At 43.1% G+C, this 72,089-nt stretch overlaps 1 long non-coding RNA gene across 1 annotated transcript; it reads left to right on the forward strand.

Annotated features, from left to right (window-relative positions):
* The first annotated feature begins 21,116 nt into the window (after positions 1–21,116).
* Positions 21,117–49,353, forward strand: LOC121841664. Its single transcript, XR_006080702.1, has 3 exons — positions 21,117–21,755; positions 45,477–45,721; positions 49,269–49,353. It is a non-coding gene; the product is annotated as an uncharacterized LOC121841664 (long non-coding RNA).
* Positions 49,354–72,089: the final 22,736 nt, after the last annotated feature.

A 72,089-nucleotide genomic window follows, 5' to 3' on the forward strand; every position in this document is an offset into this window, starting at 1 on the left:
TTACTTGCAAAACTTTTTTATCGGACTGCACGCACCCCCCCTCCCCTCTGTGGGCCAATGAAAGGTAGAGTTGGGTGGGAGGTGGTGGTGATGATGGTGGCTGCTGCAGTGCTTTCTGGGAGTAATGGCTCCAAGAGAAGGTTGTTTACTGATGGAACCCTCCCTGAGGTGGAAGAAGGGCAGCACAGCCCTGATTTAAAGGACCATACCTCTTCCTTATTGCCTCCTGGCCCAGGGTCCCCATAACCCCCACCCACACACAGCGAGAGGGAGAGAGAGAGCGACATGAAGTGTGATCTATACAAATTAGAGATTTATGGGTTAACCACTTCTCCAATCTTTTGGGCCCTATAACAAAGAACACACAGCAAAAACATAAACATGATCAAATACAAATCTGAGAATCACCTATTAAAGACTACCAGAACCCACTGGATTCTCCAATTATATTGAAACAAATCAAATGTATTTATATAGCCCTTCTTACATCAGCTGATATCTCAAAGTGCTGTACAGAAATGCAGCCTAAAACCCCAAACAGCAAGCAATGCAGGTGTAGAAGCACGGTGGCTAGGAAAAACTCCCTAGAAAGGCCAAAACCTAGGAAGAAACCTAGAGAGGAACCAGGCTATGTGGGGTGGCCAGTCCTCTTCTGGCTGTGCCGGGTGGAGATTATAACAGAACATGGCCAAGATGTTCAAATGTTCATAAATTACCAGCATGGTCGTATAATAATAAGGCAGAACAGTTGAAACTGGAGCAGCAGCACAGTCAGATGGACTGGGGACAGCAAGGAGTCATCATGTCAGGTAGTCCTGGGGCATGGTCCTAGGGCTCAGGTCCTCCGAGAGAGAGAGAGAGAGAGAGAGAGAGAGAAAGAGAGAATTAGAGAACGCACACTTAGATTCACACAGGACACCGAATAGGACAGGAGAGGTACTCCAGATATAACAAACTGACCCTAGCCCCCGACACATTAACTACTGCAGCATAAATACTGGAGGCTGAGACAGGAGGGGTCAGGAGACACTGTGGCCCCATCCGAGGACACCCCAGACAGGGCCAAACAGGAAGGATATAACCCCACCCACTTTGCCAAAGCACAGCCCCCACACCACTAGAGGGATATCTTCAACCACCAACTTACCATCCTGAGACAAGGCTGAGTATAGCCCACAAAGATCTCCGCCATGGCACAACCCAAGGGGGGGCGCCAACCCAGACAGGATGACCACATCAGTGAATCAACCCACTCAGGTGACGCACCCCTTCCAGGGACGGCATGAGAGAGCCCCAGTAAGCCAGTGACTCAGCCCCTGTAATAGGGTTAGAGGCAGAGAATCCCAGTGGGAAGAGGGGAACCGGCCAGGCAGAGACAGCAAGGGCGGTTCGTTGCTCCAGAGCCTTTCCGTTCACCTTCACACTCCTGGGCCAGACTACACTCAATCATATGACCCACTGAAGAGATAAGTCTTCAGTAAGGACTTAAAGGTTGAGACCGAGTTTGCGTCTCTGACATGGGTAGGCAGACCGTTCCATAAAAATGGATCTCTATAGGAGAAAGCCCTGCCTCCAGCTGTTTGCTTAGAAATTCTAGGGACAATTAGGAGGCCTGCGTCTTGTGACCGTAGCGTACGTGTAGGTATGTACGGCAGGACCAAATCAGAGAGATAGGTAGGAGCAAGCCCATGTAATGCTTTGTAGGTTAGCAGTAAAACCTTGAAATCAGCCCTTGCTTTGACAGGAAGCCAGTGTAGAGAGGCTAGCACTGGAGTAATATGATCAAATTTTTTGGTTCTAGTCTAGATTCTAGCAGCCGTATTTAGCACCAACTGAAGTTTATTTAGTGCTTTATCCGGGTAGCCGGAAAGTAGAGCATTGCAGTAGTCTAACCTAGAAGTGACAAAAGCATGGATTAATTTTTCTGCATCATTTTTGTACAGAAAGTTTCTGATTTTTGCAATGTTACGTAGATGGAAAAAAGCTGTCCTTGAAATGGTCTTGATATGTTCTTCAAAAGAGAGATCAGGGTCCAGAGTAACGCCGAGGTCCTTCACAGTTTTATTTGAGACGACTGTACAACCATTAAGATTAATTGTCAGATTCAACAGAAGATCTCTTTGTTTCTTGGGACCTAGAACAAGCATCTCTGTTTTGTCCGAGTTTAAAAGTAGAAAGTTTGCAGCCATTCACTTCCTTATGTCTGAAACACATGCTTCTAGCAAGGGCAATTTTGGGGCTTCACCATGTTTCATTGAAATGTACAGCTGTGTGTCATCCGCAAAGCAGTGAAAGTTAACATTATGTTTTCGAATAACATCCCCAAGAGGTAAAATAAATAGTGAAAACAATAGTGGTCCCAAAACGGAACCTTGAGGAACACCGAAATTTACAGTTGATTTGTCAGAGGACAAACCATTCACAGAGACAAACCTACCAAATCTACGAATTATATGCATATCCTATCTTCTGGGCTAGAGTGGAAGGCAGTTTAATTTGGGCACGCTTTTCCTCCAAAATTCCAAATGCTGCCCTAGAGAAGTTAACAAGACATTTGTGGAGTGGTTGAAAAACAAGTTTTAATGCCTCCAACTTAACTGTATGTATACTTCCGACTTTAACTGTATATCATCGAATTGGCAGGGGCACTAGAACAGTCTTCAGAACCCGGCCTCACCCTTCTAGAATCTGAAGTTAAATGTCTATTGTTTGCTGATGATCTGGTGCTTCTGTCCCAACCAAGGATGGCCTACAGCTGCACAGATTATGTTAGACCTGGGCCCTGACAGTAAATCTCAGAAAGACAAAAATAATGGTGTTCAAAAAAAATCCCAGTTGCCAGGACTACAAATACAAACTCCATGCAGACACCATTGCCCTAGAGCACACAAAAAATATACATACCTCGGCCTAAACATCAGCTCCACAGGTAACTTCCACAAAGTGGTGAACGAGCTGAGAGACAAGGCAAGAAGGGCCTTCTATGCCATCAAAAAGAACATACAATTTGACATACCAATTAGGATCTGGCTAAAAATACTTAAACCTGTTATAGAACCCATTGCCCTTTATGGTTGTGAGGTCTAGGGTCCGCTCACCAAGCAAGAATTCACAAAATGAGACAAACACCAAATAATGCATTCAGAGCCGGCCAATACCCGCTAAAGATCAAAATCCACAAAAGAGCTGTTAAATTCTACAACCACCTGAAGGAAGCGATTCCCAAACAAAGCCATAACCTACAGAGAGATGAACCTGTAGAAGAGTCCCCTAAGCAAGCTGGTACTGGGGCTCTGTTCACAAACCCAAACAGACCCCACAGAGCCCCAGGACACCAACACAATTAGACCAAACCAAATCACGAGAAAACAAAAAGATAATTACTTTGACACATTGGAAAGAATTAACAAAACAACTGAGCAAACTCGAATGCTATTTGACCAAAACTTTAGGAAGGCTTTGGCTATGTACAGACTCAGTGAGCATGACCTTGCTATTGAGAAAGTCCACCGTAGGCAGACCTGGCTCTCAAGAGAGGACAGGCTATGTGCACACTGCCCTCAAACACAAGAAAAGTACAACCAGTGAAGAACAAACACCATTGTAAATACACCCCATATCAAATCCAATCAAAGTTTATTTGTCAGGTGCTCCAAATACAACCGTGCAGTGAAATGCTTACTTACAAGACCTAAACAACAGTGCACATTTTAAGTAAAAAAATAGGTGTTAGGTAAACAATAGATAAGTAAAGAAAGAAAAAGAAAAACATAAAATGACAGTGAAAATAGCGAGGCTATATACAGGTGGTACCGGTTCAGAGTCAATGTGCCGGTTAGTCGGGCTAATTGAGGTAATATGTACACGTAGGTAGAGTTAAGGTGACTATGCATAGATGATAAACAGAGTAGCAGCAGCGTAAAAGAGGGTGTATCCCAGAACATATTCCAGTCTGAGCTAGCGAAACAGTCCTGTAGTTCAGCATCTTTATTTATTTTATTTATTTAACCAGGTAAGAACACATTTTCATTTACAGCAACAACATGGGGAATAGGTACAGGGGAGAGGAGGGGGATGAATGAGCCAATTGTAAGCTGGGGATGATTTATTTTTTTAGACCAGAGGAAAGAGTGCCTCCTACTGGCCCTCCAACACCACTTCCAGCAGCATCTGGTCTCCCATCCAGGGACTGACCAGGACCAACCCTGTTTAGCTTCAGAAGCAAGCCAGCAGTGGGATGCAGGGTAGTATGCTGTGGTATCTGACCACTTTTTTGTAGATCAAGTCTTACTGCCAGCGTCCGTCTGTGGTGGTAAATAAACAGCCACGAAAAAAAATAAACTCTCTTGGCAAATAGTGTTGTCTACAGCGTATCATTAGATACTCTACCGTTGGTGAGCAAAATCTAGAGTCTTCCTTAGATTTAGTTCACCAGGTGTTATTTACAAATATACACAGACAGCCCCCCCTCGTGCTGTTCTGTCTAGTATATCCCACTAGCTGAATGTTTTCCATGTCGTCATTCAGCCACGAATCGGTGAAACATAAGATGTTGAAGTTTTTGATGTCCCTTTGGTAGGATATTCGTGATCATACCTTGTCTAATTTATTGTCCAATGATTGTACGTGGTAAGTAATATTGATGGTAAGGGCAGATTTCCCACTCGCCATTGGAGGATCCTTACGAGGCACCCCGCCGTGTGCCCTCTATACCTGTGTCTGCTTTTCTTGCCAATGACTGGGATTTCGGCCTTGTCGGGTATCTGAAGTACATCCTGTGCGTCCTGCTTGTTGAATTTTTTGTTGTTGTCTAATCCAAGGTCAGTGATCGCTGTCCTGATATCCAGAAGCTGTTTTTTGCCATAAGATATGGTGGCAGAAACATTACGTACAAAATAAGTTACAAGTAACACGAAAAAAACACATCATAGCACAATTGGTTAGTTGCCCATTAAATGGTTGCCATTTCTTCCGGCGCCATATTTATGTTTATTTAATTTCACCTTTGTACTTGAACTTTTTGCACATAAGACACTTGTAATGTCTTTATTATTTTGGAACTTTTGTGAGTGTAATGTTTAGTGTTAATTTTATTGTTTATTTCACTCATTTAAAAAAAATCTATTTCACTTGCTTTGGCAATGTTAACATATGTTTCCCATACCAATAAAGCCCTTAAATTGAATTGAATTTAGAGAGAGACACGCACACACACCATCCACCTTCCCAGACAAAAGGGCTTGCTCAGCCCGTGAAACACAAGTGTACTGCTCCACACACACTCACAGAGACACTGACCATACACACCATCTGTCAGGGAGAGGTAGGAGAGGAGGAGGAGATGGGTGGGGCTGGGTGATGCTTTCATTTAGAAGTTTGAAAGGGAATTATTGCTGGAGGTGTCGTAGAAGCCTTGTAGAGAGAGGGAGTTGCTCTGGCTGAATATCTGCATGTCAGCTATTGTGAGTTGTTTGCTGTACTACGATACTTTCTCGACGTTCTTCAAATATAACAGAAAATGAAACCCAAGATACATTTGTCTTTTTTTCTGATTCTTCTGAAGGCTTTGGCAAACCATTCCTGTTCCATGGGTCTATGGTCGTCACAGTCTCATTCAGCACTTCGCTAATGTCACAGGGTTCAGAGTTCAATATTTACTCAGAGTGGGTTTCTGTGGCTGAGCTAAAGGAGACTTTCCCACCCGGTGCTGGACAGTGAACAGAGAGAGAGGGGGTGTGAGACGGAGAGAGAGCGAGATGAGAGAAGGAGAAAGAGAGAGAGAGAGAAAGATTTAGACGGAGAGATGAGAACGAGCGAGAAGGAGGAAGAGAGTCAAAGAGAAAAGTAGAGGGAGAAGGAGGTAGAGGAATGGAGGCACACACCTTATGCAAACAGGAACACCCAGTCAAAACCTCCCTGCAGCAGAGAAAATACGCCCTACACATGCCCCATAAACCTTTCCCCAAAGCTTCGTGGGATAGCCGCCATGATTCCTTGTTTTGGAGTTGCACAAGAGTCTGTTCTGTTTGTCCTTACTGTTGATTCTTGAAATTCTGGACGACCTTTTAAAACATCTCGCTCTTTATTTTTAGGAATTTCATTTGAACTCACCACAATGGCTTCCTCTTACATGGGCCTGGCTTCCTAGAGCCTTCGTAGCGTTAACGTCATCAGGTGCATTGGTAGCATCCAAGCTGTTTTCCCAAAACACACGCATGCACACAGAGACACACACACACAGCACACAATGTCACAGGAAGGCAAACAGGATCATCAAGGACACCAACCACCTGAGCCTCAGCCTGCTCAACGTGCTATCATTTTTTAAATGTTTTATTTTATTTCACCTTTATTTAACCAGGTAGGCCAGTTGAGAACACCTTTATTTAACCAGGTAGGCCAGTTGAGAACACCTTTATTTAACCAGGTAGGCCAGTTGAGAACACCTTTATTTAACCAGGTAGGCCAGTTGAGAACAAGTTCTCATTTGCAACTGCGACCTGGCCAAGATAAAGCAAAGCAATTCGATACATACAGCAACACAGAGTTATACATGGACTAAACAAAACATAGTCAATAATGCAGTAGAACAAAACAAAACAAGAAGTATATATACAGTGAGTGCAAATGAGGTAAGATAAGGGAGTTAAGGAAATAAATAGGCCATGGTGGCAAAGTAATTAAAATATAGCAATTAAACACTGGAATCATCCAGAAGGCGAGGTCAGTACAGATGCATCAAAGCTGGCACCGAGAGACTGAAAAGCAGCTTCTAACTCAAGCCCATCAGACTGTCAAATAGCCATCACTAGCCGGCCTCCACCCAGTACCCTGCCCTGAACTTAGTCACTGTCACTAGCTGGCAATTCCGGTTACTCAACCCTGCACCTTAGAGGCTGCTGCCCTATGTACATAGACATGGAATCACTGGTCACTTTAATAATGTTTACATGCAGTTGTACACATGTCATATGTACAGTTGAAGTGAGAAGTTTACATACACTTAGGTCGGAGTCATTAAAACTTGTTTTCAACCACTCCAAACATGTCTTGTTGACAACTTAATGTTTTGGAAAGTCAGTTAGGACATCTACTTTGTGCATGATGCAAGTCATTTTTCGAACAATTGTTTACAATTGACTGTGCCTTTAAACAGCTCGGAAAATTCCAGAAAATATGTCATCGCTTTAGAAGCTTATGATAGGCTAATTGACATCATTTGAGTAATTGGAGGTGTACCTGTGGATGTATTTCAAGGCCTACCTTCAAACTCAGTGTCTCTTTTCTTGACATCATGGGAAAGTCAAAAGAAATCAACCAAGACCTCAGAAAAACAATTGTCGACCTCCACAAGTCTGGTTCGTCCTTGTGAGCAATTTCCAAACTTATGAAGGTACCACATTCATCTGTACAAACAATAGTACGCAAGTATTAACACCATGTTACCATGCAGCCGTCATATCGCTCAGGAAGGAGACGCGTTCTGTCTCTTAGAGATTAACGTACTTTGGTGCGAAAAGTGCAAATCAATCCCAGAACAACAGCAAAGGACCTTGTGAAGATTCTGGAGGAAACAGGTACAATGTATCTATACCCACAGTAAAATGAGTCCTATATTGACATAACCTGAAAGGCCACTCAGCAAGGAAGAAGCCACTGCTACAAAACTGACATAAAAAAGCCAGACTACAGTTTGCAACTGCACATGGGGACAAAGATCGTACTTTTTGGAGAAATGTCCTCTGGTCTGATGAAACAAAAATAGAACTGTTTGGCCATAATAACCATCGTTATGTTTGGAGGAAAAAGAGGGGGGGCTTGCAAGCCAAAGAACACCATCCAAACCGTGAAGCATGGGGGTGGCAGCATTACAGTCTTTGAGAATGACACAAATATTAATTTCCACAAAGTTTACTGCTTCAGTGTCTTTAGATATTTGTCAGATGTTACTGTGGAATACTGAAGTATAATTACAAGCATTTCATAAAGTGCCAAAGGCTTTTATTGACAATTACTTGAAGTTGATGCAAAGAGTCAATATTTGCAGTGTGGACCCGCCTCTTGAGGATTGACCACAAGTTCTCAATGGGATTAAGGTCTGGGGAGTTTCCTGGCCATGGACCCAAAATATTGATGTTTTGTTCCATGAGCCACTTAGTTATCACTTTGCCTTATGGCAAGGTGCTTCATCATGCTGGAAAATACATTGTTTGTCACCAAACTGTTCCTGGATGTTTGGGAGAAGTTGCTCTCGGGGGATGTGTTGGTATCATTCTTTATTCATGGCTGTGTTCTTAGGCAAAATTGTGAGTGAGACCACTCCCTTGGCTGAGAAGCAACCCCACACATGAATGGTCTCAGGATGCTTTACTGTTGGCATGACACAGGACTGATGGTAGTGCTCACCTTGTCTTCTCCGGACAAGCTTTTTTCCAGATGCCCCAAACAATCGGAAAGGGGATTCATCAGAGAAAATGACTTTACCCCAGTCCTCAGCAGTCCAATCCATGTACCTTTTGCAGAATATCAGTCTGTCCTGATGTTTTTCCTAGAGAGAAGTGGCTTATTTGCTGCCCTTCTTGACACCAGGCCATCCTCCAAAAGTCTTAGTCTCACTGTGCGTGCAGATGCACTCACACCTGCCTGCTGCCATTCCTGAGTAAGCTCTGTACTGGTGGTACCCCAATCCCGCAGCTGAATCAACTTTAGTAGACGGTCCTGATGCTTGCTGGACTTTCTTGGGCACCCTGAAGCCTTCTTCACAACAATTTAACTGCTCTCCCTGAAGTTCTTGATTATCCAATAAATGGTTGATTTAGTTTCAATCTTACTGGCAGCAATATCCTTTCCTGTGAAGCCCTTTTTGTGCAAAGCAATGATGACGGCACGTGTTTCCTTGCAGGTAACCATGTTTGACAGAGGAAGAACAATGATTCCAAGCACCATCCTCCTTTTGAAGCTTCCAGTCTGTTATTCGAACTCAATCAGCATGACAGAGTGAACTCCAGCCTTGTTCTCGTAAACACTCTCACCTGTGTACACGAGAGAATCACTGACATGTCAGTTGGTCCTTTTGTGGCATGGCTGAAATGCATTGGAAATGTTTTTTGGGATTCAGTTCATTTTCATGGCAAAGAGGGACTTTGCAATTAATTTAAATGAATCTGATCACTCTTCATAACATTCTGGAGTATATGCAAATTGCCATCATACAAACTGAGGCAGCAGACTTTGTGAAAAAATGTAAAGCTTCCGACCCATGTGATGAAAGAAATAACTGCTGAAATAAATAATTATTCTACTATTATTCTGACATTTTATAAAATAAAGTGGTGATCCTAACTGACTTAAGACAGGGAATTTTTACTAGGATTACATGACAGGAATTGTGAAAAACTGATTTTAAATGCATTTGGCTAAGGTGTATGTAAACTTCCGACTTCAACTGTATATACTGTGTTCTTGTCAATGTTATCCTATTCAACTATTGCTGTATATATACTATTCTATCCTACGTATTCTTCAGATATACTACATATCCTATCCACATACCGTCCATATTGTCTATACATCCCATATCCATAATGTTTACACATATACTGTATGTATATATTACTCATATTTATATATTTCTTAATTCCATTATTTTACTTTTGGATTCATGTGTATTGTTGTGAATTGTTAGATATTACTGCACTGTTGGAGATAGGGACAAAATAATTTCACTATACCAGCAATAACATCTGCTAAATAAGTCTATGAGACTAATGCGATTTGATTTGGCCACACATACAAAGCCATCCAACCCCCCAAATCCTCACACCTACAATAGCCACTCATGGAGTTGAATGCAACACTCCCAGCTACTGTACACTGAACAAAACTATAAACGCAACATGTAAAGTGTTGGTCCCATGTTTCATGCGATTAAATAAAATATCCCAGAAATGTCCCATACGCGAATAATATTTATCTCAAATGTTGTGCACTAATATGTTTACATCCCTGTTAGCGAGCATTTCTCCTTTGCCAAGATAATCCATTCACCTGACATGTATGGCATATCAAGAAGCTAATTAAACAGCATGATTATTACACAGGTGCACCTTGTGCTGGGGACAATTAAAGGACACACAAAAAATTCAGACAACACAATGCCACAGATGTCTCAAGTTTTGAGGGAGAGTGCAATTGGCATGCTGACTGCAGGAATGTCCCCCAGAGCTGTTGCTAGAGAATTGAATGTACATTTTTCTACCATAAGCCACCTCCAATGTCATTTTAGAGAATTTGGCAGTACGTCCAACTGGCTGTACTGTAATCTATTGACGGTACCATTACCTGTACTGTAATCTATTGACGGTACCATTACCTGTACTGTAATCCATTGACGGTACCTTTACTGGTACTGTAATCCATTGACGGTACCATTACCTGTACTGTAATCCATTGACGGTACCATTACCTGTACTGTAATCTATTGACGGTACCATTACTGGTACTGTAATCCATTGAGGGTATCATTACTGGTACTGTAATCCATTGAGGGTACCATTACTGGTACTGTAATCTATTGACGGTACCATTACTGGTACTGTAATCCATTGACGGTACCACTACTGGTACAGTAATCCATTGACGGTACCATTACTGGTACTGTAATCTATTGAGGGTACCATTACTGGTACTGTAATCCATTGAGGGTACCATTACTGGTACTGTAATCCATTGACGGTACCACTACTGGTACAGTAATCCATTGACGGTACCACTACTGGTACTGTAATCTATTGACGGTACCATTACCTGTACTGTAATCCACTGACGGTACAATTACTGGTACTGTAATCCATTGACGGTACCACTACTGGTACAGTAATCCATTGACGGTACCATTACTGGTACTGTAATCTATTGACGGTACCATTACCTGTACTGTAATCTATTGACGGTACCATTAACTGTACTGTAATCCATTGACGGTACCATTACTGGTACTGTAATCTATTGACGGTACCATTACCTGTACTGTAATCTATTGACGGTACCATTACTGGTACTGTAATCTATTGAGGGTACCATTACTGGTACTGTAATCTATTGAGGGTACCATTACCTGTACTGTAATCCACTGACAGTACCATTACCTGTACTGTAATCTATTGACGGTACCATTACTGGTACTGTAATCCATTGACGGTACCATTACTGGTACTGTAATCCACTGACGGTACAATTACCTGTACTGTAATCCACTGACGGTACCATTACTGGTACTGTAATCCATTGTCAGGGGTAGAGTTGATTGAATTCAGGTGATGTTGCAATGCATATAAAATAACAAAACTTTTCTCACTTGCTTTAGAGGATGTGCTTTGATTTTGTGTGGTACTCCATTTGAATATTCTCAAGTACAGTAAATTAACTATTTGTTTGTTTTTTCACGTTATTCATAACTTGTTTTGTGCATAATGTTGCTGCTACCATCTCTTATGATCGAAAAGAGCTTCCGGACGTCAGACCTGCGATTACTCACCTCAAATTGGACGGAGAGTTTTTCTTCAATGACTCTAACCCTTTAATGAGTCGGACGGGAGCAATATACTTCAGACACCTGACCTGGCCCAGATCCCCGTAATTCACTGGAGAAGGAAAGTGAGATTTCGTGGAAAAAAGATCAGGGTGCCTGGTGAGGATCAGGCGAAGCGTGCCTAATATGCCTTCTCCTTCCGTCCTGCTAGCTAACGTTCAATTAAATGGAAAATAAATGGGACGAACTGAAAGCACTTTTGTCCTACCAACAGGACATTAAAAGCTGTAATATCTTAATATCGTGGCTGAACGACGACATTATATCAGGTATGAAGGTAAGACCGAGATTCAGGCAACAACAAATTAACAATGGTTTAATAATCCAACAAGGGCAGGCAAAAGACAGGCCAAGGCGTGCAGGGGTCTGTAAACCAGAGGTGGGGCAACAGTACCGGGCGGCAGGCAGGCTCAGGGTTAGGGTAGGCAGAGGTCGGTAATCCAGAGGTGGGGCAAAGGTACAGGTAGATAGACAGGCTCAGGCTCAGGGGCAGACAGAGTGGTCAGGCAGGTGGGCTCAGTGTCAGGACAGGCAAGGGTCAAAACCAGGAGGGCGAGAAAAAGAGAGAATGGGAAAAGCAGGAGCTTAGACACAAACGCTGGTTGACTTGACAACCTAGACGAACTAGCAACAGATGGGGAGCACAGGTATAAATTCACGGGATAATGGGCAAGATGTGTGACACCTGGAGGGGGGTGGAGAAAATCCCAAAGACAGGTGAAACAGATCAGGGTGTGACACATTGAGAACGTTGAGAACGTACAGCTGGAGGGTTATTCACTCTATATATGCAGGATAGAACATCAGCCCCTGGTAAGACAAGGGGTGGGGCCCTATTCCCTATGCATATATATTTAAACAACAGCTGGTGCACAATATCTAAGTAAGTCTCAAGATTTTGCTTGCCAGAGGTAGAGTTTCTTTTGATAAGCTGTCTACATACACCACAGACCAATGCTGGCACGAAAATCGCTCTCAATGAGCTGTATCACAACATAAGCAAACCAGGAAAACGCTCATCCAGAAGCGGCGGTCCTAGTGTCCGGGGACTTTAATGCAGTGAAATTTACTTTCTATCAGCATGTTAAATGTGCAACCAGAGGGGAAAAATTCTAGATCACCTTAACTCCACACACAGAGACGTGTACTAAAATCTCCCTCTCCCTCGCCCTCCATTTGGCATATCTGACGATAATTCTATCCCCCTGATTCCTGTTAACATTCAAAAATTGAAGCGGGAAACACCAGTGACTAGGTCTATAAGAAGGTGATCAGATGAAGCAGATGCTAAACTACAGTACTGTTTTGCTAGCACAGACTGGAATATGTTCCGGGATTCTCCTGATGGCATTGAGGAGTAAACCACATCAGTCACGGGCTTTTCAATAAGTGCATCGAGGACGTCGTCTCCACAGTGACTGTACGTACATACCCCAATCAGAAGCCATGGATTACTGGCAACATTCGAACTCAGCTAAAGGGTAGAGCTGCCACTTTCAAGGAGCAGGACTCTAACCCGAAGCTTATAAGGAATCCCGATATGCCCTCCGACAAACATTCAAACAGGCAAAGTTCCAATACAGGACTAAGATCGAATCGTACTAAACCAGCTCCGACGCTCATCAGATGTGGCAGGGCTTGCAAACCATTACAGACTACAAAGGGAAGCACAGCTGAAAGTTGCCCAGTGACACAAGCCTACCAGATGAGCTAAACAACTTCTATGCTCGCTTCGACGCAAGTAACACTGAGGCATGCATGAGAGGATGTGCTGCCCAGTGACATGAGCCTACCAGATGAGCTAAACTAATTCTATGCTCGCTTCGAGGCAAATAAAACTGAAACATGCATGAGAGCACCAGCTTTTCCGGAAGACTATGTCATCACGCTCATCACAGCCAATGTGACTAACATCTTTAGACAGGTCAACATTCACAAGGCCGCAGGGCCAGACGGACTATCAGGACGTGTACTACGAGCATCCGCTGACCAACTAGCAAGTGTCTTCACTGACATTTTCAACATCTTCCTGTCCGAGTCTGTAACACCAACATGTTTCAAGCAGACCACCATAGTGCCCTGCCAAAGAACACTAACATGCCTAAATGACCTCCGACCCGTAGCACTCACATTTGTAGCCATGAAGTGCTTTGAAAGGCTGGTCATGACTCAAATCAATACCATCATCCCAGAAACCCTAGACCAATCAAATTTGCATACCGTCACTACAGATCCACAGATGATGCAGTCTCAATTGCACTCCACACTGGCCTTTCCCACCTGGACAAAAGGAACAACTACAGTTGAAGTCGTAAGTTTACATAAACCTTAGCCAAATACATTAAAACTCAGTTTTTCACAATTCCTGGTATTTAATCCAAGTAATAATTCCCTGCCTTAGGTCAGTTAGGATCACCACTTTATTTTAAGAAAATAAAATGTCAGAATAATAGTAGAGAGAATGCTTTATTTCAGCTTTATTTCTTTCATCATATTCTCAGTGGGTCGGAAGTTTACATACACTCAATTAGTATTTGGTAGCATTGCCATTAAATTGCTTAACTTGGATCAAACATTTCGGGTAGCCTTCCACAAGCTTCCCACAATAAGTTTGGTGAATATTGGCCCATTCCTCCTGACAGAGCTGGTGTAACTGAGTCAGGTTTGTAGGACTCCTTGTTCGCACACGCTTTTTCAGTTCTGCCAACAAATTTTCTATAGGATTGAGGTCATGGCTTTCTGATGGCCACTCCAATTCCTTGACTTTGTTGTTCTTAGGCCATTTAGCCACAACTTTGGAAGTATGCTTTGGGTCGTTGTCCATTTGGAAGACCCATTTGCGACCAAGCTTTAACTTCCTGACTGATGTCTTGAGATGTTGCTCAATATGTCCACATAATTTTCCTACCTCATGATGCCATCTATTTTGTGAAGTGCACCAGTCCCTCCTTCAGCAAAGCATCCCCACAACATGATGCTACCACACCTGTGCTTCATGGTTTGGATGGTGTTCTTCGGCTTGCAGGCCTCCCCCTTTTTACTCCAAACATAAAGATGGTCATTATGGCCAAACAGTTCTATTTTTGTTTCATCAGACCAGAGGATATTTCTCCAAAAATACGATCTTTGTCCCCATGTGCAGTTGCAAACCGTTGTATGTCTTTTTTATGGAGGTTTTGGAGCAGTGGCTTCTTCCTTGCTGAGCGGCCTTTCAGGTTATGTCGATATAGGACTCATTTTACTGTGGATATAGAAACTTTTGTACCTGTTTTCTCGAGAACCTTTGCTGTTGTTCTTGGATTTATTTGCACTTTTTGCACCAAAGTACGTTAATCTCTAAGAGACAGAACGCGTCTCCTTCCTGAGTGGTATGACGGTTGTGTGGTCCCATGCTGGCTGATTTCTTTTGATATTCCCAGGATGTCAAGCAAAGAGGCACTGAGTTCGACGGTAGGCCTTGAAATACATCCACAGGTACATGTCCAATTGACTCAAAATATGTCAATTAGCCTATCAGAAGCTTTGAAAGCCATGACGTCATATTCTGCAATTTTCCAAGCTGTTTAAAGCCACAGTCAACTTAATGTATGTAAACTTCTGACCCACTGGAATTGTGATACAGTGAATTAAGTGAAATAATCTGTCTGTAAACAATTGTTGGAAAATGTACTTATGTCGTGCACAAAGTAGATGTCCTAACCGACCTGCCAAAACTATAGTTTATTAACAAGAAATTTCTGGAGTGGTTGAAAAATGAGTTTTAATGACTCCAACCTAAGTGTTTGTAAACTTCCGACTTCAACTGCATGTGAGAATGCTATTCATTGACTACAGCTCAATGTTTAACACCATAGTGCCCTCAAACCTCATCAATAAGCTAAGGATCCTGGGACTAAACTCCTCCCTCTGCAACTGGATCCTGTACCTCCTAACGGGCCACCCCCAGGTGGTGAGGGTAGGAAACAACACATCCGGCATGCTGATCATCAACAAAGGAGCCCCTCAGGAGTGTGTGCTCTGACCTGTCCTGTACTCCCTGTTCACTCATGACTGCACGACCATACACGACTCCAACATCATCATTAAATTTGCCGAAGACACAATATTGGTAGTCCTGATCACAGACAACAACGAGACAGCCTATAGGAAGAAGGTCAGAGACCTGGCCACGTGTTGCCAGGACAACAACCTCTCCCTTAACGTGATCAAGACAAATGAGAAGATTGTGGACTACAGGAAAAATAGGACCGAGCTCACCCCCATTCTCATCGACGGGGCTGCAGTGGAGCAGGTTGAGAGCTTCAAGTCCCACATCACCAACAAACTAACATGGTCCAAGCACACCATGACAGTCGTGAAGCGGGCACGACAAAACCTATTCCCCCTCAGGACACTGAAAAGATTTGGAATGGGTCCTCAGATCCTCAAAAGTTTCTACAGCTGCACCATCGAGAGCATCCTGACGGGTTGCATCACCGCCTGGTATGACCACTGCTCGGTCTCCGACCGCAAGGCACTACAGAGGGTAGTGTATATGGCCCAGTACATTACTAGGGCCTAGCTACCTGCCATCCAGGACCTCTATACCAGGCGATGTCAAAGGAAGGCCCTAAATTTGTCAAAGACTCCAGCCACCCCAGTCATAGACTGTTCTCTCTGCTACTGCATGGCAAGTGGTAGCGGAGCGCCAAGTCTAGGACCAAGAGACTTCGAAACAGCTTCTACCCCCAAGCCATAAGACTCCTGAACAGCTAATCAAATGGCTACCCAGACTCTTTGCATTGCCCCCCCCCCTTCTACTATGCTGCGACTCTCTGTTATTATCTATGCATAGTCACTTTAACTCTACCCACATGTACATATTACCTCGACACCGGTGCCCCCGCACATTGACTCTGTACTGGTAGCCCCTGTAGATAGCCTCCACATTGACTCTGTACCAGTACCCCTGTATATAGCCTCCACATTGACTCTGTACCAGTACCCCCTGTATATAGCCTCCACATTGACTCTGTACCGGTACCCCTGTATAAAGCCTCCACATTGACTCTGTACCGGTACCCCTGTTTATAGCCTCCACATTGACTCTGTACCGGTACTCCCTGTATATAGCCTCCACATTGACTCTGTACTGGTACTCCCTGTATATAGCCTCCACATTGACTCTGTACCCCCTGTACCTCCCTGTATATAGCCTCCACATTGACTCTGTACCGGTACCCCTGTATATAGCCTCCACATTGACTCTGTACCGGTACCCCTGTATATAGCCTCCACATTGACTCTGTACCGGTACCCCCTGTATATAGCCTCCACATTGACTCTGTACCGGTACTCCTGTATATAGCCTCCACATTGACTCTGTACCGGTACCCCCTGTATATAGCCTCCCATTTGACTCTGTACTGGTACTCCCTGTATATAGCCTCCACATTGACTCTGTACCGGTACTCTCTGTATATAGCCTCCACATTGACTCTGTACCGGTACCCCTGTATATAGCCTCCACATTGACTCTGTACCGGTACCCCTGTATAAAGCCGCCACATTGACTCTGTACCGGTACCCCTGTTTATAGCCTCCACATTGACTCTGTACCGGTACCCCCAGTATATAGCCTCCACATTGACTCTGTACTGGTACCCCCTGTATATAGCCTCCACATTGACTCTGTACCGGTACTCTCTGTATATAGCCTCCACATTGACTCTGTACTGTAACACCCTGTATATAGCCTCCACATTGACTCTGTACCGGTACCCCCTGTATATAGCCTTGCTTGTTATTTTACTGCTGCTGTTTAAATATTTGTTGTTCTTATCTCTTTTCTTTGTATTTTCTTAAAACTGCTGTGTTGGTTAAGGGCTTGATAGTGAGCATTTCACTGTAAGATCTACACCTGTTGTATTTGGCGCATGTGACAAATAACATTCGATTTCATTTGAAATACATCAAATATTTCCTGGCCGTATAATTATTTTCCACAATGCAATGTAATTTATGGTAATCTACTGTATTCAATTCATTTTGTATGTTACTGTTGTTCATAAAGTAATCTACTGTATTCAATTCATATAGTATGTTACTGTTGTTCATAAAGTAATTAGCCGTGTGAAGTATTTTCTTACTGTGTACTGTACAGGACATTATCTGAACGGTCACTTTTCTCCAGGGTGGTTATATTCGCTATGGCTTTCTACTACAATTTGTGCATACCAAATGAAAAATAAGATATTATTTTAAAGAGGAGTTGGAGAATGAAACTAATTGCACTTATTGCTCAGATCCCAGCTATAGTGTTTATGGCTGTATACTAACCTGAATTTATTAGTAAACATTGAGCCGTATTTTAGCGTGGTTAGGTGGTGTCTGCATGGGTCTCTCAAACTGAAATGGATCCATTAAATTGAACCCCAAACAAGGTCTCAACCTGGAATATTAAACAATTTCTGACTGTTTTTTAAATATAATGGATGTGGTAAAAAAATCCTGACTATAGTCTATAGTATACTGATTATTTCATTATATCTTCAGATGTTAGGAGTCTTTGGCTAACAATTCTCCAATACTTTATCATTTTGGCTCTTGTTTGGCGTAAGTTAGCCTACTATAGATGTTTTTTTTACACACAGCCTCAACTTCTGTCTCATCCTCAGTAATAGCTATCTTTTCCTCACTACTTTTAAAGCAATGACATCATTGCTGAACTGCATGACTAACTCTTTGTCACTTCGCCACCTTTTCTTGGGATTGAATACTGTCGATTACAATGTGTCATAGCCGCATGCAGTCCCCATTGGCTCCCTCTTTAGCATCCAATGATAAACAAGTGTCCTTTATAGCACATCAATAGCTGTGCCAAAGGCTTCCTTGACTCTTCCAGAGAAATCTGGAGAGAACTTATCTCTGAAGGGGTCGGCAATAACACAGCCCTTCCGAGAGACAATGCAGAGCCATCAAGAAGAAGTGGCGAAAGGGATGCGATATTTGCAAACAGTCCACATACAGTAGATGGTGAACGAAGATTGGAGCGATATAGAGATGAAAACAGAGAGAGATGGAGGAATAGCAGCGGAAAGACACAAATGGAGCAGGAGAGACAGAGAGAGGGAGAGGGAGAGAGCGATAACCCAGGCCTAGCTCTGGCGCTGTGACTGAGACGGGAGGAAGCTAGACCTCTGTGGACACGAGCTGGTAACCATGGCGACGGGGCGAAAGGAGGAACAGGAAGCAGAGGCAGTAAATAGAATCGCATTTGTGCTGAGATCTGCAGTAGTGCTGCAGTGCCGTGTGCTTTCTTCAGGAGATGAAGGAGAGAACAGGCGAATAATAGCAGAGGGAGATAGAGAGATGGAGAAAAGATGGCAAATAGAGAGAGGGAGGCAGGGATACGAGGGTAGAATGAGTGAAAGAAAGGAGAAAGAAAAAGATGGGAAAATGGGGGTAAATAGACGAGGAGAGAGGGAGTGAGGGATGCAAGGAGGGAACAGGAGAGCTAAAGAAGGAGAGGGAGAGAATGGAAAAAGACGTGGTAAATAGATGAGGAGAGAGGGACTGAGGGATGTAAGGAGAGAACAGGAGAGATGGATAGCGTGAGGGACTGACGGATGCCAGGGGCATAGAGAGAAGGAAGTAGAAATAGAGAACGAACAGGAGAGATGGATAGAGTGAGGGAGTGAGGGATGCCAGGGTCATGGAGAGAAGGAAGTGGAAATAGAGAACGAACAGGAGAGATGGATAGAGTGAGGGAGTGAGGGATGCCAGGGGCATAGAGAGAAGGAAGTAGAAATAGAGAACGAACAGGAGAGATGGATAGAGTGAGGGAGTGAGGGATGCCAGGGGCATGGAGAGAAGGAAGTAGAAATAGATGGGGAAACAAAAAGGATGAGAGGATGAGGACTCGAAGTGGGGATTGAAATGAGTGAGTGGAGGGAAAAATAGGGAATAGAAAAGGATCGGTAATGGGGAAATAGAGAGAGAAATGTGGGAGAGGTAAGAAAAAACAGAGGGGAAGAAGAACCGAGAGAGAGGGAGGAGAAGTGACGAAGAGAGCATAGAAAGAGGTAAATAAAAAACAATTGTGGATCGAGGACAAAAAGAGGAGGGGGGAAAGAGGAGAGATAAGGTCAAGAGTGATAGAGGTCAATATGTGAAAAGAGAAGTGGAAGATGCAGCAGAGGAGGAGGAATAGGAATACAGACGTGGAAAAACAGAAACAGAACCTGGAAGTAAAGGAAAGAAAACGGTGATGAGTGGAAGACATAGGGATTAGAGAGTGATTAAAAAGGACAGAAGAAGGGAGGAGGGAGTGAAAGAGAGCAGAGTTCTTATTAAAGATAAATGCCATATCCCTTCTCTCTGCTGTGGTCAACTAGTAGTGCTCCCACAAGAAGAGCTGAAGTGGAGGAGAAAGAAGAGCCCTTGTAATTCAGGATGAGTGGAGACCTCATAAACCATGTAAGCTTACCAGGAGCTGTTTGGGACAGTCTACGTCTCTTCCAATACTACCACAGTCCCATTCCTCCACAATCATCACCTTTTTAGGCCAAGGTCCAGAGTTGTTCCTACCTATTCCTCACAATACCATTTTGGATCATGCACCCATTTTTGACAGTTATTTCATCCTAGACCAATGCAGTGTTGGCAAGCTCAAGTATGGCTCCCTAGCCATCATTATGATAGGTGAAACCTACATTTGCCACTGACACCATAGAAATATGCTCTATGGAAATCTACAGCTCTTGTCATGATGGATTCTAGTAGAGATAGTGTAGCTCTTCGACCTGCTCTGACAGACCTTGCTCCCTCACATGTGCTCCTTATTACCACCACTAAGTAGAGATTTCTGTAAATAAAGCCTAATGTCCTATTTATCCCGCTGAAGCTGATTTACAGCCTTCTTAACGTAATTGTCTATTAAATAGCAATTTTCACCGCAATTCGGGGGGGATTTGGGAGAGAAGCAGACAATATATTTTGAAGGGAAACTATGTGGTTGTAAAGTGGCATGCTGGCTGGGGGTGGTCTATGTGTCAGCTGTCTGCGGAATTGGACAGAAGTCCGGCTGTATTGAGCAGACACGTGGCCATAGTGACCTTTTTTTATGTAATTGAGACTGTGGGGCGGGCGGGGGGGTAGTGTGTGTGTGTGCAGGGAGGAGGATTAAACAGCTGCAGTCTGGATGGAAAGAACAGGGGAGCAGGCTCAGGACCTTGCAGATGGATGAACTGGTGGTGGTGGGGCTTTCCTTTTCTTTATCTCTCTGGATCTCTCTCCCGCTCTCCTTTTCTGTCTCTCTATTCTCCAAAACTCAATTGTCTCAAGTCTACTCTATTCATTTGAGGGGCAGCTTGCACAAGCATCTCTCTCTCATCGAAGGATGTATGTCTCACCAAACATGAACTGTTTAATGTTATGTCTATTCAAGTGAGAGAATATACTTATGTGTGTATCATTAATATTTACTCTGTCTTCACTATCTTGTCATTTTGAAGGATCTGATATTTTGTTTGGCACCAGACAGATGGCCAAATTACCATAAACAAGGTTGATGTGGTTCAATTCAACATCAAAACAAGGGACAACAATTGTTTCTCTGTACCTGTCAGAGTTACCTTGTTGGATAATGCCTTCATTAACAGGTAAGTAACTCTGGGATGCCGTTGTCCCAGCCACGGTGGGTCTTGCTGGGCTGCGGCAGTGAGCCCGAAGTGGGTGTCTGAAGGACTGAGCGACCTTGACACCAGCCTGACACAACGGGCCATTCTTGCAGCAGGCTGGACGGAATGAGTCATTGAGGCACTGTAGTCTGGGACTTTGTCTTGCACCCTCCACCCACCCTCTTTTCCCTCCCCTTCCCCATCTGTGTGTGGCCACCAACCGAAAGGTCTATTGCTGTATACCACCGATAGCTCCCGAAAATCTAGAGAGGCCTCCTTGACTCCACAAAGGAGCCTCTATGCTCTGGACGGGAGCGTCTGAATGGGAGCCTTCTTTTCTCTGTAACATCAATGGGGCTCCTTCTGCGCGCTCTGTAGACTTGGGCCTTCAAAGAACCATCCCTGTGGCGTTTGAGGCCATAGCACTCCCCTCCTATGGCCTTCCGTTCTCATTTCAAATCACAACACTGGCGGCTCGTAACGGACGAGGCTCTCGCCAAGAACGGGTAGGTTCGAGGAGCCTCGCAGAATATTCTCTGTGTGACCATTTCTTTGTGGGAGGATGGCGATAAGAAAAGGAGAGATGACACTCATCTCTGTAGTCTCGAAGTCTTGAGAAAATCTCCCGCAAGTCATAGGCCGGGGTTTGTTTGGTCTGCGAGATGACTTGTGGGTGATGCTATCTGCAAGAAATTAGCTTTTCTTCATTCCACTGTAATATACTGGACTTCCACCATTAGACGACATGGCTGTGTGATACTGCTCCTCCAGTGTAGTCTTGTTCTGTGTTCAGTTGGCTATGGCACCCATTTTAGCCCAGTTTATACGTAGTTTTAACAGGTGTAGGTAAATTAAAAGACGCATTGTGAACTGGTTTTGATCAGATCTTATAAGTGTGTAAATGGACAAGATCAGGCCAAAGGATGCATTTTAGCAGCAAGTTTAAACTGGACTGTTGAAACACAATACCGCAAATGTATTTAATCTGCATTGTTGTGCTGTGTAGCAGATGGTAGAGAGGAGGTACTTATCATCATAGAAAACCAAGACACATGTTTACATTTGGTAACACTTGGATAGTGTTTAAAGCAGGGCTCTCCAACCATGTTCCTGGAGAGCTACCCTCATGTAGGTTTTCACACCAACCTCAGTTGTAACTAACCTGATTCAGTTCATCAACCAGCTAATTATTAGAATCAGGTGCAATAGATTAGGCTTGGAGTGAAAATTTAAGGGACGGTAGCTCTCCAGGAGCAAGGTTGGAGAACCCTGGTTTAAAGTATAGATACTTCTGTATCACTTCACATTAGGTTGCTCTTGTACCTGTGTAGTGATGATGTGATTATAGCGTCTGTTAGTTGGTTTAATTGTATAATAACTGAATGTTCTTTATTCCACGTAACTCCATTATGATGCAATTACAAAGCAATTAATAAGTTACTCTGTAACAATATGTTAAAGGACAATACTGCCAAATTTCAACCTCATATTCATTATCTCCAGCACAATACTAGTGTCTACAAATGTAAAAACTGTGTGTTTCTATGATCTGTGGTTAAAAAATATTACAGGGTAGGATTGAAAGTAAGAAAAACATTATTTCATTATGAAAATGAGATTTAAAAATGGTGGAGTTGCCCTTTAATACAATGTTGTTAATTGCATTGTTTCCACAATGGTTTAAGAGTAATTTAATGTTAAAGGGCAATTCCACCACTTTTCAACCTCATTTTCATTATATCCAACACAATACCAGTGTCTACAATGGTGAAAATGGCACGTCTATGTTATGCAGAAAAAAAGGAAGTTAAAGATCTACCCAATGAACTCATCAAAAGTTAAAACATTTTTAAAACAGTGATTTTCAAACAGAGTGAGATTCGTGGTGACGTGGGGAGTGAGAAAATACCCTCCCTCTGCCTAGAAACTAGTTGCAGAGTTTGGAAATCACGTTTTCTTACTTTTAATCTTATCCTATGATGTCACAATATAGGTTTCCATCCAAGAAAAGATGTGCATTTTCCCACCAGTGGTGTTTCCACCAAATGATTGTGGACAAAAATCAGGGCGTGATGACGCAGTACACACCAAATGTACTGTTTCGCTCTCTAGTCAACAGCTCACAGATACAGTGCTGGTAGGCTGTGCGGGTACACTAGTCTACACGATGAGCTTATTATGGATAAGGGCGAGAATATTTTGTTTGTCAATCAGCAGTCGGGCATCGACCATCGTCATCTCACCAGAACCAGACCCTCGATATTTATTAGAAAGGAGCATCAAGATCGCCATGCACTTTCAACACCCAGTGAAGTTCACCATAAGCTATTTTATCTGTAGCTGAATAAACTGCATAGTTACCCACGTTGTAGTGGGAGGACCACACACCACATCATCGCGTGACTCCAAGTTACTTTGATATGACGGTTATTATACCAATATTTGCGTAAAAAAAGGCTTTTCCATCATAATTGATTGCATAATGAATTTTACAGACACAAAAAGATCTCACCATGTTGAACGAATAAATTACATGACGGCATTTATAACATTATACCAAAATGTCCTTTTCCATCACAGCTTCAGTGATCATTTTTTATACGGTATTAGACACCTGTATGGTGCCGGAGACAATTAATATGAGGTTGAAAAGTGGCAGAATTGCCCTTTCAGTGTTGCAGATACTCCATGAAATGAGGTGTCAACTAGAACTCTGTCGATGTCCATAAAAAATGAATGTATTGACTCATCTGGTCGATCTAAAATTATAAAATAAAGGTCCACTGGTAGGGTGCACTGACCACCTCCACCCTGATTCTAGCTTGCCATTATGTTTCTCAGACACCGAGACCCCAGTGTAAGGGATATAGGGGTGGAGGAAGGGTAGACATATACTCTGTTAACCTGAACAACGCACAGAGAACACTGAGAGAACCTCCCCTCAACCCCCACCCAGCTTGCTCTGAGGGGATGACATCATGAGCTGGATCATCAGTGGTGGCTAGCGATACCATGTGCCACAGTGCTGATTTAGCTGTTGTGGATAACAGAACCATTTCCGTGATTAACTGTCTATCCGACCCCATCAATCACCCCAGTGTGCTGCCTCCTGAGCCATATTCCTGCACCAAGCATGTTTTTTTTTGTCATTTTCCAAACGGGTTGTTCGTTGTGTGCCCTATGGTCGGTAGAATGAGTATTCATGTGTGTGTGTGTGTGTGTGTGTGTGTGTGTGATTGTGTGTGTGTGTGATTGTGTGTGATTGTGTTAATGTGAGGAGGATAAAAAAGAGGAAAGGTGAGTGTGTGCGTGTGTGCGTGTGTGCGTATTTGTCAGCGGAAGAGATTCACAAATAAATCGTATTATTCTATAAAAAACAAGTCTAATTCCTCCATCTCATAACATAGCTCACAACCTGACCAGTTCTGTGAACCAAAGTTTTGGTCAGTTATATTTTACAATTCAGTTAATTCAATTCAGTGATTCAATTAGCACGTAAAAAAAAGATTTTTTAATGAATTGCAGAGGCATTACCACTGAACCTTGTGGAGCACCTTTTGTTCTCCAACCTCTATCCTATCTTGTTAATGAAGTTGACGCATTCCAGAAACATTTAGTCGTGATGATGCCGTTGAAAAAACAAGTCTAATTCCAGGCTGAATTAATGTATAATTAAGACTGATTTAGAATGGGGTATCAATTGAACGTGAGCCGGTCATGTGTGTGTGTATTTGTGTGTGTGTGTGTGTGTGTGTGTGTGTGTGTGTTGGTGCGTGCGTGCGTCTCGAACGGCACTGTCGAACGGCACTGTCTTTTTCAGTAGGAGAGGGAGAGACGATGGCTGCCCAAGCTCTGTTGCGCAAGCAAAACTCATGCAAAGACCTGATGCGATGTTATCTTTCTCAGCCTTAATTAACTTAAGTTGAAAATTATGCTATTGCCGCTTCCTATTGACAGACATATTGATAAATAGCCAAATGTCAAAACACAGTCTTGTCCAAATCAATAACCAATATCCAGAAACAGGTTGTGATATATTGAAAACATAAACATAAAATATACTATCTACACATACATGTCCAACAATAGTAAACAAATTAACAAATTACTTGTATTTTTTTACATGTGCACCTGTCACGCCCTGGCCTTAATATTTTGTGTTTTCTTTATTATTGTGGTTAGGCCAGGGTGTGACATGGGTGATTATGTGTTTTTCTTGTCTAGGGGTTTTGTAGATTGATGGGGTTGTGTTCAGTGTAGTATTCTAGGTAAGTCTATGGTTGCCTAGAGTGGTTCTCAATCAGAGGCAGGTGTTTATCGTTGTCTCTGATTGGGAACCATATTTAGGCAGCCATATTCTATTTTGTGGGTGATTGTTCCTGTCTCTGTGTTTTGCAACAGTTAGGACTGTTTTTGGTTTTCCATCCATCTTATTTTGTATTATACATTGTTCAAGTTATCATCTTTATTGAAGATGTTTATAAATAACCACGCTGCGTTTTGGTCCGCCTCTCTTTCACCAGAAGAAAACCGTTACAGCACCTTATAAACTTCACATGCACAAAAACCCTGTTGTTTTGACAAGTATCAATAAATCACTGAAATCGATTCAAAACTTATTTGGGATCATTGTCCCATCCACAGGACGGTTGAGCTAACTTAGGCTAATGCAATTAGCATGTGGTTGTAAGTAACAAGAACATTTCCCAGGACATAGACATATCTGATATTGGCAGAAAGCCAATATCAATATCTTGATGATCTAACTGCACTGTCCAAATTACAGTAGCTATTACAGTGAAATAATACCATGCCATTGTTTGAGGAGAGTGCACAGTTTTGAACATGAAAAGTAATTAATAAACAAATTAGGAACATTTTGGCAGTCTTGACACAAAACATCGCGCACCAGCGCCTCCTGTGGCGGGCCGGGCGCAGTGCACGCTAACCAAGATCGCCAGGTGCACGGTGTTTCCTCCGAAACATTGGTGCGGCTGGCTTCCGGGTTGGATGCGTACTGTGTTAAGAAGCAATGCAGCTTGGTTGGGTTGTCGGAGGACACATGACTTTTGACCTTCGTCTCTCCCGAGCCCGTATGGGAGTTGTAGTGATGAGACAAGATAGTAGCTACTAACAATTGGATACCATGAAATCAGGGAGAAAAAAGGGGGGTAAAAATAAAATAAATAAAAAAAAGTTTAAAAAAACAGTTGGATCCTTACAAGTTTTTAAGAGGGAAATCAGGTTGTACTAACAACTAGCAACTAGGGGGTTGCCACTCAAACCGATAGCAACTAGGGGGTTGCCACTCAAATCGATATCATGTTGCTTTACATGTTTTTGGAACACTTCACATGTGATCACGTGAAATTCATACGTTTTTCTTATGTTGAAACCAATAGAACAGGAGCAAAACTGGTCTGTATGCACTTTTTAAATGTACATTATACAAGACCCCTCAGAAACCTCAGAATAATCTATATGTGCTTGAGGCTGCTATTTATATTTTGGGATGTCGGATGTTGATTTCAAGAGGCTGCCAATACGGAAATGGGAAGAAAACACTTGTTCTCTTATATAACTTCAACGAATCAAGACCTGGCATAGGATATCAACCCTTACAAGGGTTGGCTGTTATTTGAGTGATAGTTTGACTCTAAAATTCATGTTTTGGTGTGCGATCAACAACATTTTAAGTGACCGCCCCGAATTATCTGTGCCATTGACAAAGAAAACAATAGCTGCATTCTAAGCCATGCAACCCCTAGCGTGTATGACAACATCAACTGTACAAAACAAAATATTTTTAAGCAATTGATGTTGTGTCATCGTGTTGACTATAAACTTTTATACTAACATAAACAATCTAAAGTGTAATTACAACCAATTTGATGTGGTCAGAACGTCAGCTTAGAACCTACATGTGATACATGTGTAAGAACAGCCCATGACCACCCTTTGTGGTAAGTTACAGGGTTGAGGTATGGTGTAAATGTTTGCTCTGGATGGTGGAGATAAAGGTTTATTGGATCCAGAGATCTAGAGAACTGACGTTAAATTACTGTGTCCAAAATACCACAGTCGACTGCAGTACCTGCACTTTACTGCAGTTTCAAAACTGCTATCTTTTTTTTGGAAGGGCAGGCACCAAGAGTCTTTCAGCATGTCAGGGAAGATTATTCATCCAATATGATCTCACGGTTTGACAACATCGGGCTTCGGTATTCAACGATTATCCAGGGGGGGAATAATCAACACATTTTGACGGTTAAGTTTAGGCATTCATTGCAATTGGTTGAGTTAAGTGTTAAGGTTTGGAATAGGGTTAAAAAAATGCCTAGCACTGCGATTGAAGCCGCGATCCTCGCAGATCTCAAGGAGCTCACGGCTTACGACCATCCGCCATCCGCCATCCCCATCGCCCTGGCAAGCTCCGAGCTTGTGGTAATAGCTCTCACCATTGCCCCTTGTGGCCATTATTGAAGACATGTCCCAACATCCTGGACGAACGTTGAATATTGCATTGGTGCCACAGTGACCTGGCTGTCTTTACAGGGGTGCACTTCACTTGGTCACTGGTCAAAGACACTTCCAAAAGGACTTAGCGACAAAAGATACTGTAGCGTATTCTGGGGGTAGCTTCGATTTGGTATTTGAACTCAACACCTTAGCCAGCACTCCAACAGATTCAAACCACTTGGTGAGGTTGTTACGTGTTTGGTCAAGGTCACTACAATACTTTACTGACTGATTCGAGCTCAACACAGTCTCTATTCTAAAGGCCTAACGTCTGTCAGTTCATTACTATTTTGTACATGTTCTGTTATTTCTGAGCTACCGTCAGAACAGACTTGTCTGTGTGGTGGGTAGACTCAGTTCTGGTGTATTGCAAGCCATGTGTCTGTGAGTATGGCTTCAAGTGTGGCTCGTTCTCTGAGGCAAAAAAGAAAAGAGAGCTTGTTGCCCAGGGAGCTGCTTCTCAAGGTATGGTTTGCTTTCATAAGGGCTTCTCTCTCGATGCAATTCAATTTTGTTAACATATGGCAAAGCAAGTGAAGAAGATAATAAACAAAAAAATGAACAGTGAACAAACATTACACTCACAAAAGATCCAAAAGAATAAAGACATTTGAAATGTCATATTAGGGAAAGTAAATAAACATAAATATGGGTCGTATTTAGATATTTAGGTATTTGTTCTTCACTTGTTTCCCTTTCTTGTGGCAACATGTGCTGTGATGGCACAGTGTGGTATTTCACCCAATAGATATGAGAGTTCAGCAAAATTGGGTTTGTTTTCAAGTTCTTTGTGGATCTGTGTAATCTGAGGGGAATATGTGTCTCTAATATTGCCATCCATTGGGCAGGAGGTTAGGCAGTGCAGCTGTTTCCACCTAATTTTGTGTGCAGTCTGCACATAGCCTGTCCTCCCTTGAGAGCCAGTTCTGACTACAGCGACCTTTCTCAATAGCAAGGCTATGCTCGCTGAGTCTGTACATAGTCAAAGCGTTCCTTAAATTTGGTCAGGTAGTATGCCACTGTGTACTCTCTGTTTAGGGCTAAATAGCATTCTAGTTTGCTCAGGTTTTTTGTTAGTTATTTCCAATGTGTCTAGTAATTATCTTTTTGTTTTCCATTGATATGGTTGGGTCTAATTGTGTTGCTGTCCTGGGGCTCTATGGGGTCTGTTTGTGTTTGTGAACAGTGCCCCAGGACCAGCTTCCTTAAGGGACTCTTCTCCAGATTCATCTCTCTGCAGGGGATGGCTTTGTTTTGGAAGGTTTGGTCTCCTTTTAGGTGGTTGTAGAATTTAGCAGCTCTTTTTTCTGGATTTTGATCATTAGCGATGTCATGACACTCGTGTAAGGATCAGAATGGGTCAGATCAGACTGGAGGGGGATGACAGTAACCAGGCCTCTCTCTCGCACACAGAGGGGGGAGGGAGCTGCTGAATGGTCAACAGTTCACACCCTGTTGTAAATTTTAGGAGACGTAGACTTTCTTTCCCCCTCCAGTATTTGACCCAAGGAATGTTATTTGTTAACCGTCTTTTTCCCACCAAAGCTCTAACACGGTCAAACGTGAATGCTGGGACAATAAGTATTCTAACATAAGAATTTGGGGAATGGTCAGTGTGGAGCTATAGAAAACCAATGTCATATTGGTTTTCATTTTGTGATGTCATTAAAAAGTGTATGGACGATATACTGTAACGTGGAAAGTATATCCCCTTTATCTGTCAAGTTTCCATCCAATACATTGTGCATATGAGATTCAAAATGATGAAGGTATTTTTGTTAAGATGTGACTGTGATTCTGGGAGTCATAAGAGATAACTTGCAATCACATCCTTTGCACAGTAAGTAGCCACTCCCCGAGTGAGGTCAGAAGAGCTTGTTAGTGTGATAGAACCGTCCTTTTTGATTAGAGTGCTTAAAAGGACTGGCTAAGAATGAACATTTCAGACCAGAACATTGCCAGGTTGCATCTGTGCGTGTAAAGTGGTCTGAATCCTGAACCCTGAAAAATCTGCACGAGGTGTAGGCGAGACCCTCATTCCCCAGACAATCACTGGTACGGCTGATTAGCTGTCATAAGTCAGATATCGAGAAAAGAGAATCAAAGAGGGACCATCCTACGACTCTTCAAACCATCCCATCCTACCATGAGTCTCAAATCACCGTATTCGCCTACCATCATTACCCATGGGAACCTTCGACACGGCTGGCTATCTTCCAGAGTGAACAACAGTAGAAGAGACGGGTCCAACCCACATCCTTCCTAAGAAGGTTCCGACAGAGATAAACGGTGAACAAAGGCACTCACACGTAAATACATTCACGATTTCTTATTCCAAACGGGCGACGTTTCTTGTGCAAAGTATTTTATTAATGTGAGAATAGCTCTAAAATGTATCCACGATAAGTGTCCCTTTTTCTCTCTCTCTTTTCCCCCCCTCTGCATCTCTGTTGTAACAAGCTGTCATATTGTCAGTCAGCTAGGGACCTTCCTCTCATGTATTACTTGTGTATGTTATCTTGTTTGCTCATTTATTCAGCTAGTAAATAAATAAACCAATTGGTGTAGTACGGAATCATGAGTAAGTCTATTGGTGTAGTACGGAATCATGAGTAAGTCTATTGGTGTAGTACGGAATCATGAGTAAGTCTATTGGTGTAGTACGGAATCATGAGTAAGTCTATTGGTGTAGTACGGAATCATGAGTAAGTCTATTGGTGTAGTACGGAATCATGAGTAAGTCTATTGTTTTTGCAGATGCATGAGGTTACGACTGTTCAGAGTGATCATATGATAAGAGGTTATGATTAATATGTTGACTGTTTTATGGATGTTATAGGTAAAGAGTTTCATTTGGGAGATGGTAACTCTTTAAACAACCTCTTCTGTGGTGCCCCATATTCCTAATGAGTTAATTGTGACATGATTCATTTTATCGGGTAACAATTAAACATAGTGGATAAAATAAATAACAGTCATCAGATTAATGAAAGTAAAGTCACGACAGCAGGTATCGGCCTATTTCTGCTCTGCATTCTGTGGGTATCGGCCTAATTCTGCTCTCTCTCTGTCTCGCGCACACTCTCGCTCGCTCTCTTCCTCTCTCTCTCTCTCTCTCCTTCTATCTCTCCCTCTGTTGGACTCACACCACATCTTCCTGCAGTACTGAGAGTCAAAAGCACCCCTCTCCCCATCCCACGGTTGGCCTCTCTCTATCTTTCACTGCATCCCTTCTTTCTTGAATTCACTTTCTCTGTTAGTTATCTAACCAAACCCAACAGATTCTTCTCAGTGCTGACAAAATCTGTTCTTTTTTTTCTGCCTGGGTCCCTACTGGCTCGCTCTGCTGCTCACCCCCTCCTCTTCCCTCCCCCACTCCCCCTTCCCTCCACTCTTTTCTCTCTGTTTTACTGGCTCTGCTTTCATTCTAACCTCCCCCTCCCCTTCCCTCAAGGGAATAAAGGTCATTGCGCAAATGATTACTCAGACCTTGGTCGCCATGGAAACGTGGTCATGTGACAGCGACAGGCATGCATCTAGCACAACAAAGAGGCCGATTAGTAATCCAGCGATGGAGAGCTATTGCTGCCTTTGTGTAGCTGTGTTTTCTATATCCCCCTTCTCTCTCCCTTTCTCCAGTTTACTGGGAAGGGAGGGAGTGAGAGGCTGATTGAGGGAAAGAAAAAGAGAGCCTAGCAAACAGCCTGGCTCCCAGTGTTCCAGCTTTGTCTCAGTCTTTGCTTTACCATTTGAATGAAACCTGACCTCTTCAAATAATTTACGAGGCCTTTTAAAAACAGTTATGAGTATCAGACCGGCTCTCTGAGGCGACACGGCTGGTGTGTTTATGATTTGGCGGAAAGGAGGAAATAAAGGAAGAATACAAATTAAAACAGTTTCTTCAGTCACAAACGAGCCCAAACGATCCCTGTCTTTGTTATATCAGAGCACAACAAGAGGAATTATTCATAACTTTGCTATCTTGAGTGTGGAAAACATCTTTATTTTCCCACACAAGCTGCTTTCAAGTTAGGAGATCCAAACCTCTTATCAACTGATGTTTGTTATTCCAACAAAATCAGAAATTACTCCACCAGCTAGATAATTGTAATATCAAACAAGAAGCAAATTAAAGAAATGATAAATGTATAGAGATATATTTTTCTTTGAGTTACTATAACATTGAGATGAATAGGAGAATCCTAAAATAGGCTCGCTTCTTTTTTCAAGTCATGTGGTGCAAATTACACCTTCAAACTAATAGTATTCAGTCATTTCAACAGCAAATTCTAATAAAAAGTGTCTTCTAGCAACTTGTCTTCTAATAACTTGTGTGTCCCAGCATGGTTCTCAGAAGTCTGTTAGTTGAAACTTGGCTGTAAGGAACACAGGGTTATATTTATATATAAATACACAATACCAGTCAAATGTTTGGACACATACTCATTCCAGGGTTTTTATTTAAAATAATAGTGAAGATCAAAGCTATGAAATAACACATGTGGAATCATGTAGTTACCAAAAAAGTGTGAAAAACAACTCAAAAATATGTTATATTTGAAATTCTTCAAAATAGCCACCCTTTGCCTTGATGACATCTTTGCACACTCTGCAAATAACATTGCCTTTAAATGTAAATTCTCTCAACCAGCTTCACCTGGAATGCTTTTCCAACAGTCTTGAAGCAGTTCCCACATAGAGTGATCATATCCGTAACGCTATAATTAATAATTTCCGATTAACATGACATATGCAGTGTTTACCGTGAATGCAGTCTCCGTGAAAGTGGGTAACATTGCCTTTAAATGTCAATCTTCCCCACTATGGATTGAATAGAGCCCATAGACAGAGAAAGCGAGAGAACAAGTGATGGGAGAAGAGGGAAACTGGAAGGCCAGGTCAACACGGCCTCTAAAAATTGAGATATACTGTACAAAGGTGCTACATTTTATCTATTGAACCCTCGGGATGACAAATCAGAGCAAGATTACTGAAAGTAAGTACATTATTTACCTTCAGAGGTGAATGTATCAAACCAGTTGCCCCAAGATGGCGTAGCAGTCAGACGCCTTTGTCCTGTCGTGTCCCTTGTATATATCGTTTTACATATTTTTCGTCACATATCCTGTCAAATATTTTGCTAAACCTCAACATCTAAATACTCTCCTGCAACCCGCCTCACCCAATGGATCTGCTTTTTTTTCCCTGAAGTATTTATATTTACTTCGGATCCGGAATCCCTCAACTGAAGCTAGCCAGCTAACTACCAGCTATCAGTCAGCAAACCATTGCCAGTGGTCATCAGCTAACCTACAGCTCGGAAAGCTCTCGTCAGTTCGAACAACGTGACTCTAATCAGAGCATAACGGACCTGTTATATTTATCCCCGGATTCCTACCGCAAACTGAACATTTTCATCTGGATCTTCACAACTAGCTAACCGCAATCCTACTACTCCTGGCTAGTGTTTCCATCCCAGAGCAAGCACAAATTTGCTTGAAGCTAGCCCGGCCAGGATTCCTGTGCTACCACCGAAGAATACTCCTGGGCTACAATATCCGGACTTCTTCTACAGCCGGTACGGGGCATGGAACCCCGCAGATCTCCTACGACCGGAATACCGACATAATCTGCCCGAGGACTCCAACAGGCCCCTCAGGCGCGACGCCCGCTGAAGGCCCATTATGCTAACCAGCTAGGCCTGCTAGCTACCTAGAGCTAATTGGAACCCTACTAATTCCATCACTGGTCTATCGATGTCACCGCACGAAGAGGCAAAAACAGACTTACCCCCATCGCGACGTTCCCCAAAGGCTAACTTTCTAGCCCCTGCTAACTGCTAGCTTGCCTGCCTAGTCTGCTAACTGCTAGCCCTTGCTAAATGCTTGCTTGCCCTGGTCTACTAACTGCTAGCTGCCGGCCCCGGCCTGCTAACTGCTAGCTTACCTGCCCGGGCTGTAACTGCTAGCCCATGCTAACTGCTTGCTTGCTAACCCGGCCTGCTAACTGCTAGCTTGCCCCGGTCTATTAGCTGCTAGGTTGTTTGTCCCCGGCCTACTAACTGTTAGCTTGTTAGCCTGCTAAATGTCTGAATCGCTGTGTCCCCAGCCAGCCCATCCACTCCCTGGACCCATATGTTCACCTGGTTACGCATGCCTCTCTCTAATATCAATATGTCTTATCCATTACTGTCCTGGTTAGTGATTACTGTCTTATTTCACTGTAGAGCCTCTAGCCCTGCTCAATATGCTGTAACCAACCATGTTGTTCCACCTCCTACATATGCGATGACATCACCTAGTTTTAACATCTCTAGAGACTATATCTCTCTCTTCATTACTCAATGCCTAGGTTTACCTCCAATATACTCACATCCTACCTTACCTTTGTCTGTACACTATGCCTTGAATCTATGCTATCGTGCCCAGAAACCTGCTCCTTTTACTCTCTGTTCTGAACATGCTAGACAGCCAGTTCGTATAGTCTTTAGCCGTACCCTTATCCTACTTCTCCTCTGTTCCTCTGGTGATGTGGAGGTTAATCCAGGTCCTGCAGTGCCTAGCTCCACTCCCACCCCCCAGGTGCTCTCATTTGTTGACTTCTGTAAACGTAAAAGCCTTGGTTTCATGCATGTTAACATTAGAAGCCTACTCCCTAAGTTTGTTTTACTCACTGCTTTAGCACACTCTGCCAACCCAGATGTCTTAGCCGTGTCTCAATCCTGGCTTAGGAAAACCACCAAAACCCCTGAAATCTCCATTGCTAACTATAACGTTTTCCGCCAAGATAGAACTGCCAAAGGGGGCGGTGTTGCAATCTACTGCAAAGATAGTAATATAGAACTCTGCAGGCTATCTAAGTCTGTACCCAAACAATTTGAGCTTCTACTTCTAAAAATTCACCTTTCCAGAAACAGGTCTCTCACTGTTGCCGATTGCTATAGACCTCCCTCTGCCCGAGCTGTGCCCTCGATACCATATGTGAATTGATTGACCCCCATCTATCTTCTGAACTCGTGCTACTAGGTGACCTAAACTGGGAAATGCTTAACACCCCGGCCATCCTACAAACTAAGCTTGATGCCCTCAATCTCACACAAATTATCAATGAACCTACCAGGTACAACCCCAAATCAGTAAACAAGGGCACCCTCATAGATGTCATCCAAACTAATTCACCCTCCAAATACACCTCTGCTGTTTTCAATCAAGATCTCAGCTATCATGACCTCATTGCCTGCATCCGTAATGGGTCTGCGACCAAACGACCACCCCTCATCACTGTCAAACGCTCCCTGAAACACTTCTGCGAGCAGGCCTTTCTATTCGACCTGGCCGGGGTATCCTGGAATGACATTGACCTCATCCCGTCAGTAGATGATGCCTGGCTATCCTTTAAAAGTGCCTTCCTCACCATCTTAAATAAGCATGCCCCTCTCAATTAAAAAAAAACTAGGAATAGATATAGTCCTTGGTTCATTCACTCCAGACCTGTCTGCCCTTGACCAGCACAAAAACATCCTGTGGCGTTCTGCCTTAGCATCGAATAGCCCGCGTGATATGCAACTTTTCAGGGAAGTCAAGAACAAATATAAACAGGCAGTTAGAAAAGCTAAGGCAAGCTTTTTCAAACAGAAATGTGCATCCTGTAGTACTAACTCAAAAACGTTCTGGGACAATGTAAAGTCAATGGAGAAGAAGAGCACCTCCTCCCAGCTGTCCACTGCTCTGAGGCTAGGAAACACTTTCACCACTATAATTGGTGAAATCCACTATAATTGAGAATTTCAATAAGCATTTCTCTACGGCTGGCCATGCTTTCCACATGGCAACCCCTACCCCGGTCAACTGCCCGGCACCCTCCACAGCAACCGGCAGAAGCCCCCATCATTTCTCCTTTACCCAAATCCAGATAGCAGATGTTCTGAAAGAGTTGCAAAACCTGGACCCGTACAAATCAGCTGGGCTTGACAATCTGGACCCTCTATTTCTGAAACTATCCGCCGCCATTGTCGCAACCCCTATTACCAGCCTGTTCAACCTCTCTTTCATATCGTCTGAGATCCCCAAGGATTGGAAAGCTGCTGCAGTCATCCCCCTCTTCAAAGGGGGAGACACCCTGGACCCAAACTGTTACAGACCTATATCCATCCTGCCCTGCCTATCTAAGGTCTTCGAAAGCCTAGTCAACAAACAGGTCACTGACCATCTCGAATCCCACCGTACCTTCTCCGCTGTGCAATCTGGTTTCCGAGCCGGTAACGGGTGCACCTCAGCCATGCTCAAGGTACTAAACGATATCATAACCGCCATCGATAAAAGACAGTACTGTGCAGCTGTTTTCATCGACCTTGCCAAGGCTTTCGACTCTGTCAATCACGATATTCTTATCGGCAGACTCAGTAGCCTCGGTTTTTCGGATGACTGCCTTGCCTGGTTCACCAATTACTTTGCAGACAGAGTTCAGTGTGTCAAATCGGAAGGCATGCTTTCCAGTCTTCTGGCAGTCTCTATGGGGGTGCCACAGGGTTCAATCCTCGGGCCGACTCTTTTCTCTGTATATATCAATGATGTTGCTCTTGCTGCGGGCGATTCCCTGATCCACCTCTACGCAGACGACACCATTATATATACTTCCGGCCCGTCCTTGGACACTGTGCTATCTAACCTCCAAACGAGCTTCAATGCCATACAACACTCCTTCCGTGGCCTCCAACTGCTCTTAAACGCTAGTAAAACCAAATGCATGCTTTTCAACCATTCGCTGCCTGCACCCGCACGCCTGACCAGCATCACCACCCTGGATGGTTCCGACCTTGATATGTGGACATCTATAAGTACCTAGGTGTCTGGCTAGACTGTAAACTCTCCTTCCAGACTCATATCAAACATCTCCAATCGAAAATCAAATCAAGAGTCGGCTTTCTATTCCGCAACAAAGCCTCCTTCACTCACGCCGCCAAACTTACCCTAGTAAAACTGACTATCCTACCGATCCTCGACTTCGGCGATGTCATCAACAAAATTGCTTCCAACACTCTACTCAGCAAGCTGGATGCAGTTTATCACAGTGCCATCCGTTTTGTCACTAAAGCACCTTATACCACCCACCACTGCGACTTGTATGCTCTAGTCGGCTGGCCCTCGCTACATATTTGTTGCCAGACCCACTGGCTCCAGGTCATCTACAAGTCCATGCTAGGTAAAGCTCCGCCTTATCTCAGTTCACTGGTCACGATGGCAACACCCATCTGTAGCCCACGCTCCAGCAGGTGTATCTCACTGATCATCCCTAAAGCCAACACCTCATTCGGCCGCCTTTCGTTCCAGTTCTCTGCTGCCTGTGACTGGAACGAATTGCAAAAATCGATGAAGTTGGAGACTTTTATCTCCCTCACCAACTTCAAACATCTGCTATCTGAGCAGCTAACCGATCGCTGCAGCTGTACATAGTCTATCGGTAAATAGCCCACCCATTTTTACCTACCTCATCCCCATACTGTTTTTATTTATTTACTTTTCTGCTTTTTGCACACCAATATCTCTACCTGTACATGACCATCTGATCATTTATCACTCCAGTGTTAATCTGCAAAATTGTAATTATTCGCCTACCTCCTCATGCCTTTTGCACACAATGTATATAGACTCCCCTTTTTTCTACTGTGTTATTGACTTGTTAATTGTTTACTCCATGTGTAACTCTGTGTTGTCTGTTCACACTGCTATGCTTTATCTTGGCCAGGTCGCAGTTGCAAATGAGAACTTGTTCTCAACTAGCCTACCTGGTTAAATAAAGGTGAAATAAAAATAAACTCTACTCAACAAACTGGATGCAGTCTATCACAGTGCCATCCGTTTTGTCACCAAAGCCCCATACACTACCCACCATTGCGACCTGTACGCTCTCGTTGGTTGGCCCTCGCTTCATACTCGTCGCCAAACCTGTATCCAGTGGGTTATCTACAAGTCTCTGCTAGGTAAAGCCTCGCCTTATCTCGGCTCACTGGTCACCATAGCAGCACCCACTCGTAGCACGCACTCCAGCAGGTATGTCTCACTGGTCACCCCCAAAGCCAATTCCCCCTTTGGTTGTCTTACCTTCCAGTTCTCTGCTGCCCATGACTGGAACGAATTGCAAAAATCTCTGAAGCTGGAGACTCACATCTCCCTCACTAGCTTTAAGTACCAGCTGTCAGAACAGCTTACAGATCACTTCACATGTACATTGCCCATCTGTAAACAGCCCATCTATCTACCTACCTCATCCCCATACTGGTATTTATTTTGCTCCTTTGCACCCCAGTATCTCTACCTGCACATTGATCTTCTGCCGATCTACCATTCCAGTGTTTAATTGCTATATTGTAATTACTTCGCCACCATGGCCTATTTATTTCCTTAACTTACCTAATTTGCAATCACTGTATATAGACTTTTTGTTTTCTTTTGTTCTACTGTATTATTGACTGTATGTTTTGTTTATTTCATGTGTAACTGAGTTGTTGTATGTGTCGAATTGCTACGCTTTATCTTGGCCAGGTTGCAGTTGCAATTGAGAACTTGTTCTCAACTAGCCTACCTGGTAAAATGCCCATATAAGATATGTCTATGTTCCAGAAAGTTGGCTGTTGTATACAACGTCATTCTAGACACATTAGCGCACGTTAGCAGCAACCGTCCCAGTTAGGGACACCCATCCTGTATAGGTTTTACGCCATTTTACCACAACTTTGGAAGTATGCTTGGTGTCATTGTCCATTTGCGACCAAGCTTTAACTTCCTGACTGATGTCTTGGGATGTTGCATCAATATATCCATGTAATTTTCCATCCTCATGATGCCATCTATTTTGTGAAGTGCACCAGTCCCTCCTGCAGCAAAGCACCCCCACAACATGATGCTGCCACCCCCATGCTTCGCGTTTGGAATGGTGTTCTTCGGCTTGCAAGCCTCCCCCTTTTACCTCCAAACATAACGATGGTCATTATGGCCAAACAGTTCTATTTTTGTTTCATCAGACCAGAGGACATTTCTCCAAAATGTACGATCTTTGTCCCCATGTGCAAACCGTATTCTGGCTTTTTTATGGTGGTTTTGGAGCAGCGGCGTCTTCCTTGCTGAGTGTCCTTTCAGGTTATGTCGATATAGGACTCGTTTTACTGTGGATGTCGATACTTTTGCACCTGTTTCCTCCAGCATCTTCACAAGGTCCTTTGCTGTTGTTCTGGGATTGATTTGCACATTTTGCACCAAAGTACATTCATCTCTAGGAGACAAAATGCGTCTCCTTCCTGAGCGGTATGACGGCTGCTTGGTCCCATGGTGTTTATACTTGCATACTATTGTTTGTACAGATGAATGTGGTACCTTCAGGCGTTTAGAAATTGCTCCCAAGGATGAGGAGCGATTAGACTCTGTCAAAAGCTATTTCTAGAGCAGAGGACGTATGAGCCGGCCGTTTGGGAAATTTGAGTATAAACATTAGTTTGACCGAAGCAAAGTCATTATCTTTACCTCTCATGTTTTGGTAATGTGAAGAGCTCACGTGTTCAACTTAGTAAACCTGTTCCCTTGTTGGAGCGGACTTTCCTTATGCTTCGAAGTAGAAATCCCGCACAAGTGAAGCTAAGCATTGCACCAGATGCTAAGCTAACAAAATTATGCTAAGATAACAAAGGGGTGCAGCCATTCCCCTTTGTTCAAAGTGAAATCCCGCACCGGGTGGGAATCCCGTGTGATTCCAGCTTGTGCTATCAGTGACCTCACCAGTATATATATTTTTAAAACTTCAGGTTGCACTGGATGGTATCCAACTATTCTCAAATGATTGGATACTATTGTCTCGTTCAATTTAATACGTAAGTTACATTTCCATACTACCTTTTCAGGTCATTTATTGGAATAATACACAAACTGATGTGTTCCAACCAATGAGACATTGTTAAACCTTTCCACATTAACTTAAAACAATGCTTTAAGGTTAATTAAAGTTTAATTCCCAAATAGCCTAGACAGGTATGATTCCTCAATAACATCGATTAATCGGCAGGGGGGGAGGCAGGGTAGCCTAGTGGTTAGAGCGTTGGACTAGTAACTGAAAGGTTGCAAGTTCAAATCCCCGAGCTGACAAGGTACAAATCTGTCGTTCTGCCCCTGAACAGGCACTTAACCCACTGTTCCTAGGCCATCATTGTAAATAAGAATTTGTTCTTAACTGACTTGCCTAGTAAAATAAAGGTAAAATTTTAAAAAATCAATTACATTTGCTTTTACCAGGTCAGTGATGTCTACGATCACATTACTAACAGCATTGTAAAATTCTACCTTTGCTGGTACCCTGTCAATTTTAGCTGGTGCTACCAGTGACTTCTGGTGAAGAATAGCCAGTAATTGTTTTTAAATAATTCAGATTGCACTGGGTGGTATCCAACCATTCTCAAATGATTGGATACGATTGTCTCGTTCAATTGAATACATAAGTTAAATTGCCATACTAGATTTCAGGTCGTTTCTTGGGATAATACACAAACTGATGTGTTCCAACCAATGAGATATTGTTACATTTTTCCACAATAGAAAATACTTAGATACAACATTGCTTTCAGGTTAATGAAAGTTTAGTTCCCAAATAGCTTATACAGGTTTGATTTATCATTCAAATTGATTAATCAATGAAATATGCTTTGGCAAGTTCATTAATAGCCAAACTTCCACATTAATGGCCCAGTCTTGATCATTCATTGACGTTTATAAACTGATTTCAGTTGTGTTTACAGCTTCTAACTCAAAACCCAAACTTGACATGAATTGAAATAACTGATAATCATAATAATGAGCAAGCTATCAGATGGATTTCCACCCATTACCACGTTAATAGGTGAACCTTCACCCACAGAAAGATTTATCTCTGACCTCAGCAGCGAAGCAAATCCTAACTATGCAGAGGGTCTGAAAATGTTAGATTTCAATGCCATAAGTTTAAAAAATGCAGACATTGCGACAGACGCTCTCTAAAATAGATCATCAGGCGCAGACCTTGTGAAGGTTCTCTCCAGTTTATCCCTCAACTATGCCAACCAGCAGAGATAGACAGTGGTCCAATACCTCAGTGCCCAGCAGAGGCACGAGCAGGAAACTGTGGAGTTCAAGGGACAGCTGGAGAGAACAAGGAAGTTAGCGTTAAAAGACAAGCTACTGCTAGCCGAGGAACTGTGTTTGAGAACAGATCAATTGAACGATCTGGCTAACACTTATGACGAAGAATGCGAACAAACTCTTGACCAAGTCTGTATTTTACAGGAGCAACTCTTTTTCGCCAAAACTAAACACAATGAGGTCCACGCAAAACTGGATGAATCTGACAAGCTAGCTAAAACCAGGGGCGAGCAACTTGATGCCCTGCAAACGGTTTTGAATGAAACCACTCAAAACAATAATGTTCTATTCCAAAATCTGCAGACCAAAGATGATCAGTTAATGAACACAATGACCAAGTTGGATGACACAACAGCAGAACTCCTTGAAGTAGCTAATTTAATGAAGGATGAGAAAGACCAAGTGAGAAAGTTGGAAAATGTGACCTCTAAGCAAAAAGAGGACATATCATCACTGGATCTCACAAAATCGCCCTAAACTTCCACAGACTATTTCTGAAGCTTGCAAGATGATAAATGAGTCCTCCATGGTGATTCCAGCAAGAACCAGAGGTTTCTGTATGACTGAACCGGGCACCCGGATACCGGATGGAAGGCACCACTGTGTCCTTCGAACCCTCTCCACGACTTTTCGACTTGGGGCCAACTATCAATGGCAACCCGCTGTTGGAACTAACCGCTAGATGCACCTACCTCCTGGTACAGAATCTGACTCAAGTGCATATTTCCATTTCTCGGCACACTCAGCTAGGAACATTGATTGATTACTCCTTCCATGATTTTGAACTTGTTGTTCCCATGATTGGGCCTCTTCCGTCCTCCCTAGACCTAGGTGGCGAGGGAGGTACGTTGTTTACTTGTCCGTCAAAAGCAATCACAATAACTCTGGATGTCAATTCTGACAACAACCTGATAATATACTCCATCGTCACGGAGGACGATATCGCATCTCCTCCTGCATGTGAGGTACACTCTTGTGAGGTAACAACTGATGATTCTCCCACCATTGACATGCCGTCACCACCCGATGAAGACCTGTTTAACAAACACAGTGAGGTCTGGTCGACAGACTCGCTGGATTGCGGTGTTATGGGCATTCATGTGGTGCTTACTCATATGCCACCCGGAGCAGCTGCTACGTTTGTGAGACAATACAAAATCCTGCTTGCAGCGCACGCAGTTGTACAAGAGATTATCGACTCCCTATTACCTAAACAGATAATCAGGGAATGTAACAGTACGTACAGCGCTCCTGTGTGGCCCGTTCTAAAACCAACGGGTAAATTGCGTCTTACCGTTGACTATAGACAACTCAACAAACTGGTTCCGTTGTTTCGCTGGCCAATGGCACAGCTCGACCAAGAGTTGCTAAAGGTGGCAAACGCCATGTACTTCTCTACCGTCGACATGGCGAATGGTGTCTTGACCATGACAGTCGACCCTCGTGACCAACACAAGTTGGCTTTCTCTTTCTCGAACAAGCTCTTCACGTTCAATCGTTGCCCGTTCGGGTATACGAACTCCCCATCAGAGTTCAACATCTTCCTGCACAAGGCAATGTCAGACACAGCCTCCAGGGGGAAGATTATCTACGTGGACAACGTTTTTGTTAGAAGTGAGACTTGGTCACACCACCTCAACGAGATGGACCGCGTTCTTACCCAACTCAGGACGGCAGGAACTAAGTTGGCCATTATGAAAGGACTATGGTGCAGGACCAAGGTAAACTATGTTGGGCTTCTGGTGGGTGCTGACGGCAACTTGCCACAGTCTAACAGAATCTCTTGGGAGTATGTAATTACTCCCATTAATTAATTGAAAACTACGTCGACTTGTCAAAGCCTTTGACCTGTCTTCTTCAGAAAGACACCCCATTCCTTTGGGAGGAAACTCACAACAAAGCTGTGGCTTCCTTGAAAAACCTGCTTTGCGAGGCACCCTGTTATACCCCAACAAACACAAGACGTTATTTTTGGAAGACGGTTTCTCAGAGCACTGCCTTAGTGCTGGGTTGTTCCAAAAATACGACCAAGAAAAACATGTGGTTGCTTATGCGAGCTAAACACTCAACCCTGCTGAACACAAGTATTCAGAAAATGAAAAGGGGCTGCTGTCGTCCGTCTGGGCGGTCAAACACTTCACCAGTTATGTCGCTGGACAAAAGGCAATAGAAACATGTCACCAGCTTCTGACTTTTCTGAAGAGCCAACGAATCTGTGAGGGTGCTGTACACAACAGCAGAATAGTGGCTTGGCTGATGACACTGCAGAGCAGCGCTGCAGAGCAGTAAAAGTGAAAAACATGCCTTTTGGGTGAGCTTTGGCGGTGTATCAATGGTGTGGTGACGATGAAACTGACTTTGCATCATCCCCGCCTGACGTAGCGCCGCAATTGCCTTCGAACCATCACTACTTCGAAGACAACCTGTGTCTTGGTATGCTGATGGCATTTGTGGATGGCTGTTCTTGCCGCCATCTAGACCACTTGCAAGCTGGTATGGGATTCGTATGGCACAATGACATTCCGTGCAAAACACTTCAAATTCAGGTAGGCAACAAGACCAGCCCGTACCAGAAGTGGCGGGCGTGCTTATCACACTGCAAACGGTGGTGAAACACGACTTGTCAGAACTCGCAATCTGCCCCGCCTCAGTCTACACCAGACTCACCTTCTTATGCAACTTACCATTTTGGAAACAAAATCACATGACCACTTTAAGTGGCAGCGAAGTGAAAAACAAAGTGCTCATTCTATCTTGCGATGACCTCATCACCAAACACGGCATACAGGTGTATTGGAAGAAAGTCAAGGGACACCCCAAATCACCTGGTCGTGACAAACTTGGCAACGACCATGCCGACAGCATGGCGAAATCTGGTGCAATTCACGGCACCCCTTGGATGTTCGATGCTCGAGACGCAAAAATCACCGAGGCGGCCATGGTGTCTGCGGTAATGCGAAGCCGTGTAGCACCGCTGGAAACATCTTCTCACGAGCATAATGTGTTGCGAACTAATTAATTCCTGAATGGTGACCTGGTAGCAATGCAACATCAAGAGTCTCTCACCACTTCAATGGCTTTCCTGTCTGATCCTGTCAATCCCCCAGTGTTTGAACTGGCTTTGGCAGGTTTACACGACTTGCGTTCGCTGTACGCAACTAAACAGCACCTCACACGTGTAGATGACCTGCTGGTTTATGTTTCAGAATCCGACGCCACACGAAGGTGGGGGGTTCCTAAAACACAGAGGGGGATAATGATAGCCCATGCCCACGACGAGCTGTGTGGAGACCATAGGGGGTCAAGGCTACATGTAAAACATTGTGACAGGTGGCCTACTGGCCTCACATGGAACAAGACGTGGCACAATATGTGAGGGAGTGTCTATTTGCTGCCAGTTTCAACCCTCCAAGCCACTTCACAGAGCACCCCTGCAGCTCGATCCAGATCGACTGGGTCGGCCCATTTTCCAGGTCAGGTCACAGTGACTTCACAAAGTGGGTGCATTCACAAAGTGGGTGGAGTGCCTGCCCGCAACCAATGACACAACGGGAACCATGGACGTTCTTTTGCTCAACCACGTTCTCAGTCGTTTTGGCCAGCAGAAGACGTGGACAGCAACAGAGCACTTTTCGGCAGCTGTAATGAAAGAACTGTGGCGGCTCCTGGGAGTCTAAACTCCACATCGCGAACAACCCTAGGAGCTCCGGCAGAGTAGAAATGAGCAATCAGACAATGGTCAGAATATGTGGCAGCCAACCACAAAGATTGGGACCTCAAACTCCGTCTGGTACTGATGGCGATCAGAGCCACTCGCAACAGGTCTACGGGAATAACACCATTTGAGATGACAGGCCGGCAAATGACACTTCCACTGCATTCCCTGTACCAACCGGGAGATGTCACTCCAGCCACCTCCTACACGGCTCATCAATACATGACGGACTTGCGAAACCACCTCCAGACTACCTTTGCGTACGCTCAATGAAAGATGGAGAGAGGTGCAGAAGGTGACAAGACCTATTACGACAAAAAGGCCTCACACCAGGTATTCGAGGTCAGGGATAAGGTTTGGTGGTACATATACACCAAACCCACAGGCATCCCGACAAAGTTCTTACCCCACTGGACGGGGCCACACGAGATTGTGTTGAAGCTGTCACCTGTAGCTTATCAAATCAGAATCAGCAAAGGGCGACAAAACACTATGTTAAAGCTGGTCCACAAGAACCAAATCAAGTTGTACACTCCTCCCATGGGAATAGAAGGGGTGCTAGGCAGCACCGAATACACAGAAACCTAGCAAGTCAGAGGTACTAAGAAAATTCTGAAGTACCCTCAGCTGATCCCTTCCAGGAGATCAGTACATTGCACCTAACATATTTTCTTCTCTTCCCAGCTACAATATATACGTGTTGTCACTATTGATATTGTCATGCTCTGTGCTGTCCAAAATAGAAAAATCAGAAAAACTGTTGTCGAAACATTTTTGTTTACAAAACCAAATAACTTAAATAATCAAACAATATATCTGATTATGTGTTTCTGTAGGATGGAGTTCCTTTGGCTGATCCTGACACTCTGCGCCCTGGTCAAAACCAACCCAGCAGATGTAATCACGAACGGACCCCCTAAGGGAATCGTTCTCCGCAATGATCCAGGATTCCTTATAACTAACTGCAGAGTACTAACGCAGAGGGTGTTCGTCCGCCTAGATGCAGAGAACATGTACCGCCAACACATTCCACCTTCGGCGCATTTGAGTTGGACTGGGGCTGACTGGACCACCTAGGCAGGTAAGCATGCCCAGCTGCCCATATGTTGGCCCAACTCCAAAAGTTCACAGTTACCCAGTCAGAACTTGCAGAGCCCAGGCGAGAAAATGATTAATCGGGCACTACTCTCAATGGGTGCAGCCAAAGTGTCACTATCAGCCCTATGTACCACTGCCGTTTACGCAGTCAGTCTAGTCACAGTCAAGGGAAATGTTAGGAAGATTACTGAAGAGATGCCACTTATCCAGCAACAGATGAAAGCACAGGCACCCAGGATGCAACATGTGGGAAAGTCTCTCCAGGACACTATTTTGGTGGGAAACACAGACGCTACTCTCCTGAACAAAACCCTCCTGTCTGTAGGAAAGCTAGTAGAGGTCATGAACCATGACTATGCCCATGTCCAATTGGTTTGATTGTTATTGGGAGATTTTCTCTGTGAAGTTAGCTCTTCTATGGACCACTTGGCCATGAATAGAATCCCATCATATCTGGTGCCACTCCCAATATGTGCACGACATATTGACCTCAGCTACTACAACCGCGAGAAGGCCGTTACAGTCACATTTGGCCTATAGTCTGGGGTCGCAAATCCAGTACACATTGATGTTGATCGTAAATTAAGTGGAATTTTTACTGACGCTGCCGTTTCTTGAAATGGAGAATATCTATAGATTGAAAACGGTTCTAAATGTAGGAATTTGGAGCGACAGTACCCACGTAAAAATTGCCACACCCCCAGTCGTAGCTTATCAGGAAAACAATCCAGATTTCTAGCTCACCCCTAACCTGTAATGTGTACTCTAACCAAAGACGTCCACTACCTCTGTGCTAGCAAACCATTCATCAGCGATAACACTGAGCATCTTTGTGGTCTTAAGCCTATCACCAGCGAAGAACAATGTAGAGCCACACAAGTGGAGGTTGTAGGGAATCGATGTTTGGTTAACACATCATTCGCGTCTGCCACTATGACTTATGAACGCCATGCCTCAACCACCCAATTGAACCTCCCCTATCAGACTGTTTTTGTTAAGGTACCAGATGGAACGATTATCCACATAGACGACCTCGCTCTATACCAACTTCCCGACGACAGTATAGACACAGAGATTGAAATGCCTGACGCTTTTTTTAAGTGTTCCCTTGAGTTACTACAAGCCATTCAAAACCAAATTCAGTACGAGGAACCAATGACTGGTTATCTTATCATACTGGATGAGACACTTTAAGTTGACCCGAATGACTACAAGCCAAAAGATTGGTCTTTTCACACGCTCTTGGATGGTGCCGGACAGTATCCTGACTGTTACCATGATCCTTGGTCTTATTTCCATTGGCCTTTGCACTGACTACGTACACAGGTGCACACATGCAATGGGTGACCTAATGAGGTCTCATACTAGGATCACCCGTACGGACTTATTTAGTGGGACCCGGGATTGTGCAGATTCGCGGATTATGCGACGTTCAGGATGAGACTGTAGAGGAAATAATTAATTAGCGACAGTTGTGAAATCAATATTCTGATATTTGGGAAATAGAAACTCAGTAAAACCAAACTATCCCATGGTGCCCCAGTTTAACCTCTCTAGGGTATGTGCGCCCCACCTGGCCAACATCCAGTGAGATTGCAGGGCGCCAAATTCAAATACAGAAATACTCATTGTAAAAAAAAGATACAACTATTTTACATTCGTTTAAAGATGAACTTCTTGTGAATCCAACCACGGTGTCAGATTTTAAAAATGCTTTACAGCGAAAGCATGCCTTACAGTTATTTGAGAACAAATCATTACAAACAGTAACCAGCCAAGTAGAAGAGTTACACAAATCAGAAATAGAGATAAAATGAATCACTTACCTTTGATGATCTTCATATGTTTGCACTCAGAAGACATTCATGCATTCAATAAATGTTCCTTTTGTTTGATAAAGTCTCTCTTTATATCCGAAAACCTCCGTTTTGTTCACATGTTTTCTTCAGTAATCCACAGGCTCAAACGCAGTAAAAAAAGGCAGACAAAAAAATCAAAATTGTATCCGTAAGGTTCATAGAAACATGTCAATCGATGTTTATATTCAATCCTCAGGTTGTTTTTAGCCTTAATAATCAATAATATTTCAACCGGACAATAACGTCGTCAATATAAAAGGTAAAGGGTATGCTTTTCATACAAAATTCCAAATGCTGCCCCCTACCCTAGAGAAGTTAACTTCTTAAGGTACAGGGGGCAGCATTTTCACTTTTGGATAAATAGCGTTCCCAATTTCAACTTTCTGCTACTCATGCTAGGAATATAAGATATGCATATTATTAGTAGATTTGGATAGGAAACACTCTGAAGTTTCTAAAACTGTTTGAATCATGTCTGTGAGTATAACAGAACTTATGTAGCAGGCAAAACCCAGTGGTTTCTGTCTGTTCACTGAGTTCTCATTGGCAAATTATATTTCTCAGGAACCTGTTTTCAGTTTCTACCACTTTCACTGGATGTCACCAGTCTTTGGAATTTGGTTGAGGTTATTCATTTGTGCAATGAAGAAGTAGGCCGTCTAGGAACTGGGTAACACTGTTGAGAGTGCGCAAGATGTGAAAAGCAGCATGGTTTATTGTCTTCCTGTATTGAACACAGATAGACCCGTCTACAATTTGATTGATTATTACCGTTTAAAAATACCTAAAGTACTATTACAAAAGCAGTTTGAAATATTTTGGCAAAGTTTATAGGCATGTTTTGAAATATTTTGTAGTGACGTTGCGTTCTTTGGAAGCTGTTTTTTTCTGGATCAAACGCGTCAAATAAATTGACATTTGGATATATATGGACGGAATTAATCGAACAAAAGGACCAATTGTGATGTTTATGGGACATATTGGAGTACCAACAAAAGAAGCTTGTCAAAGATAATGCATGTTTTATATTTTATTTCTGTGTTTTGTGCAGTGCCTTTAAGACCTTTAAGTCTTTACTTAAGACTCATCTCTTCCGTAGGTCCTATGATTGAGTGTAGTATGGCCCAGAGGTGAACGGAAAGACACTGGAGCGACGAACTGCCCTTGCTGTCTCTGCCTGGCCGGTTCCCCTCACTACACGGGGATTCTCTGCCTCTAACCCTATTACGGGGGCTGAGTCACTGGCTTATTGGTGCTCTTCCATGCCGTCCCCAGGAGGGCTGCGTCACTTGAGTGGGTTGAGTCACTGACATGATCTTCCTGTCTGGGTTGGCGCCCACCTCGGGTTTGTGCCGTGGGGGAGATCTTTGTGGCCTATACTCAGCCTTGTCTCAAGGTAGTAAATTGGTGGTTTGAAGATATCCCTCTAGTGGTGTGGGGGCTGTGCTTTTGTGAAGTGGGTGGGGTTATATCCTGCCTGGTTGGCCCTGTCCGGGCGGGGCCACAGTGTCTCCCGACCCCTCCTGTCTCAGCCTCCAGTATTTATGCTGCAATAGTTTATGTATCGGGGAGCTAGGGTCAGTCTGTTATATCTGTAGTATTTATCCTGTCTTATCCAGTGTCCTGTGTTACCCTCTAATTCTCTCTCTCTCCCTCTCCCTAACCGCCCAGAGGACCTGAACGCTGGGACTATGCCTCAGGACTACCTGGCCAGATGACTCCTTGCTGTCCCCAGTTCACCTGGTCATGCTGCTGCTCCAGTTTCAACGGTTCTGCCTGCGACTATGGAACCCTTACCTGTTCACCGGATGTGCTACCTTGTCTCGGACCTGCCTTTTTAGACTCTCTCTACCGCACCTGCTCTCTCTAACTCTGAATGATCGGCTATGAAAAGACAACTGACATTTACTCCTGAGGTGCTGACCTGTTGCACCTTCTACAACCACTGTGATTATTATTTTACCCTGCTGGTCATCTATGAATATTTTAACATCTTGGCAATGTACAGTCGTGGCCAAAAGTTTTGACACAAATATGAATTTCCACAAAGTTTGCTGCTTCAGTGTCATTAGATATTTTTGTCAGATGTTACTATGGAATACTCCAAACTATGGAACGGCTCCAAACTATGCAATAAAAGCCTGAAACAATGTCTAACGACTGTTCACAACTAGTGGAAGCCATAGGGAACGGAATCTGGGTCCTATCTCTTTAAATTGTGGATAGATTTTCATTGGAAAAACAGCCATTTCAAGGTAATGGCACTTCCTGGATGGATTTTCCTCAGGTTTTTCCTGGTCCTAGGGCTCAGGTCCTCCGAGAGAGAGAAAGAGAGAATTATAGAGAGCATACTTAAATTCACACAGGGCGCCGGATAAGACCGAAGAAGTACTCCAGATATAACAAACTGACCCTAGCCCCACGACACATAAACTACTGCAGCATAAATACTGGAGGCTGAGACAGGAGGGGTCAGGAGACACTGTGGCCCCATCAGATGAGACCCCCGGACAGGGCCAAACAGGAAGGATATAACATCACCCACTTTGCCAAAGCTCTAAACAATATTGTGCTACTGAGGTATAATAAACAGATATATATATATATATATATAGAGTACAGGGAACATAAGTTCAAATATATTATTATATACTGTCTCTTTTATATTATGACAGACCAGCTAGATCTACTGTCTTTATTATATTACAACAGACCAGCTGTATCTACTGTCTCCATTTCACTTTGGCCATTGTTGTGGGCCTGCCCTCCCCTCAACAGCCTCAAATAGGCTATTTCATGTGGGTTGGGGTGGGGCGGCAGACACACGCATCTCACATCTCATGACATTACATGTTTATATATTGCTTCTAATTTTTTTTTTTTAAATCACAAATAATATTTTATATTATTAATTTCAAACAAGGGCATTAGCATGAGAAGAACTTACCAGTCCAAAACGATGTCCTCTCCCGTTTAAAAAATATTCCTCCACAATCGCTAAATGAATCGTCCTACAACAATCTCTGTCTCACATTCTCAATCAATTTATTCAAACATTGTGTGTACATCTGTATATTTGGATTTAGCTTTCCCTGACTTAGTCACCAAAATGATTGACATATAAACAGCTGAATATGCGAAACAATGCTGTGCGTAATATGTGTTGCTCCTTCCGGTATGAAACTTCAATAGCGAATTACTCTCTTTACGCCAGAGCTTACTACATGGGTTGGTCTTGCAACACATAAACATGACCTATTGCTGTTTACCTCAGCTCATTGGCTATCTACCCAGCTAGATTTCAAGACGATCAGTGGTCATTGGGTTAAAATACAGTCAATCAACGAAACAGCGGGCAAATCATTGGTGCACAATGATGTCATGACTTGTTGTCTTCAAATCAGTTTCTTTCACTCAATACGTCCCACAAAATGACCCATTACGTTTGATTGTGTTACAAACAAACCAGTTGATTGCAGTGAAACCAAACATGACTGGAAAAGTCACGTTCTGTGTGGGTTATTTACCTGGAATGTGTCGTCGAAATTGGAATGAGACGGAATTCACGACACAAGCGGTTCACAAAATGTTTCGTGTTAGGCTATAAAAACTAATTTTATCAAACAAAAGATCATTCATTGTGTAACAAAGAGCATTGGAATTGCAAACAGACGAACATCGTCAAAGGTAAACCATTTATTTTAATGCAGTTTGTGATTATGTTATGCCTGTGCTGGTTGAAATTGTTTTTTTTATGGGGCTCTATGCTCAGATAATCGCATTGTGTTCTTTCGCAGTAAATCCTTTTTTAAATCTGACAACACAGTTGGATTAGCAAGATTCTAGGCTTTCGATACATGTGAGACACTTGCATTTTCATGAATGTTTAATATGACTATTTATGTAGCGATCACCGTATGTTGTGGAATTTCAGTCCGCTACCAGGTTCCGTGCGAAGGAGAGATTATCAGATATCAGATTATGGATTTTACAACAGTCACTAATTAATTAATTTCCTTTACATTCTCATCCTGAACGTCACGTAATCTGCAAATCTGCACAAACCCGAATCCCACTAAATAAATCGGAACCAGACTAATTGAGTTGATTATTTATTTGCTAACAAGCTAAAATGATATAAGCACACACACAAACATGAAACAGGTCCCTAGTGAGCCAACACAAGATTTTTTTTGCCAAAGAAGTTCATGAATTTACCACTGCTGTAGTGAAAGCCATCCTCTCTTATAGAATGCTGCTTTACAATTAACTCTGCGACAGTATCAAAAATACATTTTGGATTGTTCTTATTTTCCTCAATTAAGTTGGAAAAATAGGATGATCGAGCAGTCGTGAGGGCGCTTCGATATTGCACGATACTATCTTTCCAAGCTAGTCAGAGGACTTCCAGTTTGGTGGAACATTATTTCCATTCCAACTTTCTGGAAGCATGGTTCAGGGCTTGGGTATTTTCTGTAAACCAGGGAGCTAGTTTCTTATGACAATTCTTTTTAGGGGTGAGACTTCATCTAGGTTATTACGCAAGTCAAATTTAACTCCTCAGTTGGGTGGTTAAGCAATATTTGTACTCTGAGGTGGAGGGAGTCTGGAAGGGCATCTAGGAATCTTTGGGTCATCCGAGAATTTATACCACAGCTTTTGATGATCCTTGGTTGGGGACTAAGCAGATTATTTGTTGCGATTACAAATGTAATAATGGACATTAGACTGGTGGAAATCTGTGCTTTGGTCTGATGAGTCCAAATTTTCGATTTTTTTTCTCCAACCGCCGTGTCTTTGTGAGACGCAGAGCAGGTGAAAGAATGATCTCCGCATGTGCGGTTCCCACCGCGAAGCATGGAAGAGGAGATGTGATGGTGTGGGGGGCTTTGCTGGTGACGCTGTCGTGATTTACATAGAATTTAAGACACACTTAACCAGCATGGCTACCACAGAATTCTGCAGCGATATGCCATCACATCTGGTTTGTGCTTAATGGGACTATCATTTGTTTTTCAACAGGACAATGTCCCAACTCACATCCAGGCTGTCAAAGGGCTATTTGACCAAGAAGGAGAGTGATGGAGTGCTATATCAGATGACCTGGCCTCCACAATCACCTGACCTAAACCCAATTGAGATGGTTTGGGATGCGTTGGACCTCAGAGTGGAAAAGAAAAGCAGCCAACAATTGCTCAGCATATGTGGGAACTCCTTCAAGCTGACTGAGAGAATGCCGAATTGTGCAAAGCTGTCATCAAGGCAAAGGGTGGCTACTTTGAAGAATTTAACATATAAAATATTTTTTGATTTGTTTAATTTTTTTTGTTAACACATGATTCCATATGTGTTATTTCATAGTTTCGATGTCTTCACTATTATTCTACAATTTAGAAAATAAGAAAAATTAAGAAAAAGTAGGTGTGCACACTTTTGACTGGTACTGTACTTTATGCTCTGGCTCAGCCCATCAGATGGCCTGAATGTGTTTGCATTGCGGAGAATAAAATACGTCCATGGGTGTGGCGTAGCATTTGTAAGTTGAGTAAACACATGGCTCTATGCAAACTCAATTTGATTTAATACATTTTGACATTTTGAGTGAGTTGGAACAACTCAACTTAACATGTTTGGTCAATTTAACACATTTTATTTACTTGGCTAGATAAAACAAGTCATTTTGACTGAATATCCATGTATGTCAGCCAATGAGAAGGTTGCTTTGATTTCCACAGACCAGCTAGGTCACCATCGCCCGGCACCACCTCTTCATGGTGAGCATGTCATCACGAGTCCACCTGCGGATTTTTCTGCAGTTGACTAATCACCCACAAAACCAAAAATGTGAGTGTTCCCCACTACAGTTATCAACGGAAAATCGCTGTGTGTCTCAGGGAAGGGGACAATGTTCTTGGCTGGAGTTCGACAAGGGATGGTGTTTTCTGTATAAATGTGTATACATTTTTCCAAGGCCACTATGGAAGGCTCATTTGTTAGTGACATATATAAGGATTGGAAGCACCTTCACAATTCATTCTTCAGGCACCAGGCTAGCAAACGCTACTTTTGCACAGAATACATTTGAAGACTACAGTGCAAGCCATCGCCATCAAAGCCAAGGCCATGTTTTAAACCAACTTCGACTTCATAAAGCCCTTTTTACATCAGCAGATGTCACAAAGTGCTATACAGAAACCCAGCCTACAACCCCAAACAGCAAGCAATGGAGATGTAGAAGCACGGTTCAAGGAAAAACTCCCTAGTATGGCCGGAACCTAGGAAGAAACCTAGAGAGGAACTGGGCTCTGAGGGATGGCCAGTCCTCCTTTGTCTGCTGGCTCCATGTGATCACTATCATATCTCTGTTGAGGATGCTGAATTAACCAAAAAGTGGGGGGAGGTCAGGAATTCCCATCCCTTATGAAGTTTTGGACAACTGCAGCCTTGACATTTTCCCAAACATCAATAGACGACTAATATTAGGAATCAAGGTAAGACCCAGATGCAGACTGTCAAAGTTAACATGTTTATTGTGGCAACAGGGCAGGCAAAGACAGGTCAAGGCAGGCAGGGGTCGAACATCCAGGGTAAGGCAAAGGTACAGGACGGCTGGCAGACTCAGGGTCAGGGACAGGCAGAGTGATCAGGCAGGCGGGGACAGTGGCAGGACAGGCAAATGTCAAAACCAGGAAAGAGAGGCTGAGAAACGATAAGAGCTGACAGGAAAAACGCTGGTTAGCTTGAACGAATTAGACGAACTGGCAACAGACAGAGAAAACGGGTATAAATACACATGGGATAATAGGGAAGAAGGGTGACACCTGGAGGGGGGATGGAGACAAGCACAAGGACAGGTGAAACAGAATAGGGCGTGACAACTAAGGGCCATCATCACCCTTCCGATGACTTCATGATGTCTGTATCAAAATATCCATCAAAACATACCCGCTGTGATATCATTATGTAAAATGTTTTCATTCCTGAATGCCTATGCAGTAGTGTTTGCTTATTCAAAGTGAGCTGTTCGCTTCATACAGTTCAAGATATAAGCCTAAAGGGTTTGTATTATATTGTGTGTGGCTGTTTTCATATGGCAAAATGTGTGCACTTTTGGGCTTAATGAAAACACTTTCATGGCTTTCTATTTCTATCATTCCTTGCTTCTTTGTGCAACAATCTGTTTTCGCAAATTCCAGTGTCAAGCTGGTGTCCGGGCCGATTCGCTGACCATGGTTCTGAATACACCTATTGTGCCTGTACTGTAGATCGCTGCTTTGAATGGGAGTGGTCGATATGATCTGATGATATGATGTTAATTTCAAGAGTTTGGACTGTCAGACTGAACACACCAATTATCTGTATTTTTTGACAGTATACATTTATCACTACTGTTATCTGCTGCTGTAGAATCTCTCTCTCTCTCTCTGAATATGTAGGTGATAGACATGTTGTCTATTTCATTATGGCCTCTTTTGTCAGTGGTGTTGTTATAAGAGTTTGTGTAGTTCCGCACTTGCACTGCCTAATTGGCAATAATAAGGGGCTTATTTGTCAAGGGAAATGTGTGGTGTTTTTTGGTAACATTTATCCTGCGTTATGTGTTATGTGTTATGAATATGTTGGGGCATTTTAGCTGTATTTTTGCTGAAATAAAGTATCCCAGACACTTTTACTTATGTCCAGCCACACAGCAATTTCTTGATGTGTCTGGTATGTCTGTGTCCCAATGTCTATACCTTTGACTTGCATGGCACTGTGGAAGGGAGAGAAGGGGGATGGTCCCTAGTGCCTCGGCTGATTGACTGAGTGCTTTAGTGACCAGTCTGAAATGGGGTCCTTCGGGGAGGGAGGGCTCAGCTGCACCTCCTCATGTAAAAGGCTATTTAAAGTGGCCCAGGCAAAGAGATAAGGACACACACACACAAACTAACAGCTACCAGACATGGCCAGATTACATTTGGGGCTGGCAGATTTGGTTTGGGTAGATTTGGTCTGCCAGAAAGTGGTAGATGGCAAAAACACCCACCCCTAGTCCATTAGTTTGGCTGAATGGACTATGCTATAGAGAGGGGATTTCTGTATAAACAAGGGCTTATGGATGAGAGGTGACAGGGCTATTGCCCTTGATGAGCTCCTTTGTCCAATGCCACCATGGTTCACAACATTTGGACAGACCAAAGCCTTTGGAGACCCCCAATCTGGGGATACTTACCTATAATCCAAGTTTACTACTCTCAGTGACGCTATCTAAACATTCATAAAGGCTTATGTCAACAACCGCAGGTTGACGTACAGTATGTGTTATGATCTATTAGCCAGTGGTTGTTGACATAGGCATGAATGGACATCATGCATTGCCTTTGAGTGCGCTACATAGTCTCAATGTAGGCTGTTAAGATGATACAAAACAGGGCGGGATTTGCTAAGGTGACCACAAGGGGTTCTCAAGAGATAAGAGTACAGTACATACTGGAATATCTTGTAGAGTGTATAGAGTGGTTCCATAGAGGGAAGTGGTTCCATATATGGTCCAGGAGTGGCATGTCATTCTCTTCCTGAATACTGAAGCCTGCATATTTCTAGCTGGTGAGTAGTTCCTGGCTGGTCTTCTCATGGTACTCCTGAAAAGCTATTTCCCTCTCTGCTAAAATAGAGATATAATGTCTCCAGAGCTGGTCGTGGAAAATAAAAATATCAAAGCTCAACTTGAATATTAGGTCATGGATGGGGGCGGTTACCTGCAGTGTATTTGAACAAGGGACTGTCTGGCAGTCAATCAGCTGGTGGAGATGAGAAAAATCAAAGATGGAGTTAGAAGAGAGAGAGGATGGGTGGGGGAGGGAGGGATGGTTAGTGAAGCGTGGCTATTCAGTCTGGCCCACAATCTGTGGCATTTCAGATGACGAAGGACCACGTTTACGAGGTTCACAAGGTGAGGAGGGCAATGGGACTTGCCTAGTGAAATAAAGGTAAAAAAAGAAAGAAAGATCTAAATAAAACAGGGCTGGATTTGCCACCAAAAATGTTCCATTATATTCCAATTACCCCTAAAGCCAGCGCACCGACCATACCATCAGAGCCAACCTTGCCGATCAGGTCTGTGGAACAACGGATGGAGGAGGTGGAGAGGGAGGAGGGGGAGAGAGTATCGTCCAATTGTCCATAATCCCAGTATTTCTGGGGCGTTTTGCTTCGCTTTGCAGAATCAACATGAGAAACGGGGGGTCACTTCATCCCCAATGAGAGTGAAGTGACCAAGCGAGTGGACATTGACATTCAACGATTCAACAATCTTCCCACATTCTTTTTGTAGGAGGGCCGCCATGATGGGTCAGTTTTCACACTGTAATTGTCTAGATTGTGAAATGTAAAACCACTGATGGGGAGGGGGTTCTGCAGATAGTATTCAGTGGTCACTTTATACTAGCTTTTTATCTACTGGCTGTTTTCAACACAGTAAAATATATATGGTTCGCTATTCTTCCCAAAGGATGCGGTGGCTATTAATGGGTAATGAATTCCCCTGGGTCCCCCAAGCTGCTGCTCCCAGATCTAGGATCAGAATATCCAAACCCCTACCAGAACCTAAACCATTATGGGGATTAGTGGAGGTTGGTGACTTGAAACATTTAGGAGAATGAGAGACCCATGGTATAGGTGTGGACCGCATGGAGACAACAAATATTATGGGGAATGGGAATGAGAGGGCTACTTATACGGTGTTGGGAAGGGATCATAGCAGTGACTGAATTAGGGTATGAGGCATGAATTGACAGGAGTAGAGGTGTTCAGAAGCTAAGCCTCAGTGCAGGACAGCCTCATCATGGATGCATGTTGGAGAAGAGCTCAACAGGATTTGACTGGGAAGACAAAAATAAATAACACCACAGTTAGACAAAATAATCAATTGATCAATTATTGATTAATTGATCAATTGTCTGTCCTTCAGTGCAGGACAGACTTGAGGTGTTCAGAGACTAGGCTTCAGTGCAGGACAGACTTGAGGTGTTCAGAGACTAGGCTTCAGTGCAGGACAGACTTGAGGTGTTCAGAGACTAGGCTTCAGTGCAGAACAGGCTCATCATGGATGGATGGTGTTAGAGAAGAGCTCTACTCTTCCACTGAGGGCAGGACAGGATTTGAATTGGAAGACAAAAACAACAACACAGTTAGACAAAAGAGCTAGGAATGAGCTAGTCCAAGCAAAGAGTAAAATCACAATGATGTGATTGTGTATGTGATGCAGTAGTGACAAAAAGCTGCATGAGATCATTCCTGTTTCTTCTTACCTTCTCGTAAATTGCATCATTCCGTCATTGCACCACACTATCACAAGGGGGAGTTAGAAGGCTGATCTATCGGTAGTGTAAGCTGTGGCACAAATTGACTATCTTTTGGTAAATTAATGGAGGTGTGATTGTTTCAGTCTGAGAATCTCTCTTCTCTGGCACTAGAGTCCTGCATCAGGCCCAAAACACTTTGCTGGCGGGTTGTCCCAGAGTTAAATGTATTAATACATGTTTGCAAGGCATGTCACTTCACCCATCTCCTTGCATAGACCACCACATGCACTGGTTTCTGACCACATCTGGATGGATCCATAACAAATTACTGTGGGAATAAATATCACTGAATGACAGAAATATTGGATAAAGTAGGCTAATGCAATTGAAGGCAACAAATTGTTGCTAAACTGAAACACCCAGAGTAATCCAGTTGTTATACTAGGATTTGAAGCAATAGCCTACCTGCGTGTGGTCAACTATTTCAGCACCGTTTCACACTGCTTTAAAACAAGCAGATGTTTCTTTTCACTGAGTCCCTGTTTGGGTATTGGTTAACCTACAATTAGGGTGTGTAAATGTTAGGATTATTTTGTTCTTCATTCAAAGTTGCTTAGTAGCCTAGGCCTTACTCCGACCGGTCATGTTGTACAGCGCCATATTTCCCTAACGGAAACCCTGAGGCCTAAATAGGTTACTGTAAAATGCATTTTCATTTTTTCTTGGAATAGAAACATCATATTAATCCATTTAATTAAGCTATACAGTATAAACAGCACAACAATGCAATAATAATTTTAATAATTATAATCAATCCCATATAGTATGTTCTAACAAAAAAAGTTTTAAAGTCTCTAGCACATCCAACATTAAAAACTGTCGGTTTATTCATTGTCTAATTGTTCAAGTTGCCCTTTGTTATTTTGTTTTAGAACTAAAATGTTTGACTATATTTAAAGACATGGATGACTTGTATGCTGTGTGACGAAATGCACAAATTAATGAATGATTGATTGATATACAGTACATTGAAGAAGGCCTTTATTCCAATAAGTAAGTTACGCTAAAACAGCACAGAAAACAGGACTCTTAGGCCTAGAGCTCTATGTCATTTCAATAACTTTGCTTCTCAAAGATGCCCTCTGGTGGTCAAACTAGCATTAATGGCAACAATGGATTGGCTGACAGTAAAATACTATGATGTCATGTACTCCAACATGCCATAACATTCTGCAGCACCCTGCAATCTGTGCTGCGGTATGATGCAACTTTTAAAGGAAGAACCACTGTACATGACCAAAGGTATTTAGACACCTGCTCATCAAACATCTCATTCCAAAATCATGGGCATTTATATGGAGTTGGTCCCCACTTTGCTGCTATAACACCCTCCACTCTTCTGGGAAGGCTTTCTACGAGATGGAACATTGCTGCGAGGAATTGCTTCCATTTAGTTGGCACTGATGTAGGGTGATTAGGCCTGGCTCGCAGTTAGCATTCCAATTCATCCCAAAGGTGTTCGATGAGGTTGAGTGCTGGCCAGTCAAGTTTTTCCACGCCAATCTCGACAAACCATTTCTGTATGGACATCGCTTTGTGCACGGGGCATTGTCATGCTGAAAGTGCCTTCCCCAAACTGTTGCCACAAAGTTGGAAGCACAGAATAGTCTAGAATGTCATTGAATGCCGAAGAGTTAAAATTTCCGTTCACTGAAACTAACAGCCTGAACCATAAAAAACAGCCCCAGACCATTATTTGTCCTCCCTCAAACAGTTGGCCCTATGCATTGGGGCAGGTAGTGCTCTCCTGACATCTGCAAACCCAGATTCGTCCATCGGACTGCCGGATGTGGAAGATTGATTCATCACTCCAGAGAACACGTTTCCACTGCTCCAGAGTCCAATAGCGGCGAGCTTTACACCACCCCAGCCGATACTTGGCATTGCGCATGGTGATCTTAGGTTTGTGTGTTGCTGCTTGGCCATGGAAACCCATTTCATGAAACTCCCGACAAACAGTTACTGTGCTGACGTTGCTTCCAGAAGCAGTTTGGAACTTGATAGTGAGTTATGCAACCGAGGACAGACGATTTTTATGAGCTACGCGCTTCAGCACTCGGTGGTCCCGTTCCATGAGCTTGCTTGGCCTACCACTTCGCGACGGAGGTGTTGTTACTCCTAGACGTTTCCATTTCACAATAACAGCACTCATATTTGACTGGGGCAGCTCTAGCAGGGCAGAAATTCTACAAACTGACTTGTTGGAAAGGTGGCATTCTATGACTGTGCTTTGTTGAAAGTCACTGAGCTCTTCAGTAAGGCCATTTACTGCCAATGTTTATTTCATGGCTGCAACACTCACTACCATGTTCCAAACTGCCTCAATTTTATACACCTGTCAGCAACTGGTGTGGCTAAAATAGCTGAATCCGCTAATTTGAAGGGGTGTCCTAATACTTTTGAATATATAGTGTAGCTACTTGCTACTGAAGTTAGCAAGGCAAATTTAAATATATTACACTTTCCCCCCCCCCTGGCCTTATTTGTACATAATGTTGCCGCTATCGTCTCTTAGGACTGCGATTACTCACCACGGTCTGGCAGAATCGTTTTTTTCCTTTAACGAGTCTTGACGAGCCTAACGCAAATTAAATTCTGCTTTCTCGGAAACAGGCCCAGATCCCTGTGATATGCGTGAAGAGGAGGCGGAGAAATAGAGGCCAGAGTGTGGGCTGCCTTCTGAAAATTTGTAGGTGATCTAATAAACCTCCATTCCATTCTGCTAGCAAACGTGGCGTCTTTGGAGAATAAAATAGATAACCTACGTGGAAGTTTAAACTACCAACGGGACATTCAAAACTGTAATATGTTATGCTTTACGGAGCCGTGGCTGAACGACGACACTATCCACATATCCTGCCGGTACAGCGTACCGGCAGGATAGAACAGTGGCGTCTGGTAAGACAAGGGGCTGCGGACTATGTATTTTTGTAAATAACAGCTAGTGCACCATATCTAAGGAAGTCTCGAGCTATTGCTCGCCTGATATAGAGTATCCCATGATAAGCTGTAGACCACACTATCTACCTAGGGAGATTTCATCTGTATTTTTCGTAGCTGTTTACATACCACCACATACCACCACAGACTGATGCTGGCACTATGACAGCATTGAATGAGCTGTATTCCGCCATAAGCAAATAAGAAAACGTTCACCCAGAGGCGGCACTCCAAGTAGCCGGGGACTTTAATGCAGGGAAACTTAAATCCGTTTTACCAAATTTCTATCAGCATGTTAAATGTGCAACCAGAGGGGGAAAAAACTCTGGACCACGTTTACTCCACACACAGAGACATATACAAAGCTCTCCCTCGCCCTCCATTTGGCAAATCTGATAATTCTATCCTCCTGATTCCTGCTTACAAGCAAAAATTAAAGCAGGAAGCACCAGTGACTAGATCAATAAAAAAGTGGTCAGATGAAGCAGATGCTAAGCTACAGGATTGTTTTGCTAGCACAGACTGGAATATGTTCCGGGTTTCCTCCAATGGCATTGATGAGCACACAACATCAGTCATTGGCTTCATCAATAAGTGCATTGATGATGTCGTCCCCACAGTGACCGTACGTACATACCCCAACCAGAAGCCATGGATTACAGGCAACATCCGCACTAAAGGCTAGAGCTGCCGCTTTCAAAGAGCGGAACTCCAACCTGGAAGCTTATAAGAAATCCTGCTATGCCCTCTGACAAACCATCAAACAGGCAAAGCCTCAATACAGGACTAAGATGTAATTGTACTACACCGGCTCTGATGCTCGACGGATGTGTCAGGGAGTGCAAACCATTACAGACTACAAAGGGAAGCAGAGCCGAAAGCTGCCCAGTGACACAAGCCTACCAGATGATCTAAACTACTTCTATGCTCGCTTTGAGGAAAATAACACTGAAACCAGCTGTTCCGGAAGACTGTGTGATCACGTTCTCCGCAGCCGATGTGAGTAAGATCTTTAAACAGGAAAATATGAATCACTGATGCATTTTGTTCATTTCTTACGATTAACTAGGGCAAATCAACTAGGCAAACTAATAAGTTAAAAAACATTTAGTTGATTCCCTACACATTTTTTTTATATTGTTGAATTCTATTCTATGTCTGGATTCCATGATTCCATAGGGCCCTACTACTTTTCAATTGATAGACACCCGGTATTACTGTTACAGTTGATTTCAGGTTCCCATTCCTTTGATACATAAAGTGCATTCACAAGGCCATGGGATGGATGGATTACCAGGACGTGTACTTTGAGCATGTGCTGACCAACTGGCAAGTGTCTTCACTGTCATTTTCAACCTCTCCCTGTCCGAGTCTGTAATACCAACATGTTTTAAGCACACTACCATAGTGCCTGTGCCCAAGAACGCTAAGGTAACCTACCTAAAAGACTACCTACCCGTAGCATTCACGTCTTTAGCCATGAAGTGCTTTGAAAGGCTGGTCATTTCACACATCAACACCATTATCCCAGAAACCCTAGACCCACTCCAATTTGCATACTGCCCCAACAGATCAATAGATGACGCAATCTCTATTGCACTCAACACTGCCCTTTCCCACCTGGACAAAAGGAACACTTATGTGAGAATGGGACTAAACACCTCCCTCTGCAACTAGATCTTGGACTTCCTGACTGGCCTCCCCCAGGTGTTAAGGGTAGGTAATAACAAATCCGCCATGCTGAAATCAACACAGGGGCCCCTCAGGGGAGTGTGCTCAGTACCCTCCTGTACTCCCTGTTCACTCATGACTGCAAGGCCAGGCACGACTCCAACAACATCATTAAGTTTGCCAATGACACAACAGTGTTAGGCCTGATCACCGACAACAACGAGACATTGAGACATTTTTGCCAGGACAACAACCCCTCCCTCAATGTGATCAAGACAAAGGAGATGATTGTGGACTACAGGAAAAAGAGGACCAAGCATTTCCCCATTCTCATACACGGGGCTGCAGTGGAGCAAGTTGAGAGCTTCAAGTTCCGTGGTGTCCACATCACCAACAAACTAATAGGGTCCAAGCACACCAAGACAGTTTGGAAGAGGGCATGACAAAACCTATTCCCCCTCAGGAGACTGAAAATACTTGGCATGGGTCCTCAAAAGGTTCTACAGCTGCACCATCGAGAGCATCCTGACTGGTTTCCATCACTGGCTGGCATGGCAACTGCTCAGCCTACAGAGAGAGGGTAGTGCCAAACGGCCCAGTACATCACTGGGGCAAAGCTTCCTGCCATCCAGGACCTCTATACCATGTGGTGTCAGAGGAAGGCCCTAAATATTGTCAAAGACTCCAGCTCCCTAGTCATAGACTGTTCTCTCTGCTACTGCACGGCAAGAAGTACCTGTGCGCCAAGTTTAGGTCCAAGAGGCTTCGAAACAGCTTCTACCCCCAAGCCATAAGACTCCTGAACATCTAATCAAATGGCTCCCCAGACTATTTGCATTGTACCCCCCCCTCCTCTTTTACACCGCTGCTACTCTCTGTTGTTACCATCTATGCATAGTCACTTTAATAATTCTACCTACATGTACATAGTACCTCAACTAACCGGTTCCCCACCACATTGACTCTGTACCGGTACACTGCATATACTATAGTATCGCTATTGTTAATTTACTGCTGCTCTTTAATGACTTGTTACATTTATTTCATACTCTTATGCGCATTTTTAAAATTGCATTGTTGGTTAGGGGTTCGTAAGTAAGCATTTCACCTGTTGTACTCGGCGCATGTGACTAATACGATTTGATTTGAAACATGCTTCTTAGGATACCCCTGTAGTCCAACAGATGAGCCAGGTTGATGATGAGCCCCCTCTCTCTGATCCCCCGAAGTATAACTCCTTCTAAAGGGTTCGTAAAAGATGTCAAGAAAATATTGAGAGGGGATAATATTTTATTGCTTTTAACCAGTGAAGGCATTAGAGGGGGCAGATCGAAGGGAGAGACAATTAGTAAAACAAAAGGAATGGAAATGAGAGGAAAAAGAGAGAAATGGGAGGCAGAAAACGGAAAATAGGCCTAATGGGCACTGAAAAATCAGAACCCATAGCTGGCTTTTTCAAAACTCCCTGTCTACTTCTTGCTCGGCTCCATGTTTCTGTGTGTGTGGCTCCGTCGGCTTTGTCCCTCACACAGCTTTCTTTTCTTCTGCCTTTCCCCCCTCCCTTCCTCCCTCCCTCCCTCTCGCTCGCTACTTTTTTTTTCTTGGAGAGAGAGGCTGGCGCCAGCAGTCTGGAACAAGGCTGACAGAATTTGAATTATAGAAGCAGAGCGTGAGGAGGAGGTGATGTGAGGGAGGGTAGGAGGGATAGGGAGAAAGAGAGAGATGCAGTTGTGTGTGTCAGTTGCGTGTGTGCCTGTGTGTGATTGAGTAAAGCAGAGAAGGGGTTGCTCTTTCAAATTCAGTGCTGAAAACTAGGGAGAAGGACCACCGTTTTATTGCTATTTTTCTAATTTCCATTCAATAAAATAGATTGTTATTCAAACCGCTATACGATAATGGAGTGTAAAAGAGAAAGACACTTTAAAGTGTTTGTTTTTAGTCCACACTCTAAAGTCAAGTGAGTATCATAGTCCAAAGTATTATTTTACCACAGATCAGAGCTGACAGGAAGGCTATTTGCCAGGCTGTTTGTGAGCCCTGAGGTATGGCTGAGAGGGCATAGATGCAACTGCAGTGAACATGCAACTTTTCGCTAGAAACAGAGTGCAAAGGTGGAAGATGGCCATGTAGTAGATGGCTTATGGCTAAGTAACTGCTATTTGACTTGAAATTAAACTAAACTAGAGTATTTAATCCCCGTGTTGAGCGAGTGTGTAGCAGCTAATTGCTGCATGACATGTGCAGGGCTGGCTCTAGCGTTTTGGGGACCCTAAGCGAGATTTGGATCGGGGCCCCCACACCTCGCGGGAAAACATTTTAGTGTCCCCTGTCTTGATGGTAGCGAGAAAGCAATTCCACACATTTTTCCATAGAGCGTAGAGAAAATGTTGAAAAGTTTTCTTAAAGTCTACACATTTTGCAATGGGCCGGAAAGAAAACTTTGCAATTTTATAACAAATGTCGTGCAATTTTACCCATTTTGCCATGAGGCTGGAGAGACATTTTTACAGTTCTACACACTTTGTCATGGCTTATGCCATGTTGATATGGGGGCCCACTGGAGGCCAGGGCCCCTGGGCACATGCCCTGTATTCGAACATGATTACTACACGTTTAAATAGCTGGCTAGACTAACTTATCGATCAAAAAATGTTTAGCTGACATGGCTAATTGAGTTACAGTCAGTGACTGACATAACCAGAGAAAAACTGCTGACGCACAACAACATTTTGAAATTACATCTGGTGTATTCTACTATTCTTGTTCCCAATAGTAAATTCAAACCCTGACTGAGTTCCAGATTTTTTTAGGTCTGGGGCCCCTTAGTGGCCGTGGGTCCTAAACATCTACTTATGTTGCTTATACCTGAAATTGGCCCTGGACATGTGTTTGTAGTATTAAATCCCCTATTGACTGAGGTGAACGAACCTACAGCAGCCAATGTGATAATGGCTGGAGTCAATTTTGCTGTATTCTGTATTTTGGCCACATTTGGGAACCACACAATCGGAAATCCCACCATCAATGTTGTATAAGTTCTAACACATGGTAATAGGCTGGTCTCTGGTCATTGGACCAATTCTGGTTAGGGGTTCCCCAATGGTGCAGCTGTCTAAGGCACTGCAGTGTAAGAGGTGTCACTACAGGACCTGGTTCAATTCCAGGCTGTATCACAAACAGCTGTGATTGGGAGCACAATTAACCCAGCTTTATTTGGGTTAGGAGTTGGCTGAGGTAGGACATCATTGTAAATAAGAATTTGTAAGGATCGGACACTTTTCTTCCAATTTTCGCCTAAAATTACCTCTCAAGGATCGGACCCTTTTTTCAATTTTTGCCTAAAATGACATACCCAAATCTAACTGCCTGTAGCTCAGGACCTGAAGCAAGGATATGCATATTCTTGATACCATTTGAAAGGAAACACTTTGAAGTTTGTGGAAATTTAAAGTTAATGTCAGAGAATATATCATATTAGATCTGGTAAAAGATCATCTTTGAAATGCAAGAGAAAGGTAAAAATGTAATTGTCACGCCTTGGTCTTAGTATTTTGTGTTTTCTTTATTTATTTGGTCAGGCCAGGGTGTGACATGGGTTTATTTTGTGGTGTGTTTTTGTATTGGGGTTTTAGTAGGTATTGGGATTGTGGCTGAGTAGGGTTGTCTAGGAAAGTCTATGGCTGCCTGAGGCGGTTCTCAATCAGAGTCAGGTGATTATCGTTGTCTCTGATTGGGAACCATATTTAGGTAGCCCGGTTTTCACTGTGTGTTTGTGGGTGATAGTTCCTGTCTCTGTGTTAGTTGTCACCAGACAGGCTGTATAGGTTTTCACATTTCCGTTTGTTGTTTTTGTATTGTTTGTATTTATCGTCATTAAAGATGTCTCGATTTAACCACGCTGCATTTTGGTCCGCTTCTCCTTCGACGGAAGAAAGCCATAACAGTAATATTCCAGTTTAGGCTTAATTTAGATTTTGACCAATAGATGGCAGCACTGTATGTGCAAAGTTTTAGACTGATTCAATGAACAATTACATTCCTGTTCAAAAGGTTGTATCCAGATTGCCCAAATGTGCCTAATTGGTTTATTAATACATTTCCATGTTCATAATTGTGCACTCCTCAAACAATAGCATGGTATTATTTCACTGTAATAGCTACTGTAAATTGGACAGTGCAGTTAGATTAACAAGAATTTAAGCTTTCTGCCCATATGTCCTGGGAAATGTTCTTACAACCTCATACATCACATTAGACTTCGTTAGCGAACCGGCCCGTGGGGGGGGGGCTGGTCCTGTAGAGGTTTTTAACTGACTTGCCTAGTTGAATAAAGGTAAACAAAAAAACATAACTGTCTGGTCCATTTTTAGCCTTGTGTGCTTGTCAACCTTGAGTTTTTGTGCAAAATGATCATTATCTGCTCCTGAGTGGTGCAGCGGTCTAAGGCACTGCATATCAGTGCTAGAGGCGTCATTACAGACCATGGTTTGATTCCAGGCTGTATCACAACCGGCCGTGATTGGGAGTCCTATAGGGCGGAGCACAATTGGCCCACTGTCGTCCGGGTTATGTTTGGCAGTGTAAACCATCATGGTAAAATAAGAATCTGTTCTTAACTGACTTGCCTTGTTAAATAAAGGTTAAATAAAAAACCACCTTCATGTAACCTGACTGATTCAAGCATAGTTTACCCATTATGGCTCATGTATTACATTAGCCCTTCCGTACTACTGAAGAATTCAGCTACCCAGTGTCCACTGTGCTAAAATTGTAGCCTTTACTCTCACAGCCTTTTGGTGCAACCAAAACAGAATATACTTATGTAATGAACATATTATTAAATGGGTAAGAAACTCACTGGAGAATGCATTTCTAGAAATCCCCCTTTCTCAAATCTCATCAGTGTCCAAATCCCTACTGGTTTTAATTCTTCCCCTCCAGTCAAGGACTGATTCAGACCTGACACAAGGTGAGTTTACAATTTCTGGCCAATCAATGACATTAATGAATCAATGAACTACTAGGGAGAAAAGAAAACCAAACTACCAGTTTAGTTTTTGAGCACCTCTGCTCTATAGTGCCACCCCACCCCCTCCTCCCACTTACCAACCAAGCCAATACTGGAATTGCTTCAGCATGTGTAGAGGATTCCAAAGAGACTGTTCTTACTCCTATTTGTCCAATAGTTGCTCTTGGTAAAGCATGGTGTTCTAAAGTGGCGTTTATCACCATACCAGAGGAAAATTGCACTTAATGTTCCATTATGTATATAATCATAAAGACTTCATAACACCTTCAAAAAAAAACATTATAAGCTGGTTGAGAGAATTCCAAGAGTGTGCAAAGCTGTCATCAAGGCAAAGGGTGGCTACTTTGAAGACACTCAAATATAAAATATATTTTGATTTCTTTAACAGTTTTTTTGTTACTACATGATGTCTTCACTATTACAGTAAAAATAAAGAAAAACCCTTGAATGAGTAGATGTGTCCAAACCTTTGACTGGTACTATATATATATATTCCGGACTCGGCCATCGCTTGTTCTGATATTTCCCCATTTTCTTCTTTGAATTTTTTGGGGATTTGTGTATTGTTTTGTATTGTTAGGTATGACTGCACTGTTGGAGCTAGAAGCACCCCCGATAACATCTCCAAAATATGTGTGCGTGACCAATACAATTTGATTTGATTTGATTTACAATTATGAATGGGATGGCGTATCGCTGCAGAATGTTGTGGTAGCCATGCTGGTTAAGTGTGCCTTGAATTCTAAATAAATCACAGACAGTGTCACCAGCAAAGCACCCCCACAACATCACACTTCCTCCTCCATGCTTCACGGTGGGAATCACACTTGTGGAGTTAATTTATTCAACTACTATGTGTCTCACAAAGACACGGCGGTTGGAACCAAAAATCTCAAATTTGGACTCATCAGACCAAAGGACAGATTTTCACCGGTCTAATGTCCATTGCTCGTGTTTCTTGGCCCAAGCAACTCTCTTCTTCTTATTGGTGTCCTTTAGTGGTGTCTCAGCCTCCAGTATTTATGCTGCAGTAGTTTATGTGTCGGGGGGCTAGGGTCAGTTTGTTATATCTGGAGTACTTCCCCTGTCCTATTCGGTGTCCTGTGTGAATTTAAGTGTGCTCTCTCTAATTCTCTCTTTCTTTCTTTCTCTCTCTCGGAGGACCTGAGCCCTAGGACCATGCCTCAGGACTACCTGACATGATGACTCCTTGCTGTCCCCAGTCCACCTGGCTGTGCTGCTGCTCCAGTTTCAACTGTTCTGCCTTATTATTATTTGACCATGCTGGTCATTTATGAACATTTGAACATGTTCTGTTCTAATCTCCACCCGGCACAGCCAGAAGAGGACTGGCCACCCCACATAGCCTGGTTCCTGTCTAGGTTTCTTCCTAGGTTTTGGCCTTTCTAGGGAGTTTTTCCTAGCCACCGTGCTTCTACACCTGCATTGCTTGCTGTTTGGGTTTCTGTACAGCACTTTGAGATATCAGCTGATGTACGAAGAGCTATATAAATAAATTTGATTTGAATTTGATTTGACTTTAGTAGTGGTTTCTATACAGAAATTTGACCATGAAGGCAGGATTCACGCAGTCTCCTCTGAACAGTTGATGTTGAGATGGTTCTGTGAAGCAATTTTTTGGGCTGCAATCTGAGGTGCAGTTTTAATTGCCGATTTTTGAGACAGGTCACTCTGGGTCTTTCTTTCCTGTGGCGATCCTCATGAGATCTAGTTTCATCATAGCTGATGATGGTTTTTGCTGCACTTGAAGAAACTTTCAAAGTTCTTGACAATTTCCAGATCGACTGACCTTCATGTCTTAAAGTAATGATGTCATTCCTCTTTGCTTATTTGAGCTGTTCTTGCTGATTGGCTCAAATGCATTAAGAAGGTAAGGAATTCAACAAATCAACATTTTACAAGGCACAGATGTTAATCAAAATTTATTTCAGGTGACAACCTCATGAAGCTGGTTGAGAGAATGCCAAGAGTGTGCAAAACTGTCATCAAGGCAAAGGTTTGCTCCTTTAAAGACACTCAAATATAACATATATTGGGATTTTTTTAAACACTTTTTTGGTTACTACATGATTCCATGTGTTATGTCATAGTTTTGATGTCTTCACTGTGATGCTACAATGCAGAAAATAGTACAAATAAAGAAAACCCTTGAATGAGTAGATATGTCCAAACCTTTGACTGGTACTGTATATATAATTATTTGTGCCTGTTTTGCATGTTATTTTGGCATTAATACAGGTCCCATATCAGTTTGCAAACAATGTACAGTAAAAAAAAAAAAAGTATTTAGTCAGCCACCAATTATGCAAGTTCTCACACGTAAAAAGATGAAAGAGGCCTGTAATTTTCATCATAGGTACACTTCAACTACGACAGACAAAATGAGAAAAAAAATCCAGAAAATCACATTGTAGGATTTTTGATGAATTTATTTGCAAATTATGGTGGAAAATAAGTATTTGGTCACCTACAAACAAGCAAGATTTCTGTCTCTCACAGACCTGTAACTTCTTCTTTAAGAGGCTCCTCTGTCCTCCACTCATTTACCTGTATTAATAATGGCACATGTTTGAACTTGTTATCAGTATAAAAGACACCTGTCCACAACCTCAAACAGTCACACTCCAAACTCCACTATGGCCAAGACCAAAGAGCTGTCAAAGGTCACCAGAAACAAAATTGTAGACCTGCACCAGGCTGGGAAGACTGAATCTGCAATAGGTAAGCAGCTTGGTTTGAAGAAATCAACTGTGGCAGCAATTATTAGGAAATGGAAGACATACAAGACCACTGATAATCTCCCTCGAGCATTTGGATGATCCAGAAGAAGATTGGGAGAATGTCATATGGTCAGATGAAACCAAAATATAACTTTTTGGTAAAAACTCAACTCGTCGTGTTTGGAGGACAAAGAATGCTGAGTTGCATCCATAGAACACCATACCTACTGTGAAGCATGGAGGTGGAAACATCATGCTTTGGGGCTGTTTTTCTGCAAAGGGACCAGGACGACTGATCCGTGTAAAGGAAAGAATGAATGGGGCCATGTATCGTGAGATTTGGAGTGAAAACCTCTTTCCATCAGCAAGGGCATTGAAGATGAAATGTGGCTGGGTCTTTCAGCATGACAATGATCCCAAACACACCGCCCGGGCAATGAAGGAGGGGCTTCGTAAGAAGCATTCCAAGGTCCTGGAGTGGCCTAGCCAGTCTCCAGATCTCAACCCCATAGAGAATCTTTGGAGGGAGTTGAAAGTCTGTGTTGCCCCAAAACATCACTGCTCTAGAGCAGATTTGCATGGAGAAATGGGCGGAAATACCAGCAACAGTGTGTGAAAAGCTTGTGAAGACTTACAGAAAGCGTTTGACCTCTGTCATTGCCAACAAAGGGTATATAACAAAGTATTGAGATAAACTTTTGTTATTGACCAAATACTTAATTTGCAAATAAATTCATAAAAAATCCTACAAAGTGATTTTCTGGATTTGTTTTCCTCATTTTGTCTGTCATAGTTGAAGTGTACCTATGATGAAAATTACAGGCCTCTCTCATCTTTTTAAGTGGGAGAACTTGCACAATTGGTGGCTGACTAAATACTTTTTTGCCCCACTGTATCACTGTCTGTCAAATCTTTCTTTCGACCTGTGTGCATCTACATTGTAAACTTGAATTCACAGGTTGTACAGGTTGTTCACATGTTGTAGCAACCTCATGATGGGTATAGGGAAAATCTGAGTAGCATGTAGTAGCCTAAACCTATCGATGCTATTTGCATTGAGCTGGGTGAATACGTACATATGAATGACAGTCATCCAATAAGTAACAGAAAAAAGGCCATGCTCATGAAACATTTTTGCGTCCTCCCACATCTTAAACGGCACTGACCGCTACTGGAATAGGGTGACAATTGGGCACAGCAGTCCCTAACCCTAATAGCACTAAAGAACATAATGCCACATGTGTGAGTGAGTGAGTGAGTGAGTGAGTGAGTGAGTGAGTGAGTGAGTGAGTGAGTGAGTGAGTGAGTGAGTGAGTGAGTGAGTGAGTGAGTGAGTGAGTGAGTGAGTGAGTGAGTATCTGTCTGACCACGTGGGCGTGGATGTTATGTTTTTTTTTTTTTTACATCTATTGTATGCAGAGCATAATCGTCCCTGTGATTGACTGTGTGTACCTGTGTGTTCCTTGTCAGAGATAGACAAACTCTGGTATGTCAGGAGCTCAGAGTCAAAGTAAGACAGACAGCTGTGATGCCCTGGGATACGGGAAGAGGCCTGAAGGATAATACGCCTCTATCTATAAGCCCAGGCATTTTATGTTATATATATTTCATTATCCAATCGATGACACCAAGAGTAACACCACCACTTCGAGACCAGTGGGCCCTGACACTGTCCAAAGCCATTTTGTTACTAAGATAGACATTTTTGTTGAAAAAATAAATTCTAAAGGTGAATTTTAGAAGATCAGGTAGATTGTAAACAATAACC

The sequence above is a fragment of the Oncorhynchus tshawytscha genome, linkage group LG33, assembly GCF_018296145.1.
Source record: "Oncorhynchus tshawytscha isolate Ot180627B linkage group LG33, Otsh_v2.0, whole genome shotgun sequence".
NCBI lineage: Eukaryota > Metazoa > Chordata > Actinopteri > Salmoniformes > Salmonidae > Oncorhynchus > Oncorhynchus tshawytscha.